The sequence below is a fragment of the Pantherophis guttatus genome, chromosome 8 (genome assembly GCF_059756535.1).
Source record: "Pantherophis guttatus breed Tessera chromosome 8, ASM5975653v1, whole genome shotgun sequence".
Lineage (NCBI taxonomy): Eukaryota > Metazoa > Chordata > Lepidosauria > Squamata > Colubridae > Pantherophis > Pantherophis guttatus.
The window spans coordinates 2,394,270-2,464,172 of NC_142070.1; the positions used below are offsets into that span (position 1 = coordinate 2,394,270).

Here is a 69,903-nt window from a genome sequence, read left to right on the forward strand (position 1 = left end):
GGATGGCTGGACTTCAATTCCCAGAATTCCCCTGACAGGATGGGTGGACTCCAATTCCCAGAATTCCCCTGACAGGATGGCTGGACTTCAATTCCCAGAATTCCCTGCCAGCATGGGTGGACTTCAACTCCCAGAATTCCCCTGACAGGATGGCTGGACTCCAATTCCCAGAATTCCCCTGACAGGATGGGTGGACTTCAACTCCCAGAATTCCCTGCCAGCATGGGTGGACTTCAACTCCCAGAATTCCCCTGACAGGATGGCTGGACTGCAATTCCCAGAATTCCCCTGACAGGATGGGTGGACTCCAATTCCCAGAATTCCCCTGACAGGATGGGTGGACTTCAACTCCCAGAATTCCCCTGACAGGATGGGTGGACTTCAACTCCCAGAATTCCCCTGACAGGATGGCTGGACTGCAATTCCCAGAATTCCCCTGACAGGATGGGTGGACTTCAACTCCCAGAATTCCCCTGACAGGATGGGTGGACTTCAACTCCCAGAATTCCCCTGACAGGATGGCTGGACTGCAATTCACAGAATTCCCCTGACAGGATGGCTGGACTGCAATTCACAGAATTCCCCTGACAGGATGGGTGGACTTCAACTCCCAGAATTCCCTGCCAGCATGGGTGGACTTCAACTCCCAGAATTCCCCTGACAGGATGGCTGGACTGCGATTCCCAGAATTCCCCTGCCGGCCAGATTTAGACGGCAAAGCAAATATTTTTTGATATAATTTTCGTTTTCTTCTGCTTCCCGCCAGGAAAAAATGGCTGAATTCACTTGCGACTACCGGTCCCCTCCCAAGCAGATGGCCTGGTAAGCACCCCCAAAACCCCGGGGTTCTTCTGTCTTTTCCTAAAACCGATTACCAGCAGTCCTCGACTTACAACAGTTTTGGTCACGACAGTACAAAAAAGACGTTGAGACTCTAGAAAGAATGCAGAGAAGAGGATTAGGAAGCTAAAACATACGAAAAACGGTTGCAGGAACTGGGTAGGTCTGGTTTAACGAAAGGAAGGTGATATGATAGCAGCGTTCCAATATTTGAGGGGCTGCCCCAAAGAGGAGAGGGGGGGTCAGGTTTTTCTCAAAAGTACCTGAAGGCAGGAGAAAAAAACAATGGATGGAAACTAATCAAGGAGAGAAGCAACCTAGAACTAAGAAGAAATTTCCTCACAGTTATAATAATTAACCCGTGGAACAACTTGCCACCAGAAGTTGTGGGTGCTCCATCACTGGAATCTTTTAGGAAGAGCCATTTGTCTGAAATGGTAGAGGGTCTCCTGTATGGGCAGGGGGTTGGACTAGAAGACCTCCAAGGCCCCTTCCAACTCACTTATTCTTTCTTTTTAACTTGACAGGTGTACGCGACAACACAGCCGGCAGCGTGCCGTTGTGATGGCCTGGGACCGGTGCCTTATGGTTGCTGGAAGCGACCAGCAAAGCATTCAGTATCCTTACTCAAAACTTACAACAGCCCTGAAATACTTGACTTGCAATAACGGAGAATGCTGAGCCTCCATTGTTTGAACCAGCCTACCTTAGGATGTGGCTGGAGTTCTCCCACTTATGGGGTCTCCTGAGGTGGTGGGTGGGGGAGGCATAGCAATGATCAGCAGAGATCATCTTTCTCTTATCGATTTCCAAAGAACGGCTCCTCAATTCCTTAACGCCAACCCTCAGATATCCTCTGAGTGAGGATTCGCACCTGGTCCCAGAACTGGATGGGGTGCGCATTTTCTCTCGCTCCACTCACGAATTCCTGCACGAGATCCCAGGTGGGTTTTCCTGGCTGAACAAAGAGGACTAGGAACTTTCCCTAGTCTGACCGTGAACAAAGAGGACTAGAAACTTTCCCCGACTTTTAAGTGGCCGATAGTCAAGACTTCCCACCCCTGTTCTCTCTTTCAGAGGCCAGCGAGGAGATCTTCAAAATCGCCTCCATGTCGCCCGGGGCCTTGCTGCTTGAAGCGCAGAAAGAATATGAGGTAAAATAAGACGACCAAGGAGGGGTGGAACGAAAAATGCTAGAAAAAAAATCTCCCTTGTCCTCGACTTGCGACCACAATGGAGGCCAGAATTGATGTTGCTAAGTAAGAAATTTCTTTGTCCATATTTTTCGGACTATAAGACACACCAAGATTTCGTAGAGGCAAGCAAGAGTCCTCGGAGAGTGGGCGGCATAGAAATATAACTAATAATAAATGATTAGTCAAATTAGCCAAATTATTTAATATTTTATATTAAATTATATATTAATATTTTATATTAAATTATTTAATATTAATATTTTTATTCGTCTTTTAACTTCTATATTGTTGTGGGTTTTATCTCTGGCTGTACACCGCCCTGAGTCCTCTGGGAGAAGGACAGTATAAAAATTTAATAAAATAAAATAAATAAAATAAATAAATAAATAATAATAATAATAATAATAATAATAATAATAATAATAATAATAATAATAATAATAATAATAATACATAAAAAAAGTTTTTGCCCTCCCCAGGCCCCAGGAGCACTCTGCAGGCCTCCCAAACCCTCTGCATGTCCAGTTTTTCGCAAAAACGGGATGTGAGGGACGGGGCTTCGGGGCTGTATTCGGTGTATAAAACACGCCGACGTTTCCACCTCTTTTGGGGTGTGTGTGTGGAAAGTGTGTGTGGAAAGGCCGCGCGGGTGGTGATGGGAGCGACGTGGCGCTCCCATGTAACGCCTCTCCTGCGCGAGCTGCACTGGCTCCCGGTGGTCTTCCGAGTGCGCTTCAAGGTTTTGGTCATCACCTTTAGAGCGCTCCATGGCTCAGGACCTGGTTATCTACGGGACCGCCTGCTACCACCAATAGCCTCCCACCGACCAGTACGCTCCCATAGAGAGGGACTCCTCCGGGTGCCGTCGGCCAAACAATGTCGACTGGCGGCCCCCAGGGGGAGAGCCTTCTCTGTGGGGGCACCTACTATCTGGAACGAGCTCCCCCCCGAGATACGGAGGATTCCGGATCTGCGTACCTTCCGTCGCACGCTGAAGACGTTCCTATTCCAGCAAGCCGGCCTGACCTAAACTTCTCCTCTTTTAAATGGGAATTTTAAATTTGGTTTTAAATTATTGGGGTTTTAAATATGGTTCAGCCAAATTTATCTAACTTGTTTTATTTCTATTTTAAATTTTGTATTGATATGTTTTATTTCATGGCTGTTCACCGCCCTGAGTCCTTCGGGAGTAGGGCGGTATACAAATCTAATAAACAAACAAACAAACAAACATAAACAAGTACGTCTTATACTCCGAAAAGTACAGTAAGTGAGTTTTGTCCCATTTTACGATTTTTCTCATCACACTCGTTAAGCAAATCAATGCCGTTGTTAAGTGAATCAGACGTTTGTTAAGTGAATCGGGCTCCCCCCGTTGACTTGGCTTGTCAGAAGGTCGCAAAAAAGTAAAAAAAAAGTAAGAAAGGCTGAAAGATAATGTTTTAGAGTCAAAATCAAAAATCAAAATTCATAAAAAAGTCGATTTAGTAAAAAAGGGAGAAAAAATGGGAGAATTAAACAATAAAAATTTAAAGAAGAAGAATTCTTCTGACTCTTCAAGTCTTAATCCATGGGGGAACAAACTTTAGGAGTCCAATTTAATTTAATTGAGTATATAGTCTCTAATCCAAGGGGAATAAAAAATCAAAATTCAAGCCAAAAATCTTCTCCTTTTAATTTTCAACACAAAAAATTGAATTTTTTTTTGCAGAAATGAATAGATTGACTTTAAGGATTAAATATAGGGAAGAGATAGAGTATTATAGAATATGGAACTGTTTCTATTATTGGTTGGAAAAGAGATATAAAAGATAAAAGCTTTATGATTTAAACGTTTGATAGGCAGAATTTTGTTTTAGTAAGGAGATATTAAAATGGTTTGTATAAAGATCAAGATAGAAGAAAGTTTCTTTTTTGGAAGAAGAAGAAGGACCTAAGATAACACCGAGATGTCACAGGGAAGGGGCGACAGATGTACTAAATGTTTGTTTGTTTTTATAAAAAATAATAAAAAGTTATATACAGAAGGTCGCAAAAAAGGGAATCGCGTGACCCCGGGAACACTGCAACTGTCATAAATGTGAGTCCGTTGCCAAGCGTATTAATGTAAATCACGCGACCACGGGAAGGCTGCAGTGGTCATAAGTGTGAAAAATGCCATAAGTCACTTTTTTTCCAGTCCCATCGTAACTTTGAACAGTCACTAAATGAACTGTTGTAAGTCGAGGACTGCCTGTACACTCCTGGTGTTAATGCCGCAGAGATATTCACAAATGGGATCCATGACTTTGGGGAACAATTGTTTGGAAAGGCCCCAGTTATAATTTTTAAGGAAAAGTTTTATTTATTAAGCATCAATTGTAGATACAAGCAGTATCCTCGACTTACAACAGTTCATTTAGTGACCGAAGTTGCAACAGCAGTAAAAAAGCGACTGATGACCGTTTTTCACACTTTACGTCCGTTGCAGTGTCCCCATGATCATGTGATCAAAATTCAGACATGCTTGGCAGCTGACTCACATTTATGACAGTTGCAGTGTCCCGGGGTCGTGTGATCCCCCTTTTGCGTCCATGGGGAAGCCTGATTCACTTAACGACATTGTTAAATAAGTTAAAAACGGCAAGAATATGATTAACGATCGTGGCAAGAACGGTCGTAAAAGGGGGCAAAACTCACTTAAGGTCTGCCTCGCTTAGCAACAGAAAATTTGGGCTCAATTGTGGTCAATTCTGTCCAGGTAGTCCTTGACTTATGACCTCGGTTGAAGCCCAAATTTAAACCGGTTGCGTTTCTTCTCTCTGATCAGAAAGAAAGCCAGAAGGCGGATGAATACCTGCGTGAAATCAAGGACCAGAAACTGCTTCCCGAGGCCGTCGAGCAATGCATTAAAGCAGCCAGCTACGAACATTCTCCACCCATCCAGAAAGCTCTGCTCCAGGTAAGGGGGACAGGTAAATCCCTGCAGGGGGTCTGGGCCCAGCCTTCAGCTCAGGTGGGGGAACAGAGGCAAGGTTGGCATAGACCAGTGGTTAGGAAACTTCACAGCTTGAAGATGGGTGGACTTCAACTCCCAGAATTCCCCAGCCGGCATGCTTTAAAACGCATGGACTTCAGTTCAGATAATTTTTATTTTTATTTTTATTTTTATTTATATGCTGCCCTTCTCCGGAGACTCAGGGCGGCTTCCAATGCGTTAAGCAATAGCCTTCATACTTTTGTATATTTGTATAAATATGCAAATATTATTTATTTGTATATTTATACAAAATATATATATTTATATATATATTTGTATAAAATAAAATATATTTATTACAAATATATCAGCTTATTGCCCCCACAATCTGGGTCCTCATTTTACCTACCTTAGAAAGGATGGAAGGCTGAGTCAACCTTGAGCCTGGTGAGATCTGAACTTGCAGTAATTGCAGGCAGCAGATGTTAATAACAGTGCTTTAGTCCACTGTGCTACCAAGGCTCAATTCCCTGCCGGCATGATTTAAAATGGATTGACTTCAAATCGCAGAATCCTCCAGCCAGCATGCTTTAATATGGATAGACTTCAACTCCCAGAATTCCCCAGCCAGCATGCTTTAATATGGATAGACTTCAACTCCCAGAATTCCCCAGCCAGCATGATTTAAGATGGGTGGACTTCAACTCCCAGAATTCCTCAGCTGGCATGCTTTAAGAGGGGTGGACTTCAACTCCCAGAATCCCTCAGCCTGCACGCTTTAAAATGCAAGGACTTCAAGTCCCAGAATTCCCTTTGCAAGCTTTCCCACTTCGCTTAACACCATAAGGACTAGAAACTTGCGCTGAACGAGGAAAATCATTCCCTCATTGTTTTTTCTCTACCTGTAGGCTGCCTCTTTTGGAAAATGCTTCATCGACAAATTTGCACCGGAAAACTTTGTCGAAACCTGTCGAGATCTGCGGGTGCTTAACGCTGTCCGAGATTACCAGATTGGGATCCCTCTCAGCTTCGATCAGTATCCTTTCCTGACGGCAGAACCCAAATGGATCACGGGAAACCGGATTTTTTGCCTTTTTTTTTTCCTGCCTCCGGATTCATCCTGGAAAAATTTGCTTTCTCCTCAAATCAATTTTGTTCCCATTTTTAGCAAAAAGTCCATCAGAGGTTTCCGCCGTTTCACAAAAAGACTGGTAGTCCTCGATTTACGACCACATTGGAGCCCAAAATTTCCATCGCTCGACGGGGCCGTTGTTAAGCGAGTTTTGGGCCCTTTTACCACCTTTTATCTCCCGATGGTTAAGCGAATCACTGCACTTCGTTAAGCGAATCTGGCCTCCCCGTTGACTTGGCTCGTCAGAAGGTCGCAAAAAGGGATCAGTGCAGTGCAACCGTCATAAGTATGAGTGAGCTGCCAAATGTCTGAATTTGGGCCACGTGGCAAAGGGGATGCTGCAGTGGTCGTAAGTGTGAAAACAGGCCATAAGTCACTTTTTTTCGATGCCACTGTAACTTCAAACGGTTGCTAAATGAATGGTTGTAAATTGAGGACTGCCTGTAATTTGGGGTGGGGGGGGTTACATACAAGCTTCTGATCTCCGGTCCTTCAACATACGTAAACAAACTAATCCTAGAAAATTCTTAACAGATGATTTACAGATATAAACAGCTGACTAAGGAGGTTTTGCTGGATAGGTAACTTATCTCTCCTCTAAATGTATTGCACATCTGGGTTAAATTTTGTCCTCTTTTCCATCTATAAATGGGCAAATCTTGATCGATCTCAGTTTAGGGGCTACTCTGGCTTATGGGAATCTGGGGCTGAGCATCGGTATTAGCCAAAATGGTTGTTTTTTTTTTTTTTGTTTGTTTTTATTTTTATTTTTTTTTTTTATTATTATTATTATTATTATTATTATTATTATTATTATTATTATTATTTAACTTTAGTGAGATTCACAGCCTTTGAGGCTGGTTAATAGCTCAGCAGCTTGAGTCCTAACCAAGGACCTAGGAACTGTTAAGGTGGTATTATTATTATTATTATTATTATTATTATTATTATTATTATTATTATTATTATTATTATTATTATTATTATTATTATTATTATTATTATTATATACTCAAAAATGACAGTAGCACACAGCAAATGAGATAACCATGCTGGATTATTATTATTATTGTTGTTGTTGTTGTTGTTGTTGTTGTTGTTGTTATTATTATTATTATTATTATTATTATTATTATTATTCCGTTCAATCTGGTTGATTCTTCGAGACGTCCTGGATACGTTTCTTGGCAAGGTTTTTCAGAACTGGTTGGCCATTGCCACCTTCCTAGGGCTGAGAGAGTGTGACTGGCTCAAAGTCACCCAGCTGGCTTTCATGCCTAAGACTGGACTAGAACTCACTGTCTCCTAGTGACTGGTCCAAAGTCACCTGGTCACCTTTCATGCCTCAGGCGGGACTAGAACTCACCGTCTCCTGGTGATTGGCCCAGTCACCCAATTGACTTTGACGCCTAAGGCGGGACTAGAACTCACCATCTCCTGGTGATTGGCCCAAAATCACCCAATTGACTTTGAAGCCTAAGGCAGGACTAGAACTCACCGTCTCCTGGTGATTGGGCCAGTGTCACCCAGCCGACTTTCATGCTTAAGTCATAACTATAATTCATCTTTCATGCCTAACACGGAACTAGAACTCACCATCTCCTGGTGATTGGCCCAGAATCATTCAGCCGGCTTTCATGCCTAAGGTGGGACTAGAACTCACCGTCTCCTGGTGACTGGCCCAAAGTAACACAACTTACTTTCATGTCCAAATGTCTTTCATGTCTCCCTGTTTCTAACCTGGCACATCAACCACTACACTAAAGTGGCTTTTTTGTAACCAAAGATAGCCTGTCCCTAAAGCTGGAGGCTCTCTTTCGGCTCCTGGTTAGAGACGGAGCCCTGTTCCACGGGCCTGTCATAAACCCCACGGCTGGTAGCCTAGCCGTCTGACCTGATCCTTCGGCCGTTGTATCTTAGGGTGGTTTTGAGAAGACTGTATCCAATCGCCATCAAGATTTGCGAGTACCTCCGTCTCTCCGAATTCCAAGGGATAAGCCGGATTTTGGCCCACTGGGCCTGTTACAAGGTACGATCCGGAAATCCGTCATTAAGTGTGAACAGCCTGCCAAGCCCCCAGGTCGCAGTCACACGATCACCGGGCACTGCCAACTTTGGGCACGGGTTGTAAGTCCATTTGTAATTTTGAACGGTCGCTAAGCGAACGGTCGTTAAGCGAGGACGGCCTGAAATTGCATCTTGATGCCACGGCTCTTAACTTTGGGCCCGGGTCGTAAGTCCCTTCATTTGTAATTTTGAACAATCGCTAAGCGGTCGTTAAGCGAGGACAGCCTGAAATTGCATCTTGATGCAAAGACTCCTAACTTTGGGCTCCGGTTGTAAGTCCTTTCATTCGTAATTTCAAACAGTCGCTAAGCGAACGGTCGTTAAGTGAGGACGACCCAAAATCGCATTTTTAACGCCCACCTCTTTGTTCCACGCCGTTTTCAGGTCCAACAGAGAGACAAATCTGATGAAGAATTGGCCCAAGTCATCAACCAGAAACTCGGCGACGCCGTGGGCATTTCGTATTCGGACATCGCGACCCAGGCTTACGAGAGCAACCGGCCAGAGCTGGCTATTAAGGTTCGAGGGAAATGGATTCGGATCCATCCCGAGGAAGGACTGGGAAGGAAGGAGGGTCCAAGAAGCAGGAATCAACAGGCCTCCTCTCAAGAAGGAATAGGAGTAGAATGAATGAGCCGGAAGGGACCTTGGAGGTCTTCTAGTCTAGCCCCCTTCTCAAGCAAGAGACCCAATACCATTCTGGCTATCCAATCTCTTCTTCAAAACCTCCAGTGATGGAGTAACCCCAACTTCTGGTGGCAGGCTGTTCCACTGGCTAATTGTCTTCACTGTTAGGATGTTTCTCCTTAATTCCAGGTTGCTTCTCTCCTCGATGAGTTTCCACCCATTCTTTCTTTCTTTTTTTATTAAAAAAATTATAAATTTTATTAAAACACAACATTGACATTTACACAACATACGACATATTTATTTATCAAATTTATTTATCAAATTTATATAAATATAAATAGCTTATCCTTTTTAAGCATTGTTTCATAGTGGTCTTCCATTTGATATTTTATACTTCTTCCCCTATTTCTTAGTCTAATACTCCTTCTTTTTTCCCTCCTTCCCCTTTTCTTCTCTTCCCCCCTCCTCTTTCTGTAGAGATCTATATATTTTGATTATATCTTTACCGTTTTACATTTTTACATTCATATTATATACATAATTATACCACTCAATATATATATATATATATATATATATATATATATATATATATATATATATATATATATATATATATATATATATATATATATTGTATTTCTGTTCTTTTCTCCTTGTATTTATTGTTCTTTATTGATAGTGTTAAGCCAATTATACCCTTTATTCTATATTCTGTAGTAGTCTTGTCTCTTCTTTTTCTTTAATTTCTTTTGTTAATCTGTCCATCTCAGCGCATTCTAAGATCTTATCTATTCGTTCTTCTTCAGTTGGGATTTTTTCCTGTTTCCAATTTTTTGCATATGTTATTTGTGCTGCTGTTAAGATATGTAGCATCAAATACTTCATTTCTTTGGGATATGGTTTTGTAAAGATTCCTAACAAGAATGTTTCTGGTTCCTTTTCTATTTGCTGTTTTCTTTCTTGTCCTGCCTTCAGGTGATTTGGAAAATAATTTGACCCCCCTCTTCTTTGGGGCAGCCCCTCAAATACTGGAATACTGTCCCACCCCCCCACCCCCACCCCAGTCAAACTCAAATCCTACAGCCATTCTTATGTTTTTATCTCCAGGCCTCTTAATCATCTTAGTTGCTCTTCTCTGCCCTTTTTCAAAGTCTCAATATCTTTTTTGTAATATGGTGAACAAAATTGGTGTGGTCTTACTAAGGCTTTATAAAGCGATACTACTACTACTTCATCTGATCTTGGTTCTATCTTGGCCAACTGTCTGAAATGGTAGAGGGTCTCCTGTTTGGGGCTGGACTAGAAGACCTCCAAGGTCCCTTCCAACTCTATTCTGATTAATTAAAGCTTTTTTGGCTGCTGCCGCCGCACACGGCTGGCTCATATTCAAGTGATCGTCCACTCGGACTCCAAGGTCCCTCTCATTATTTCCAATATTTGATCCAGAGTCACCCCGCAGGGGAAAGATGGCAGGCTTAAAATTTTAATAAATAAATACAATTTAAGAAATAAGAAAGAAAGAAAAAAATTAAATGGGTCTCCGCTTCTAGGGGTTGCCAGCTTGTAAGTTTGCAGAAATGTTTATAGGAAAGGGGCAGTTCAGAGGAGTGGGTTCCATCTTGGCCTTTTCCCTGACCTGCTAGCTTTCTAGATGCAAGGGACTCGTCTTGCCCCTCCTGGAAAAATTTCAGACGGCTTCAGCTTCCATGGGCGTCCGGCAGACGGACTGGCTCAACCAGCGAGAACAGTCATTCGTGGTCATGCAAGATCAGCCTTTTTTTTTTAAACCTCGGCGACTTGAAGAAGTGTGGACTTCAACTCCCAGAATTTCCTGATGGAAACCTTGTGTTTTGTGTTTTATTTATTTATTTATTTATTTTGCAGCTGCTGGAATACGAACCCCGGCCGGGAAAGCAGGTGCCTCTTTTACTGACCATGAAAAGAAGCCAGCTGGCGTTGAGCAGAGCCATCGAGAGCGGGGACAGCGACCTGGGTAAATCGGGGGGGGAGGGGGGGGAGGATGGAGAGAGAGAGAGAGAGAAAGATATTGAGATAGATATGTGGATGGATGGATGAATAGAGAGACAGACAGACAGATAGATAGACAGAGAGACAGACAGATATAGATGGATGGATGGATGATGAGATAATGAGATAGATTACATAGATGATAGGTAGGTAGGTAGATACAGACAGAGATATTGAGATAGATATCAAGGTAGATGGATGGATGGATGGATAGACAGACAGAGATATTGAGATAGATATGAAGAAGGATGGATGGATGGATGAATAGAGAGACAGACAGACAGACAGATAGAGAGACAGATATAGATGGATGGATGGATGAGATAATGAGATAGATTACATAGATTATAGGTAGGTACAGATAGACTGAGATATTGAGATAGATATCAAGGTGGATGGACGGATGGATGGATAGATAGACAGACAGACAGAGATATTGAGATAGATATGAAGAAGGATGGATGGATGGATGGATGAATAGAGAGAGAGAGTCAGACAGACAGACAGACAGACATATATGGATGGATGGATGGATGGATGGATGGATGGATGGATGGATGAATAGACAGACAGACAGATAGAGAGATAGAGAGACAGATATAGATGGATGGATGGATGGATGGATGAGATAATGAGATAGATTACATAGATTATAGGTAGGTACAGATAGACAGAGATATTGAGATAGATATCAAGGTGGATGGACGGACAGACGGATGGATGGATGGACAGACAGACAGATATTGAGATAGATATGAAGAAGGATGGATGGATGGATGGATGGATGGATGAATAGAGAGACAGACAGACAGATGAGACAGATATAGATATAGATATAGACAGAGATATTGAGATAGATATCAAGGTGGATGGACAGATGGATGGATAGATAGACAGACAGACAGAGATATTGAGATAGATATGAAGATGCATACATACATACATACCGTGTTTTCCCGAAATAAGACCTCCCCAGATAATAAGCCCTCTCCCAAAATATTTAAATGCATGCACAGCCGGCCCCCGCCATTTCCTCTGGTTAAGGTTAGGGAGACAGAGCTGGAAATCAGGTAAGATGTCAAGAGGATCCCCGTCTTGCTCCATGCGCCCCAAAATAATAACACCTCCCTGAAAATCAGGCCGAGCGCTTATTTCGGGGTGCAAAAAAATATAAGACAGGGTCTTATTTTGGGGGAAACATGGTAGATGATCGTTATATTTTGAGATGGATATTGAGATAGAGAGATATCAAGGTAGGTAGGTATGTAGAGATAGATAGGTAGGTAGACAGACAGACAGACAGATATGAGAGAGAGATAGAAAGAAAGATAGATAGGCAGATAGAGACAGACAGATAAAGATATTGAGATATATATGAAGATGGGTGGATGGATACATACATACATACTTACATACCCTGTTTCCCCTAAAATAAGACCTCCCCTGATAATAAGCCCAATTGGGCTTTTGAGTGCATGCACTAAAATAACCCCCCCCCCGAAAATAAGCCCTCCCCGGAAATATTTAAACTCATGCGCAGCCGGTACCCACCATTTTCTCTGGTTTCCTGCACGCTCCCCAAAATAATAAGACCTCCCCGAAAATAAGGCCAAGTGCTTATTTCAGGTTTCAAAAAAAAATATAAGACAGGGTCTTATTTTCGGGGAAGCACGGTAGATGATAGTTATACAGTATATTGAGATGGATATTGAGATATCAGAGAGGGAGGGAGGGAGAGAGAGAGAGAGAGAGAGAAAATCACAATAAAAATACAGAATATCCAGCCATTTTAGCAATCTTTCCCTCTCAAGCCCCTGCAGATTATGCTAAATCCAGCCCTGGATGGGAAAAAAAGGGATTTTTTTTTCATAACCTTCTGTAGAATATTTCCTGCCAGGGGGTTAGGGTTAGAGCAAGAGCTCTATTAGGCAGCTATCTCGGGTGAGAATTGCAGGCCCCATCCTCCCCAGCCGAGAGGATGGATGGAACAGGCTGGCAAATGTTCTCCTTTTCTGTTTTTCTTCCTGCTCAGTTTACACCGTCATCTCGCGCCTGAAGGACGAACTCGGCCGGGGCGATTTCTTCATGGCTTTGCAGAACCAGCCCGTGGCATTGAGTCTCTACCGTCAGGTGAGGCTCTGGGCTTCACACGCTCCGTTGCTGACACTGCACGGAAGCCGGCCGAGATACAGAGAAACAGACCGGACCCCCTAATCTGCGCATCTGGGAATATATGAATCTCCAGATTTTGGGGCTGGAGGATTCTGGGTGTCTCTGATCCAACCCAAAATTCAAGTTCTGAGCCTCCTTGCTGTGTGTGAAGGGTTTCTCGTCGTTGTGGAACAGTTTTTTTCAAATTTGGCAAGTTTAAGATGGGTGGACTTCAACTCCCAGAATTCCCCAGCCAGCTATGCTGGCTGGGGAATTCTGGGAGTTGAAGTCCACCCATCTTAAACTTGCCAAATATGAAAAACACTGCTCTCAACTTTCGACTACAATTAAGGCCCAAACTTCCATTGCAAAGCAAGACAATTGTTAACTGAGTTTTGATTTTCACAACAGTTGTTAACTGAATCACCATCGTTGATTAGTACAGGTAGTCCTCGACTTACAACAGTTCGTTTCATGACTGCTCGAAGTTACAATGGCACTGAAAAAAAGCGACTTATGACCGTTGTTCACCCATACGACCGTTGCGGCATCCTCCTGGTCATGTGATCCCCTTTTACGACCTTCTGATGAGCAAAGTCAAGAGGGAAGCGAGATTCCCTTAACGTCCGTGTTACTAAACACAGCAACTGCAGTGATTCACTTAATAACCAGGACAAGGAAAGTGATAAAATGGGGCAAAACTTACTTAACAAATGACTTACTTAGCAACAGGAATGTTGGGTTCAATTGCGGTCATACGTCGAGGATGCCCTGTAACATGGTTGTTAAGTGAATCGGGCTTCCCCGTTGACTCTATGTGTCAAAAGGGGATCATGTGACCCTGAGACATTCCGACCAGCTGTCATAAATATGAATCATAAATATGAAGCGTCTGAATTTTGATCACATGATGGGGGGGGGATGCTGCAACGGTCGTAAGTGTGAAAAACGGTCATAATTCACTTTCTTCAGTGTCGTCGTAACTTCAAATGATCACTAAAGAAATAGTTTGAGGACTAGCTACAACGTTTAGATCAATAGATAATTTTATTTTCCCCTTTGTTTTATTTTATTTCCCCCTGGGGAAATAAAATAAAATGGAAAAAAGAGAAGGGAAAGAAGAGAAAAAATGAAAGAAAAGGCATTGACTTCTGACTCCTTTCGTTGCAGTAGAATAAGGCCTTAACATCAACGCTCTACTTCTTAGTTTTTACATAATACAGCGAGCTCAAAATTTATGTTGCTAAGTGAGACATTTGTTCAGACATTTGCTCCATTTTACGACTTTTCCGGCCACATATGTTAAGCGAATCACTGCATTTGTTAAGTTAGTAACACGGTTGTTAAGCGAATCGGGCTTCCCCATAGATTTCGCTGGTCAGGAGGTTGTGTGACCTTGGGACACTGCGACCGTCATAAATATGACTCAGTTTTCAAGCATCCGAAGGTAAACCTTGATGGTTGACACAGGGATGCTGCAAGGGTCATAAGTGTGAAAAACGGTGTTAATTCACCTTTTTCAGTGCCATTGTGACTCCAAACAGTCACTAAATGAACTGTCGTAAGTCGAGGACCAGCTGTAGCTTAAACCAGCCGTTTCTAGAACAGCACATCTATCTAATCGGTAAAAACCTAAATCAAAGTTTCATATTTTGCCTTTTGTTTTCAATCTTCTAGGCTTTTTGTCAACAAACTACCCATGAATAAGGAAATAAAATAAATAAAATAAAATAAAGCTGAGGTAAAAGTCTCCAAATAACGTGTTTTAAGCCTCCTAGGTTTACTCTTGGGCGCGAGGCGAAGCATGTACATTTGATAAATAAGTACAATTTTAAAAATTAAAATGTTCTTAAATAAAAAAAAAAACAAATAGCCACGAGAATGAGGATGATTAATCGATTTATACCCAACCTTTTCCACGTACCACTCTTGTCCCTCCTCAGTTCTGCAAACATAAGGAGCCCAACACACTCAAAGATCTCTACAATCAAGACGACAATCACCAAGAGCTGGGCAACTTCCACGTCCGTAGCAGCTACGTCAGCGAGAAGGTGGGTACCATTGCAACGTGGCAGTGGGCATCCAAAAACGGCTGGCAGATTCCGATCCGGAGAGGTGCCCCTCTGAGACCAGGAAAAAAATATATTTTCACACCTGCATTGCACATTCTCCCAAGTAGCCTGCAAATCTTTTGCATTGGTGGTTAAAAGGGAAGATAGACAAACCACAATTAATTAATTAAGTTCAGTGATTCCTCTCTGAAAGTTTCTAGTCCTTAAGGTTCTGGTTGAAATCTCTGGAGGTGGGCCTGGAAGCATTTGGAAAGGGAGGCAGACAAAATAGAACAGAACAGAATAACAGAATTGGAAGGGACCTTGGAGGTCTTCTAGTCCAACCCCCTGCTCAGGCAGGAAACCCTACACCATTTCAGACAAGTGGCTGTCCAGTCTCTTCTTAAAAGCCACCAGTGATGGAGCACCCACAACTTCTGGTGGCAAGCTGTTCCACTGGTTCATTGTCCTCACTGTCAGGAAGTTTCTCCTTAATTCCAGGTTGCTTCTCTCCTTGATTAGTTTCCACCTATTTGCTTCTCCTGCCTTCAGGTGCTTTGGAGAATGGGTCGACCCCCTCTTCTTGTTATTGCTCTGATCTTTTATTTAAGTACTTTTGGCTTCAGGCGTTTTTTGCAAAGTAGATTAACCGTGCAGGATCTGTTTTCTTCCTCAGTGGATCGAGGGGCGTGTGGCCAGTCTGCAGAACGCAGTCGACGAGTACTACAAAGCCAAGAATGAGTTTGCAGCCAAGGTGAGGGCTCGAGGCGCCGTGGGCCAAAGAGAGCTTGCTCTGGAGTGCACATCATTCACTCATGACTGCAATTGTGAGCGGAATTTCTGTTGGCCGTAGCATGTTGGCCGTGGCAAGATGGGTGTGGTGAGTTGGCCATGGCATGTTGGCCATAGCAAGTTGGCCATGGCGTGTTGGCCATGGCAAGTTGGCCATAGTGTGTTGGCTGTGGCATGATGACCATGGCGTGTTGGCCATGGCAAGTTGGCCATAGTGTGTTGGCCGTGGCAAGTTGGCCATAGTGTGTTGGCTGTGGCACGATGACCATGGCATGTTGGCCATGGCAAGATGGCCATAGTGTGTTGGCTGTGGCATGATGACCGTGGCATGTTGGCCATGGCAAGATGGCCATGGTGTGTTGGCCGTGGCAAGTTGGCCATAGTGTGTTGGCTGTGGCATGATGACCGTGGCATGTTGGCCATGGCAAGATGGCCATGGTGTGTTGGCTGTAGCAAGTGGGCCATAGTGTGTTGGCCATGGCACAATGACCGTGGCATGTTGGCCATGGCAAGATGGCCATGGTTTGTTGACTGTGGCAAGTTGGCCATAGTGTGTTGGCTGTGGCACGATGACCATGGCATGTTGGCCATAGCAAAATGGCCATGGTGTGTTGGCCATGGCATGTTGGCCATAGCAAGTTGGCCAAGGCAAGATGGTTGTGGTAGGTTGGCCATGGCAATTTGGCCATGGCAAGATGGCCGTGGCAAGATGGCTGTGTTGGGTTGGCCGTAGCGAGTTGTCCTAGACCCGTCTGAAAAGCTATGTGCTTTTTCCTTCTTCTGCTCACCAGGCCACTGAAGACCAGATCAAGCTCTTGCGTCAACAGCGTCGCTTCCAGGACGACTTCGACAAACCCTACGTGGACCTTTCTCTGCACGACACCGTCTACAGCCTCATTCTTGATGGGAAGCACAAGTTAGCCGAGCAACTTTACCGGGATTTCCGGATCCCTGATAAACGGTGAGGACAGTCCTGGGGAGAGGGCTGTGGTCCCCAAAAGCTGTTTCTTCCAACACATCTGGAGAACCTCAAGTTGGGAGACAGATGTTAGTTCTTGGTCTGTTCCCTTGCTGTCTTGACAGGTTCTGGTGGCTGAAGATCAGCGCCTTGGCGGAACAAGGGGCCTGGGAAGATCTAGAGAAGTTCTCCAAGTCCAAAAAGTCACCTATCGGCTACCTGGTGAGAAGAGGATGGGTCAACCATGGTGGGCCTGTTTTCTTAACTCAATACACTTGAATTCTACCAACGTCCAGGAAGACATCCTGGGGAAAAGTAGACAGATCAAAAATAAAAAACCAAAAAAAACCAACAACCAGATCCCAGAAATGTTTCTGGATTTTTGTAGGACGTTGCGTCCCAATCTTGGGCATTTCCAAGTAGGTGGATCTGAAATCCCAGAATTCCCAGAGTCAGCAAAGGCCATTGATGAGAATTCTGGGAGTTGAAGTCCATAGTTAGGAACTGCAGTTTCAAGCTCTCCCTGAATGGATCTTGGGAAACCTTGTCCAAAATCTTCACGCCACTTTTTTGAAGGGCAAAAAAGTCAAGTTTGAGGTTTTTGGGTGTCTGTGTCCTGTTTCTGAAGGACGGAGTCATTGTTTCTCCATTCCCAGCCATTTTTCAAAATCAGAAAAACTGGGAAGGGAGCGAGGGAAAGATTGAGATGGAAAGAGAAGGAAGAAGGAAGAATTGAGATGGAAAGAAAGAGAAGGAAGGAAGGAAGGATTGAGATGGTAGGGAGGGACAGAAGGAAGGAAAGAGAAGGAAGGAAGGATTGAGATGGGAGGGAAGGAAGGAAGGAAGGATTGAGATGGGAGGGAGGGAAGGAAGGAAGGATGGAGATGGATGGCTGGAAGGAAGGATCGAGATGGAAGGAAAGAGAAGGAAGGAAGGATTGAGATGGAAGGAAAGAAGGAAGGATTGAGATGGAGGGAAGGAGGCAAGGAGGAAGGAAGGAAGGAAAAGGTAGGAAGAAAAGTAAAAGGAAGGAAAGAAGAAACAAAAGAGAAAGAAAGAAAGAAAGAAAGAAAGAAAGAAAGAAAGAAAGAAAGAAAGAAAGAGCATCACATGAAATATAATGACTTCTGACCACGTCTTCAAGAGATATTATCAGCCTTAAGAGCTCCCTTCCCTATTAAAATTCCTCGACGTTTTCCTTAATGGAAGCTTCCACCAAGGCGAATCAAGGTCTTGGGTGGGTGGGGAGAAAACAAACCCCAAGAATTGGCCTTGTGGTTGGCCTGGCACTTGGCGCACGATCACTGTGTGGTCCCCTTTCCTTCCTCGCAGCCCTTTGCCGAGATCAGCATGAAGTACGCCAACCCGAGCGAAGCCAAGAAGTACGCTGCCCGAGTCACTCCCGAACAGAAAGTGAAGGCTCTCCTCTTGGTGGGGTAGGTAGCAGGAGCGCCCCTCACCCCCTCCCCAGAATCTCAGCCCACCTCCCCACCCCCATTTCTGGCCCTGCGCCTCTGATTTGAACTGGGGTGCATTTTCAGCCAATTTCACAGTGAAATCCTACCAAGAGGGTACATGAGAGACCCCTACAAACATTTGGGGGTCACCCACTCCCCCCCAAAAAAGAGGGGTCCAGAGCTGTCCTCCCTCAAGGCAAAAGGCAGGAGAATAGATTTAAATCCCCCCCAAAAAAGGAGATTTGGGGAAAAAGGTAAGGCAAAATTTAGGCGGGAGCCATTGGTTACTCAGAGGGCAGGCTGCTGTTCTGCAGGTGAGTTCAGGCAGACAGCCATCTGTCAGGGCTGGTAGAAACTCTGGATTCCTGCCTTCAGCAAGAGTTGGATGAAATCAGCGTTTTTCAACCGTGGCCCCTTTAAGACGTGTGGGACTTCAACTCCCAGAATTCCCCCAGCCGGCATTGCCGGCTGGGGGAATTCTGGGAGTTGAAGTCCCACACGTCTTAAAGGGGCCACAGTTGAGAAACACCAAACTAGATGGTCTCAAAGGACCCACCCCAATTTGTGATTTTAAAACTGAGGAACGGCAGAATTTGAACCCAAAGGCCAAAAAAAGAAAAAAAAAACACCTGCTTTTTATCTAAATATATTTGCCATATTTAACCTTAAAAAAAAAACATGAGATCATATAGAAAGAAAGAAAGACTGGTTATATTTTGGAGATTCTTTTATGATGTTAAAAGGTTTAGCTAAAGTTGGATAACTTTTTGAACTTTATTGTAGTTTTAAAGTACTGAAGTTTAAAGATGGCTAACTTAAAAAATTGATGGATAACTTCTTGAAAGTTTTGAAACTTACATTTTGGAGAATGTTTTCTTAATGTATTGAGAAATTTTAAAATGCTTAAATTAAGATTATAGTTTTTTTTTCCCTTCATAAATGTGAAATGTGATAAGAGAATTTATAAAAGGAAGGTTGAAGTAGACTGTTTAAAGGGGGAGTTAACGAGTGTGAGAGAGTTTTGAATCCTGTAGTAGTTAGTATATTTTAGTTTATGTTTATTAAATGCTATATTCTGTTTTTGCTCTGGGAAGTCGGGGGGGGGAGTTGGGGAGGGGGATTTGGGAGGGGAAAATGATGTATAATAATTCATTTTGTATTGTTTGGTTATTTGAACATAAAAAAAATAAAAACTTTTGTTGAAAAAACAAACAAACATGAGATCGGTGCCATTTTCGGCGAGGCGCAGCTTTTAATTCTCCTCAAGAAATTCTGCAGCGGGGGGTGGGTGGGTGAGGGATTAGCTGGCTAGTTTAGGGAAATGCTCCCTTCATGAGGACTAGTCACTTAGCGTTCTCCAATGGGCAAAAAATTATCTCCGGAAGGGACCGAATGAGCCTCCGAATTCTTTTTTAATGTCGTTTTTCTTCCTTCCGTGGCCGTAGGGACTTCAGCCAGGCTGCCGAAGCCGCCGTGGAGCGCAAGAACGAAGCGGAAATGGTTCTCATCCTCTCCAAATGTACCGACGCCACCGTGGTGGCTAAACTGGAACAGGCGAAAGCTCAACTGGGAAAGAAATGAGCTTTTCCACCGTCACCGGCTACTTCTGACCGGCCCCAGGTGGCAAAAACGGAACCCGTTGGACTCTTCCGCTCTGGCCCGGTTCTGGAAGCAGCTTTGCAGGCTGCCAGGAGTTTTGGACTACAGTCCCCATCTTCCCCAGTCAGCATGGGAGGCCTCTAACCCATGCGCCCAGATGGAGGGCCGCCAAGTTGAGGAAGGAACTGAAATAGGAGATTGGAGTCCTTGCTGGATTTGGGGAAGATTTAATCTGGGATTTGTTAAATAAAATAAAAATAAAATAAATAAAAATTTAAAAATTCTATTCTATTCTATTGGGATGTCCTGAATGTTGGGGTGTTTTTTGGGGGGGGGGTAAATGAGGGGAAAAACCCCCCACACACCTTTCTCTGTCCTTCCTTTTCTCCTTTCTCAACCCTCCCTTTTTGCCCTTTTAACTTTTGTTGGCTGTTCTGCCTTGTGGGCTGCACGCCTACCATCCTTCGATATGATAGGACCCTCTAGCTCCGCCCCCCCTTCCAGAAAATCACCGCTTGGTGCTCCATCCATTTGGGACAGCAAAGCAACCAAGTCTGGGAAACGGGGGTGGCCTCTTTGTTTTTGTTTTTTTTTTTTTTGCCCGGTTGGACGCCCATCTGGCATCTTAAAAAAACAGCCCAGTGATTCAACTGGTTTGCTTTGCTTTGCTTTAAAAAAAAAAAAAAATATATATATATATATATATATCCATTTCTTTCTCTCTCGGTCTCCATCTCTTCTTCCCTCTCTTCTATCCTTTAATCCCTCCCTCCCTTCCTTCTCTCTCTCTCTTTCTCTCTCTCTCTCTCTCTCTCTATATATATATAAAATCCATTTCTCCTTCCCTCTCTCTTCTATCCTTGAATCCATCCCTTCCTCCATCCCTCCCTCCCTTCACATATATATATATAGCCTCTCTTTCTCTTTCTCTCTCTCCATCTACATCTCTCCTTCCCTCTCTCTTCTATCCTTCCATCCCTCCCTCCCTCCCTCCCCATATCTATCTCTCTTTCTCTCCTCCTGTCTGCATCTCTCCTTCCCTCTCTTCTATCCTTCAATCCACCCCTTCCTCCCTCCCTCCCTCCCTTCACATATATATATAGCCTCTCTTTCTCTTTCTCTCCATCTACATCTCTCCTTCCCTCTCTTCTATCCTTCCATCCCCCCTCTCTCCATCTATCTATCTCTCTTTCTCTCCTCCTGTCTGCATCTCTCCTTCCCTCCCTTCTATCCTTCAATCCATCCCTTCCTCCATCCCTCCCTCCCTTGACATATATATATATATATATATAGCCTCTCTTTCTCTTTCTCTCTCCATCTACATCTCTCCTTCCCTCTCTCTTCCATACTTCAATTCATCCCTTCCTCCCTCTATATATATATATATAGCCATCTCCCTTTCTCTTTCTCCATCCACACCTCTCCTTCTCTCTTCTATCCTTCAATCCCTCCCTCCCTCCCTCCATATATCTCTCTTTCTCTCCTGTCTGCATCTCTCCTTCCCTCTCTTCTATCCTTCAATCCATCCCTCCTCTCTCTTTCTCTCTCTCTCTCTATAATCCATTTCTCTCTCCTTCCCTCTCCCTTCTATCCTTCAATCCCTCCCTCCCTCCATATATCTATCTATCTCTCTTTCTCTCCTCCTGTCTGCATCTCCTTCCCTCTCTCTTCTATCCTTCAATCTATCCCTTCCTCCATCCCTATATATATATAGCCATCTCCCTCTTTCTCTCTCTCTGTCCACATCTCTCCTTCCCTCTCTCTTCTATCCTTCAATCCACCCCTTCCTCCATCCATCCCTCCCTTCACATATATATAGCCTCTCTTTCTCTTTCTCCATCTACATCTCTCCTTCCCTCTCTCTTCCATCCTTCCATCCCTCCCTCCCTATATCTATCTATCTCTCTTTCTCTCCTCCTGTCTGCATCTCTCCTTCCCTCTCTCTTCTATCCTTCAATCCATCCCTTCCTCCATCCCTCCCTCCCTCTATATATAGCCTCTCTTTCTTTCTCTCTCTCCATCTCCATCTCTCCTTCCCTCTCTTCTATCCTTCCATCTCTCCCTCCCTCCCTATATCTATCTATCTCTCTTTCTCTCCTCCTGTCTGCATCTCTCCTTCCCTCTCTCTTCTATCCTTCAATCCATCCCTTCCTCCATCCCCCCTCCCTTCACATATATATATAGCCTTTCTTTCTCTTTCTCTCCATCCACATCTCTCCTTCCCTCTATCTATCTATCTCTTTCTCTCCTCCTGTCTGCATCTCTCCTTCCCTCTCTCTTCTATCCTTCCCTCCCTCCCTCCCTCCTCTTTCTCTTTCTCTCTCTCTCTCTCTCTCTCTCTAATCCATTTCTCTCTCCTTCCCTCTCCCCTCTCTCCTTCAATCCCTCCCTCCATACATAGCCCTCCCCTCTCCCTCCCTCCCTTTGTCCATCCAGCGGGCGCCGGCTTGGAGGGCGGCGCGGGGAGGCGAGGCGAGGCGAGGCCGGGGCGGCTCCTCCTCCTCCTCCGAAGGGCCGGCCGAGCGGGGCGAAGATGGCGGCTCCCAGCGGCGACCCCTTCGCCTTCTGCCTGGAGGCGCCCCCCGGCCAAGCCCGCCGCGCCCTCGAGCTGCGCCTGACCGGCAGCGCCAAGGTGAGCCCGCCGCCCCGCCGCCATCTGCAACCGGGCGCCCGCAGCAGCCGCCGCAGCCGGGCTGGGGGCTCCCGGGTGGGGAGGGGAGGGGGCTGCCTGGCTCCTCTTCTTCCTATGGGGAGGGAGGGGGGAGAGACTGGCCGAGTGGGGACCCCCCCTCCCTCTCCCTGCCTGGGTTGCGGCTGGGGGGGGCTCTGGCCACGTGCGCCCGCCCGCCCCGGTTTGTCCGAACCGGCTGGAGGCAGAAGCTCAGCACTAGCATTGGCTAGTTCCGCTGGGGCTGGGAGGGGAGGGGAGGGGAGGGGAGGGGGGAATCTTTTTTTGGGGGATGGGGGGATTTGGGGTGAGAGATCTTAATTGCTACTAGATCCTTGAATGAATGATCTCCATGGGGGGAGGGGGGTTCCGCTCACAAAGGAGTTTCCTGAGATGCACTGTCAAGAGCCAGCTGGCAAACAAGGACAGATCAATCAGAATGGAGCTGGAAGGGACCTGGGAGGTCTTCTAGTTCAACCCCCTGCTCATGCAAGAGACCCTTTCAATCAATCAATCAATCAATTAAATTGAACTGGAAGGGACCTGGGAGGTCTTCTAGGCCAACCCCCTGCTCATGCAAGAGACCCTTTCAATCAATCAATCAATTAATTAAATTGAGCTGGAAGGGACCTTGGAGGTCTTCTGCTCCTGCTCATGCAAGAGACCCTTTTTCTTTTAAATTTGATTTATATGCCACCCTTCTATATTTATACAAAGTCAGCTTATTGCCCCCACAAACTGGGTCCTCAATTTACCTACCTTAGAAAGGATGGAAGGCTGAGTCAACCTTGAGCCTTGGCGAGATTCGAACCTTTCAATTAATCAATCAATCAATCAATTAATCAATCAATCAATCAAATTGAGCTGGAAGGGACCTGAGAGGTCTTCTAGGCCAACTCCCTGCTCCTGCAAGAGACCCTTTTTAAAAAAATTTGATTTATATGCTGCCCTTCTATATTTATACAAAGCCAGCTTATTGCCCCCACAATCTGGGTCCTCAATTTACCTACCTTAGAAAGGATGGAAGGCTGAGTCAACCTTGAGCCTTGGCGAGATTCAAACTTTTCAATCAATCAATTAATCAATCAATCAATTAATCAATCAATCAAATTGAGCTGGAAGGGACCTGAGAGGTCTTCTAGTCCAATCCCCTGTTCATGCAGGACACCCTAGATCAGTGATGGCTAAACTTTTTGCCATCGTGTGCCAGGAAGGAGGTTCGCAAGCGTGCACGTGCCCACACCCATAATTCTATACGCCCCGCCCTGCGCATGCATGCATGACCCCCCTCCCCACACCCCGCTCCTGGCACACAATGGCCCAGTAGGCCCGTTTTTCTTTCTCCAGATCCTCTCTATGCATCTGGGGAGGGCAAAAACAGCCTTCCCCACCCCCTTGGAAGCCCGAAACGGCCCGTTTCCCAACTTCCGGTTGACAGGAAGTGACATGTTTTGTTGTCCCCAGCCTCCAGAGACTCCTAGAGAGTCTGAGCTGGCGTGCCAGATGACATGGCTCCGTGTGCCACCTGTGGCATGCGTGCCATAGGTTCACCATCACGGCCCAAGATCATTTCAATCAATCAATCAATCACTCAATCAATTAAATTGAGCTGGAAGGGACCTTGGAGGTCTTCTAGTCCAACCCCATTCATGCAGGAGACTCCTAGACTATTTCAATCAATCAGAATAGAGTTGGAAGGGACTTTGGAGGTCTTCTAGTCCAGCCTCCTGGTCATGCAGGAGACCCTCTCCCATTGCAGACAAATGGCTGTCCAATCTCTTCTTCAAAACCTCCAACGATGGAGCACCCACAACTTCTAGTGGCTGGCTGTTCCACTGGTTAATTGTTCTCACCATCAGGAAATTTCTCCTTCATTCTAGGTTGCTTCTCTCCTTGATTCATTTCCATCCGTTGCTTCTTCTCCTGCCTTCAGGGGCTTTGGAGTATAAATTGACCCCCTCTTCTTTATGGCAGCCCCTCAAATATTGGAAGGCTGCTATCATGTTCCCCCCTAAATCCTTCTTTTCTCTAGACCGGACTGTGATACACAGGAAATACCTGTCACCCGGAAAATAATTGACAGAGAGTTGAGAGATAAGACAAGAAAAAAGTTTATTTCTTTGCAAAGGTCCCTCTCAAATTGAGAGAGCAAATTACACGTCTTTTATACAATTTCAGGTTACATCGTACAGGATGCAAGCCAGGATACAAGCATGTCCCTTGAGTACAATTTCAGACTTTATATAACAAGTTAAACACGTGTTTTCCTCTTTTGGAAAGCCCCCATAATTCCAGTATATAAAAATACCCCACTTAAAAATATTGCTTATACGTGTAATATGTAATATCGGCATATGCGTACGTCCCCTTTTTAATGAGGGCAAGATGCTTGAGGGCAAGATGACCTGAAAGCATATTTCCTGCCAGATAAACACATTCTCAAGAACACAGGAATTACACAGTTCCTTTCTCATGTTCTTAAATGTCAGGTAATTATATAATTAGATTATACAGAGTAAAATAAAGCCTTGACATGATTTCAAAATGGCGTAACTTAGGCTATACGTTTTTACAGGAATAATCCCAATTCTTTATTTCTCACAGGACAAAACCCCAAATCCTGCAACCGTTCTTTGTATGTTTTTGTCTCCAGGCTTTTAATCATCTTAATTGCTCTTCTCTGAACTTTCTTCTAACCTGAACACTACAGAGAAAATAAAATCCATATGCATTGCTTTCTACGTATGGCTATAGCCCACATTTGATAAATATTCAAGTAAAAGGGCCTAGAAACTCTGCTAATCATCTAAAAATTGAAACTACCGTACAGGTAGTCCTTGACTTACAACCCTTCATTTTGGGAACGTTCAAAGTTACAACGGCACTGAAAAAAAAAAGCGACTTATGACCACTTTTCACATTTACGACCATTGCAGCATCCCGCTAAGCCAGGTGGTCAAAATTCAGATGGTTGCACGACCGACTCGTATTTATGACGGTCGCAGCATCCCTGGGGGTCACGTGATTCCCTTTGGCGACCTCCTGACTAGCAAAGTCCGTGGGGAAGCCGGATTCACTCGCTTAACGACCGTGTCACTCTCTTAACAGCTGCGGTATATAAATTCGAAATAAAATAAATAAAAAAGTGATTCACTTCACTGTGGCAGGAAATGTCATAAAATGGGGTGAAACTCAATTAACAAAAATTTCACTGAGCAACGGAAATTTGGGGCTCCGTTGTGGTCGTAACTTTGAGGATTGCCTGTACAGTAAAATCCTGGTATGGGTTAAAACTTTGTCCCTAATCCTGGTTAAATGGAGGATATCTGCTTCATCTAGGTTTAAATGCTTTTTGTGGCAGAATTTAGAAATTCCCAAGGAAATAAGATCAGAGAAAAGGATTTGAATGGAAAAGAAATGCCCGGAACATTCTGGAATCCAAGTGGAAACTGCAGTATAATTTTTTTAAAAAAGCAGGGCCATAAATTAAGAAACAAACCACAGTTTTCTTATCCATTTTAAGGCAGGTAGACTTCGATTCCCAGAATTTGGAGACCTGAAGGCTACCCATTTGAAAGCATGATGACTAGAGAATTCTGGGAGTTGAAGTCCACACATCTTAAAGCATCCACCTCTGGTAACATGGCACCCAAATAGGTAACATGCTGACTGGGGAATGCTGGGAGTTGGAGTCTCCCCCATCTTAAAGACTCTGGCTGGGGGAATGCTGGGAGTTGATATTCATATATCTTGAAGCACTCTGACTGGGGAATGCTGGGAATTGGAGTCCTCCTATCTTAAAGACTCTGGCTGGGGGATTCTGGGAGTTGATAGTCATATCTTAAAGCAGTCTGGCTGGGGAATGTTGGGAGTGTCAGCACTTCAAGCTGCATTTACTCTAGTGCTGACATAAGAAGGAGAAGCGGAGGCGTCTGGAAGGGGACGTTTAGACTTTTCACCTACTTATTTTCCCTGGAAATAATATCCCCTAGGAGATGGGATGGGAGGGGGGAAATTCCTTTGAGCTGGAGCAATAGATGAGGGGTAGAATGACTTGGAAGATGGCCAGTGAGTGCAGGGGAGTGGGGAACGGAAAGGGAGGGTTTTGGGTCTGGAAGTCAGTGTTGGCTTCGATGGAGTCGGACTTAGAATGTCGTTCTTAATAAATAGGAGTTTTTCTTCAAAGACTTTGTTTGAAATGCAATTTATTTGAGATAGCTTCGAAACCTGACAGGGAGTTGATATTCATATATCTTGAAGCAGTCTGACTGGGGAATGCTGGGAATTGGAAGCCTCCCATCTTACAGACTCTGGCTGGGGAATGCTGGGAATTGGAGTCCTCTCATCTTAAAGATTGCCTGGGGAATGCTGGGAGCTTTATATTTTAAAGCTTGCTGCCAGGGGGATTCTGGGAGTTGAAGCCCACCCATCTTCCAGATTCCTTGGGGGAAGGGTGGTCAGCTGGGGGTCTTCCTTGAGATAACGTCCCCCAGACAACTAGCTAAGAACTGATTTCTCCAGCGCATCCTTCCTGCAAAGGACCGGCGCTGAACATTTCCTGAATTTTTGTTCATTTTCTCCAATTCAAGGGAAAAGGACTTTTTGCCACACGAAACATCAGGAAAGGGGACACGATTTTCGTGGAAAAGCCCGTGGTGTCGGCTCAGTTTCTTTGGAATGCTTTGTACAAATACAGAGGTAAGCTGACGAGGGGCGACCTGTCCTCGCAGGCACGGTGCGTGTAGCGTGTTCCCAGTCATGTGAGCTGTGATTTGGACACGCAGCCACTGGCCCACGTTTGCAACCCTTGCGCTGTTGGCGTTTCTGACCGTGGGGCTCTCTTGAGCTTCGTGGTGTGAAGTTTCCGAAAGATGCCCTAATTAATTCATGAGCCATGAGCCGAACTTCAAAGGAAATATAGTCATTTATTAGGAGCAACATTCCGGCAATACTTGGATGCAGTTAGGACTGATCCTACGTAGATTTACGTTCCCCTATGACCCTGTCTCTCCCCTCCTCCCTGGCCATGTCATAAATCACGTTCTCCAATTAACCACTTTGGCTGGCTGTGAAACCCAACACCCTCCTACTGATTGCGGTAAGAAAGCATCTATGGAATGTAGCTTCAGTTAGGGAAATCAATCAGCTCTATCAGTTCTCCCTCCCTCCTGCTCATGGCAACTTGAAAGCTTTGCAAGTTGACATCCGCGGTTTTCTTGCAGGCGTTTCATGACCCAGCTAGGGAACATCATCAGTGCTAGAAGGGAGTGGGGTTCAGGGAGAGAGGAGGGGAAGGAGTAGAAAGAGGGGGAGGAAGACTGTGGGGTCCTTGGTGCTCTCTAAGCTTGGGTGGTTTTCTTGGAGACATTTCATGACCCAACTAGGTAACATCATCAGTGCTAGAAGGGCGTGGGGTTTGCATGGAGGTGGAGGAGTGTGGGGTCCTTGGTGCTCTCTGAGTGTTAGAAGGGAGTGGGGTTTGTGGAGAGGAGGAGTAGGAGGAGTACTGTGTAGGAGGAGGAGGAGGAAGATGAAAACTGTGGAGGAGGAGGAGAAGGAGGAGGAGAACTTGGTGCGTTTTTCTCCCCTTTGCAGAGCTGGGGTGGGTGTGCGACACATCTGGCCTGCGGGCCACCAGTTTCACACCCCCATTGAAGATGTTTCATGGCCCAACTAGGAAACGTTTTCAGGGCTAGAAGGGAGTAGGGTTTGCGGAGAGGATGCTCTCCGAGCTTCGCTGTTTCCTTAACAGACATTTCGTGACCCGACTAAGTAACATCATCTGTGTTAGAAGGAGTGGTGTTTGTGGAGAGGAGGAGGAGGAGGACTGGGGGGTCCTTGGTGTTCTCTGGACTTGATAGTTTTCCTGCAGACGTTTCATCACCCAATTAGGTAGCTTCATCAGTGCTAGAAGGCAGTGGGTTTTATGGAGTGAAGGAGAAAGGAGGAGGAGGAGGAGGGCTGTGAGTTCTTGTGCTAGCTTGGTGGTTTTCTTGCAGACATCTCGTGACCCGATTAGGTTACACCATCAGTGCTAGAAGGGAGTGGGGTTTGTGGAATGGAGGAGGAGGAGGAAGAGGACTGTGGGGGTCCTTGGTGCTCTCTGAGCTTGATTGTTGGATGTTGGGTGATGAGATGAAGACATCTCATGACCCAACTAGGTAAAATCATCAGTGCTAGAAGGCAGTGGGGTTGGAGGAGGAGGAGGAAGGGAAGGGTGGAAGAGGAGGAGGAGGAAGAGGAGGAGGATGAAAGGGAGGAAGGGAAGAGTGGAAGAGAAGGAGGAGGAGGAGGAGGAGGAAGGGAAGGGTGGAAGAGGAGGAGGAGGAAGAGGAGGAGGATGAAAGGGAGGAAGGGAAGGGTGGAAGAGAAGGAGGAGGAGGAGGAGGAAGGGAAGAGTGGAAGAGAAGGAGGAGGAGGAGGAGGAAGGGAAGGGTGGAAGAGAAGGAGGAGGAGGAGGAAGGGAAGAGTGGAAGAGAAGGAGGAGGAGGAAGGGAAGGGTGGAAGAGAAGGAGGAGGAGGAGGATGAAAGGGAGGAAGGGAAGAGTGGAAGAGAAGGAGGAGGAGGAGGAGGAAGGGAAGGGTGGAAGAGAAGGAGGAGGAGGAGGATGAAAGGGAGGAAGGGAAGAGGAAGAGAAGGAGGAGGAGGAGGAGGAGGAAGGGAAGTGGAAGAGAAGGAGGAGGAGGAGGAGGAGGAAGGGAAGGGTGGAAGAGAAGGAGGAGGAGGAGGATGAAAGGGAGGAAGGGAAGAGTGGAAGAGAAGGAGGAGGAGGAGGAGGAGGAAGGGAAGGGTGGAAGAGAAGGAGGAGGAGGAGGAGGAGGAAGGGAAGAGTGGAAGAGAAGGAGGAGGAGGAGGAGGAAGGGAAGAGTGGAAGAGAAGGAGGAGGAGGAGGAGGAGGAAGGGAAGAGTGGAAGAGAAGGAGGAGGAGGAGGAGGAAGGGAAGGGTGGAAGAGAAGGAGGAGGAGGAGGATGAAAGGGAGGAAGGGAAGAGTGGAAGAGAAGGAGGAGGAGGAGGAGGAGGAAGGGAAGGGTGGAAGAGAAGGAGGAGGAGGATGAAAGGGAGGAAGGGAAGAGTGGAAGAGAAGGAGGAGGAGGAAGGGAAGAGTGGAAGAGAAGGAGGAGGAGGAAGGGAAGAGTGGAAGAGAAGGAGGAGGACTGTGGGGTCCTTGGTGCTCTCTGAGCTTGGTGGTTTTCTTGCAGACGTCTCATGACCCAACGAGGTAACACCATCAGTGCAAGAAGACGGCGGGGTTTATATTTTAGTGGCTTGCCCTGTCAGTGTGGGTGGGGGTGGGGTTTTTTTCTTGTTGGTTCCTTCCTTGATCGGGATATTCGTTTGGTCCACTGACGACAATTCTAACAAATCGGGGGGGGGGTGCAATCTCCCCGCTTCCCTTTCAGCCTGTGACCACTGCTTACGAGCCCTGGAAATGGCCGAGGAAAACGCTCAGAGGCTGCTGGGAAGATTTCAGCTCCTTCCTCACCCGGAGAAGTGCAGCATTCGAAAAGACCTCCACCAGTGCTGCCCCAACTGCCAGGTAAACCAACGTCGGCTGTTCGCGTCTGTAGGTGTCTTTGCGTGTTGTTGATAAAATGAAAACAGCTCGTGGAGGGTCCTTTGCGACACCGAAGTCTTATCACCAAGCTCAGAGAGCACCAAGGACCCCCACAGTCTTCCTCCCTCCTCTTCCTCCTCCTTTTCTTCCTTCTTTTCTTCCTCTTCTTCCTCTTTCTCCTTTTCTTCCTCCTCCTCTTCCTCCTTTTCTTCCTCCTCCCCTTCCTCTTCCTTCTCTTCCTCCTCCCCCTCCTCTTCCTCCTCCTCTTCCTCCTCTTCCTCCTTTTCTTCCTCCTCCCCCTCCACTTCCTCCTCTTCCTCCTCCTCCTCTTCCTCCTTTTCTTCCTCCTCCTCTTCCTCCTTTTCTTCCTCTTCCTCTTCCTCCTCTTCCTCCTCTTCCTCTTCCTCCTCTTCCTCCTTTTGTCCTCTTCTTCTTCCTCCTCCTCCTCTTCCTCCTCTTCCTCCTCTTCCTCTTCCTCCTCTTCCTCCTTTTGTCCTCTTCTTCTTCCTCCTCCTCCTCTTCCTCCTTTTCTTTCTCTTCCTCTTCCTCCTCTTCCTCTTCCTCCTCTTTCTCCTTCTCTTCCTCCTCTTCCTCCTCCTTCTCTTCCTCCTCTTCCTCCTTTTCTTCCTCCTCCCCTTCCTCCTCTTTCTCCTTCTCCTTCTCTTCCTCCTCTTCCTCTTCCTCCTCTTTCTCCTTTTCATCCTCTTCCTCTTCCTCCTTTTCTTCCCCGCAAACCCCACTACCTAATTGGCTCAGGAAATGTCTGCAAGAAAACAACCAAGCTCAGAGAGCTCCAAGGATTCCACATTTTCCTTCTCCTCCTCCTCCTCCTCCTCCTCCTCCTCCTCCTCCTCCTCCTCCTCCTCCTCTTCACAAACCCCCCTCCTTTCTAGCACCGATGAGGTTCCCTAGTTGGCCCATGAAACATCTGCAAGAAAACCACCAAGCCCGGCACCAAGGACCCCACAGTCCTCCTCCTTCTCCTCTCTACCCTGTTTCCCCCCAAAATAAGACATTATCCCCTGATAATAAGCTCAATGGGGCTTTTGAGCGCATGGCAATAAGGCCAAGCGCTTATTTCAGGGTTCAAAAAAAATATAAGACAGGGTCTTATTTTCGGGGAAACACGGTACTTCCTTCTACCACTGATGACGTTACCTAGTTGGGTCATGAAAGGTCTCCAAGAAAACAAGCTCAGAGAGCCCCAAGGACCCCCACAGTTCAACCTAGATCTCCAAATCTTCCGTTTTGCAGGTAGCTCTCCACTTAACAACCGTTCGCTTAGTGACCGTGCTGAAAAAAGTCACGACCCTTTTTTTTAAACTGAAGACCGTTGCAGCCTCCCCTTGGTCGTGCCATCGAAATTCAGACGCTGGGCAACTGGCTCACTTAACTGTCTGGCTGAGCCGCAGAAATTCTGGGCTCCGTTGCGGTCGTAAGTCGAGGACTGCCCGCCTTGGTCGCGTGACTTTTCTTTGCGTGGCTGTCTCTTGCTTCACAGGTGACCTACTGCAGCTCCGAGTGCCGTCAGGCTGCCTGGAATCAATACCATCAGGTTCTCTGCCTGGGACCCTCCAGACAGGACCCCGATCATCCGCTCAACAAACTGCAGGAAGCTTGGAGGCAAGATTTTTTTTTTTTGGTGGGTGGGTGGGTTTTCGTGTTCAAGAGGAGCAGCGGCACAATTCTTTCAAAATGGTTTTCGTGGCAAATAGGATGGGATGGAAGAGGCGAGAATAGAAAAGAGAAGAGAAGAGAAGAGAGTCAGAAACGAATAGAAAATATGGAATGGAATGCAATACAATACAATACAATGGAAAATATGGAGTAGAATAAGAGTAGAATAGAATAGAAAATATGGAATGGAATGGAATACAATTAGAACAGAGCAGAGAATATGGAATGGAATGGGACAGGACTGGAATAGAATAGAATAGAATAGAATAGAATAGAATAGAATAGAATAGAATAGAATAGAATAGAATAGAAAATATGGAATGGAATGCAATACAATACAATGGAAAATATGGAGTAGAAAAGAGTAGAATAGAATAGAAAATATGGAATGGAATAGAATAGAATAGAGTCAGAAACGAATAGAAAATATGGAATGGAATGGAATACAATTTAGAATAGAATGGAATGGAATAGAATAGAATTAGAATGAATAGAGTAGAGTAGAATAGAATAGAATAGAATAGAATAGAATAGAATAGAATAGAATAGAATAGAATAGAATAGAATAGAATAGAATAGAAAGAAAAAAGAAAAGAAAAGAAAAGAAAAGAAAAGAAAATATGGAATAGAATAGAACAGAATAGAAAATATGGAATAGGATAGGATAGGATAGGATAGGATAAAAAATATGGAATGGAATGAATAGAATAGAGTAGAATAGAATAGAATAGAACAGAACAGAATAGAATAGAAAAGAAAATATGGAATGGAATGGAATGGAATACAATTAGAATAGAACAGAGCAGAACAGAAAATATGGAATGGGATAGGATAGGATAGGATAGAAAATATGGAATGGAATTGAATTGAATAGAATAATAAAATATAGAAAAGAGAACAGAGAAGAGAGAAGAGAATATAGAAAATAGTATAAAATACAGTAGAGAATAGAATGGAATAGAACAGAATAGAATAGAAACAGCATGGCATGGCATGGCATAGAAGAGAAGAGAATAAAATACAGAATATTATAGAATAAAGAAGAGAATGGAATGGAATGGAGCAGAACAGAATTCTTTCTTAGCCAAGTGTGATTGGACAGACAAGGAATTGGCCTCCATTGCAGAAGCATACATACATAATCATAAAATACAATATATATATTATCCGGGCGTCTTGCAAGGGGCTGGCTGGTCACCATTCTGCATTGCCTCTTGCAGAGCCAATCTGTGGGGCATCCCTTTCTCTCTCTCTCTCTCTCTCCAAGGGATTGGCTTAAAATGTCCACTTTGTCTGTGGAATTTTCTGGAATTTCCTTTTTCCACCCCACCCCACCCTCTTCTGTCTAGGAACATCCACTATCCCCCGGAGACTTCGAGCATTATGTTGATGGCCAGGATGGTGGCAACCGTCAAGCAGGTACATATGGGCCGTGGCCACCAGCAAGGAGGGTTGGTTCCATATGCTAAGAATCCTGGGCATACAGCTAGTCCTCGGCTTAACGACCGCAATTGAGGCCAAAATTCCTGTCGCTAAGTGAGGTGGTTGTTAAGTCCATTTCACCCCGCTTTACCACCTTTCTGGCCACCGTTGTTAAGTGAATCACTTGCAGTTGTTAAGTTAGTCACGCAGTTGTTAAGCGAATCTGGCCTCCCTGTCGACTTTCGCTGGTCAAACGGTCGCAAAAAAGGGATCGCGTGACCTCAGGACTCTGCGACCGTCATAAATAGGAGTCAGTTGAGCCTGCAGGGGGGAGCCTGCCTGTCACGGTCATAACTTGGGACGGTTCTAAATCGGATCGCCCATTTTATGAGCTTTTTTATTTTTTGCAGCAGTCGTTAAAGCGAACGCCCCGGTTGTAAAATGAATGCTGCGGTCGTTAAGTGAGCTCATTTTCTTGCAGGCGAAAGACAAAGAGCGGTGGATCAAGCTTTTTTCTCAGTTCTGCAATAAAACCGCCAACGAGGAAGAAGAGATCATTCACAAGTTGCTGGGAGACAAATTTAAGGTCGGGACAACGATGGAATCAGAGAGTTTATTCAAAAGATGGAACCTAGATGGCCACGGTGTGCTATCTCGACCTTCCTCTTCCTCCTTCTCCTCCTCCTTCTCCTCCTTCCTTCTCCTCCTCCTCCTCCTCTTTTTCTCCTCCTCCTCTTCTTTTTTCTTCTCCTATCTCCTCCCTTCTCCCTTCTTCTTTTTTCCTTCCTCCTCCTCCTCCTCCTCCTCCTTCCTTCCTTCTGCTCCTCCTCCACTTTCTCTCCTTCTCTTCTTCTTTCTTCTTCTCCTATCTCCCCCCTTCTCCCTTCTTCTTTTTTCCTTCCTCCTCCTCCTCCTTCTTCTTCTCCTTCTCCTCCTTCCTCTTCTTCTTCCTTCTGCTCCTCCTCCTCCTCTTTCTCCCCTCTTTCTCCTCTTTCTTTCTTCTTCTCCTATCCTCCCTTCTCCCTTTTTCTTTTTTCCTTCCTCCTCTTCTTTCTCCTGTTCCTCTTTTTCCTTGACTTTCTCTCCTTCTCCTATTCTTTCTCCTCCCTTCTCCCTTCTGCTTTTCTCCTTCCTTCTCCTCTTCTTCTTTCTCCTGTTCCTCTTTTTCCTCCTCTTCCTCTTCCTCTCACACCCCCACTCCCTTCTCTTTTGCGTGCCCTACATAGGCCATGGGGGTCTCCTACCGCAGCCATTTTGTGAGTGTGCCCACAACAGGCTTTCCAAATTTTGCCGCCGAAGGCATGCTTGGAAATAGATCCGGAGTCTCTGCTGAGTTTGTGCTGACAGTGCTCACTTCATCCCGAAGAAAAGACGCGGCTGCTTTAAAAAGTGTCCGTTAGGGAAAGACGTAGCTGCTTTAAAGAGTTGGGAAAAAATGCTCTCTTCCAATTTCAAAGCATCTTTGTGGTTGCAGGCATGCAGCCGTCCCGGGATACCTCTTGCTCTTTCTTGCTTTCCATCTGAACCAGGGGTGGGTTCTAAATTTTTTTACTACCGGTTCTGTGGGCGTGGCTTATTTTGTGGGCGTGGCTTGGTGGGGGGTAATGTGCAACCTTAAGAGGTTGCAGAAAAAAATGCTTTTAGAAGCCTCTGATGATCCCAGCTGAGCCGTGCGAACATCAGACGCTTTTTTTTTTCTTACTTTTAAAAGCATTTTTTCTTCAACCTTAAGAGGTTGCAGAAAAAAATACTTTTAAAAGCCTCTGACGATCAGGCAACTCAGCTGGGATCGCCAGAGGCTTTTAAAGGCAATTTTTTTCCTACAACCTCTTTGGCTGAAGAGGTTGCAGAAAAAAATGCTTTTAGAAGCCTTTGATGATCCCAGCTGAGCCACGCGATCATCAGAGGCTTTTTTTTTTCTTACTTTTAAAAGCATTTTTTCTACAACCTTAAGAGGTTGCAGAAAAAAATACTTTTAAAAGCCTCTGCCGATCAGGCAACTCAGCTGGGATCGCCAAAGGCTTTTAAAGGCATTTTTTTTTTCCTACAACCTCTTCGGCTGAAGAGGTTGCAGAAAAAAATGCTTTTAGAAGCCTCTGACGATCCCAGCTGAGCCACGTGATCATCAGAGGCTTTTTTTTTTTTACTTTTAAAAGCATTTTTTCTACAACCTTAAGAGGTTGCAGAAAAAAATGCTTTGAAAAGCCTCTGCCGATCAGGCAACTCAGCTGGGATTGTCAGAGGGTTTTCAAAGCATTTTTTTTTAACCACCTCTTTGTCCGAAGAGGTTGTAGAAAAAATGCTTTTAAAAGTTAAAAAAAAAAAGCCTCTGATGAGGTAGGCGGGGTAAGCGAGCGGCGACCGGGCCGGGGACCAGTTCGGGGGCGTGGCCAGCCAATGTTATTACTGGTTCTCCGAACTACTACAAATTTTTATTACCGGTTCTTGCGAACCGGTGCGAACCGGTGCGAACCGGGAGCAATCCACCACTGATCTGAACCCATAATGCCAAAAAAAGCGTATCTGGGTTAGTTTCACCAACCAGGTTTCGTGTGGTGCAGACTCAAGTCGGTAAGACCGCGTTTTCTTCTTCTCCTTCTCCCTGCAGGGCCAGCTCGAAGTCCTGCGGATGCTTTTCACAGAGGCCCTCTACGATGACCATCTCAGCAAGGTAAGCCTCACACCTGTCCGGCTTGGTGGGGAGGGGGGGGTAATGTGACTGGGTGGGCGTGGCCATTTTTTTTTTTTTTTTACTTTTAAAACCATTTTTTCTACAATCTCTTCGACGAAGAGGTTGTTTAAAAAATGCTTTCAAAAGGCTCTGACGATCCCAGCTGAGTTGCCTGATCGACAGAGGCTTTTTTTTTCCTTTTAAATGCCTCTGACGATCAGGCAACGATCAGGCAACTCAGAAAAAAAAGCTTCTGATGATCGCGCGGCTCAGCTGGGCATGGTGGGGGGGGGCAGGGATTTTTGCTACCGGTTCTCCAAACCACCCGCTGATCTGTCCCCGTCCACACACACACACAAACACAGCCAGCCGAGGGTTAAGGAAGCACTTGGCACACACCCAGGTCTTTATCTCCAACTTGGCAGCGATATACACACCGTCTGCCAAGTGCTTTTATTTCCACAAAACAGAAAGATAATATACTCAGCGTACAAGAGTCCAACAGAATTAATATTCCTCTCAGCAGTTTCGGACGAGGCTTTAGTGACTATCCAAGGTTTATTTTTGTTCGTCACAGGGATCACTGGCCACCACCCTCTATTATATAGTCTCTGGGGTGTGGTCCAGTGACTCAGTTCTAATCCCTAGCACGCCTCCTGAGCTGCTGCAATCGTTTATCACGCCTTCGGAGGCGTGCGTCCAGGAATAATGTCTCTCCTTCACTCTCATCCGAGACACCTGTTTCCCGGCTAATCTCCTCTCCCTCGGCCGGCTCCTGAGACAGTGCCAGAGGGGAGGGGCCTGGAGAGGGAGGCCTGGCTGACTCCTCTTCCTCATGCTCGGAGCTTTCTTCCTCCGATGGGACAGGCTCAGAGGGCGGGGCCACAACACCCGCCTCTATTGCTACCGGATCGGGCGATCCGGTCTGAACCGGGAGCATTTCACCCCTGCCCCAATGTGTCCAATTCTCTTTTTATCCCTTACAGTGGTTTTCTCCTGAAGGCTTCCGGTCTTTGTTCGCCCTGGTTGGGACCAACGGACAAGGCATAGGGACGAGGTAAGTCAAGAATATAAATTTAATAGCTACAGGCAGTCCTCGACCTACGACCGTTCATTTAGTGACCGTTCAAAGTTACGACGGCAGTGAAAAAAGTGACTTAATGGCCGTTTTTCACACTTACAACCGTTGCAGCATCCTCAGTGGTCCCATGATCAAAATTTGGACACATGGCAACCGACTCATACTTAACGACGGTCGCAGTGTTCCGGGGTCACGTAATCCCTTCGGCGACCTTCTGACGAGCATGGGGAAGCCTGATTCGCTTAATAACCGTGTCGGTCACTCAACACCTGCAGCGATTCGCTTAACGGCCGTGGCAAGAAAGGTCGTCAAGTCGGGCAACACTCACGTAGCAAATGTCTCGCTTAGCCACATAAATTTGGGGCTCCGTTGTGGTCGTACTTCGAGGACTACCTCTTCTGTATTCTTTATAGTGGTTGTTGCAGTCCTTAATGTCAACTTGCAAAGCTTTCAAGTTGCCATGAGCAGGAGGGAGGGAGCACTGATGGAGCTGATTTATTTCCCTAACTGAAGCTACATTCCATAGATGCTTTCTGACCGCAATCAGTAGGAGGGTGTTAGGTTTCACAGCCAGCCAAAGTGGTTAATTGGAGAATGTGATTTATGACATGGCCAGAGAGGAGGGGAGAGACGGGGTCATAGGGGAACGTAAATCTACGTGGGATCAGTCCTAACTGCATCCAAGTATTGCCGGAAAGTTGCTCCTAATAAATGACTATATTTCCTTTGAAGTTTGGATCATGGCTCATGAATTAATTAGGGCATCTTTTGGAAACTTGACACTTAACATTGTGTGTTGTAGATTGTGTGTGTGTTTTTTTTCTCCTGGGGTTTTCTGGGGCTTTGGGTCTGCTTAGGATGTTTCGAAGAGCTTCAGTTGGTTTGTGTGCTACACCGATGGCCTGTGGCTTGTGGGTGTGATTGTGGTATCCGTTGGCCACATTATTATTAATTCAGAATGTGAGATTTTTTTAAAAAAAACAGCAAACCTCATAAAAAGTGAAAGAGACCATGAACAAGTAAAAAGCAGATTTATTATAAATATATATATATAAAGCAATATATATGTATTAAGCTTTTGCAAAAGGGTTCTCCCATGAAAGAGAGAGAACGTCTGATCACTTCGATTACATGCTTTAAATACAGTTTTAGATACTCAGCAACACAATTCAAACGCCTCCGCCAGATGTTGTTATATATAACATTTTGGCTTTCTCATATGTTCTACCCTGCAGTTTTCCTCCAAAAATACCCTCTAAAAATACCCTCTAAAATGTATTCTTAATTGTTTGTTATTGTTCTTATTAATTGGACACTTTTAATTCTAATTTAATTTAATTTAATTTAATTTAATTTAATTAATTTAATTTAATTTTAATTCTCCTTTTTTCAATGGAGCTTGGGTCAGCCTGACCCAACTTAGAATGGACCAAAACATCCGTTTCCTCAAAACAGGCGTCACAGTTCCCGTATCCTACGCGGAATAATGTGATTCACTCATGTCCTATTCAGATTAATGTCGGAGGACCAAACACAGGTTATATAAAGGTCCTACACCATTCACCTGAGTTGGATGTACATACCCTCAAATGAAAGCTGACAGTCTGCAGTTAAAGCACATTGTGTTTGTTTCATTCCAACTCCATTGTGGTGGTGTATAGAGCCAAAGATGTTAGAATTGCGTCGATGTCCCAATATTTCTGGACCTGACTGTATAAATCAGGTTATATAATATGGAGTTACTTGGGTTATGATTTTTACAGGAATAATTCATTTGTCTCTGAAGGATTAAGAGGATTAAGGATTAATTAGAATTAAGGAATTCTAAGAATTAAGAAGAATTAAGGATTAATTTTTCTTCAGATTGCGGGGCTGGCGGAGAGAATAGTTGTAGCCCCAAAGAAATTGAGGGCAGGTTGAGACTCGTAATCCCACTTGTGGTGGGCTTTGCTTCTCTCCTCCCGCCCCCCCCCGCCCCCCCAGTTCTCTGAGCCAGTGGGTCCGTGCCTGCGACGCTCTCGAGCTCCCCACTCAAGAACGGGAACAGTTGGACGCTTTCATCGATCAGCTGTACAAGGACATCGAGAAAGGTGGGTCAGATGTGGAAGATGTCCAGCCCCTTGAAGATCCTTGCCTTGCCCGGGGGGGGGGGGTTAGGGACAGTGGGAAGGCTTGATGGGTCTTTGGGGGCAGGGGGCTCCCACTATGGGAAATTGGGGAGAAACTGCCAGACGTTGGGGTGGGAAGATGAGGTAGGATACCCAACTCATGACAGTCTGGAAGGGCTAGTGAAGACCATGTGGGTCAGAGGTTGAAGGACTGATTTAGAAGATCTCAAAGAGAGGTCTGAACCTTCCTTCCATCCCTCCCATCTATCTCTCTCTCCTTCCCACCTTCCCTTCCTCCATCCTTCCCATCTATCTCCTTCCTCCCTCCCTCCTTCCCTTCCTTCCTTCCATTTCTCCATCCATCCATTCTTCTCATCTAACCTTAACCCTAACCCTAACCCTCTCTTTTTCTCCTACCCTCCTTCCCTGCATCTCTCCTATCTCCTCGTTCCTCCTTCTCCCTTCCTTCCTTCCTCCCTCCCTCCCTTCCGTTCCTCCATCTCTCCATCCTTCCTATCTATTCCTTCCTTCCTTTCTCCCTTCCTCCCGTTCCTCCATCTCTCCATCCTTCCCATCTATTCCTCCCTCCCGTTCCTCCATTTCTCCATCCTTCCTATCTATTCCTTCCTTCCTCCCTACTTCCTTCCTTCCATTTCTCCATCCATCCATTCTTCTCATCTAACTCCTCCCTTCTTCCTCCCTCCTTCCTTCCTTCCATCCATCCCTCCCTCTCTTTTTCTCCTAACCTCCATCCCTATTATCTATCTTTTGTTCTTCCTTCTTCCTTCCTTCCTTCCTCTCTCCCTCCCTCCTCTTCCTCCATCTCTCCATCTTTCCCATCTGTTCCTTCCTTTCTCCCTGCTTCCTTCCTTCCATTTCTCCATCTATTCTTCTCATCTAACTCCTCCCTTCTTTCTTCCTTCCTTCCTTCCTTCCTTCCTTCCTTCCTTCCTTCCTTCCTTCCTTCCTTCCCTCTCTTTTTCTCCTACTCCATCCCTCCCTCCATCCCTCCCGTCTATCTCCTCTTGTTCTCCTTCCTTCCTTTCTTCTTTCCCTCTCTTTTTGTCCTTCCCTCAATGACTGTGGAGAGACGTGGGGGGCAAGCTGTCCGAACTTTGGAACTGGGCTTTTAAGTTCTCTTGGGGGGAATCTGTCGTGACTTGGAATGGACGCTATGTGACCGGTCATAGATCAAGGACTCTATTAAGTTCTCGATCTCCTCTCCAGGGTCTCTCGGTCCCAGGGTGGGTTTTTTGAGCCTCGCGATTCCCACACACCTTTTGACCCCCATTCAGCCTCACAATTGCGTCCGCCTTCTCTTACCGTCACTCTCTGTCTCTTTGCCTTTAGAGACAGGGGACTTCCTGAACTGCGAAGGCTCCGGCCTCTACGTGCTCCAGAGTTGCTGTGAGTACCGAGAAGCGAATCTCTTGGCCCCGGGGTCTCCGCTTTGCCCCCCCCCTGCCGCCCCCCCACCCGGAACCGGTTCCCTGATCCGGACGACGATGGCTTTCTCTGCTCCTTCTTGCAGGCAACCACAGCTGTCTTCCCAACGCCGAGGCCTCCTTCCCGGATAACAATTTTGTCCTGCATTTGACGGCAGTGGATGATATCCACCAGGGAGAGGTGAGAGATGCCGACAGAGCAGGGGAAGAATTCCCTGTTGGCCGCTCGTTCCCTTCCCTTCCCTTCCCTCCCCATTTTCTCCGGCTGTCTTGCCTGTTGCAAATGAGCATAATTTTCCTGCTTTGGGGACTTTGCCTTCAGTCTGGGCAATTGTGTTTTCGTCCACGCAGGAGATCTGCATCAGCTACCTAGACTGTTGCCAGAGAGAACGGAGCCGACACAGCCGGTGCAAAATCCTACAGTGAGTAGTGAGGGTCTGTCTGTCGGTCGGTCTCTATCTCTATCATTTATCTATCTGCCTATGTCTGTCTGTCTGTCTCTCTCCCCCCCCTCTCTCTGCCTATCTACTGGTATCATGTACCTATCTCCCTCCCTCCCTCCCTATCCATCCATCCATCCATCCATCCATCATCTATCTACCTAACTTCTGTCTATCTATCTACTATCTATATCATCTATCTATCTATCTACCTACCTACCTACCTATCTACCCATCTATATCATCTATCTATCTATCTATCTATCTATCTATCTATCTATCTATCTATCTATCTATCTATCTATCTTCTATCTATCTATCTATCTATCTATCTATCTATCTATCTATCTATCTATCTATCTATCTTCTATCTATATCATCTACCTACCTACCTATCTTCTATCTATCTTCTATCTATCTATATCTTTCTATCTATATCATCTATCTTCTATCTATCTATCTATCTATCTATCTATCTATCTATCTATCTATCTATCTATCTATCTTCTATCTATATCATCTACCTACCTACCTACCTATCTTCTATCTATCTTTTATCTATATCTTTCTATTTATTTATTTATTTATTTTATTTTATTTTTGAATTTGTATACCGCCCTTCTCCCTGAGGACTCAGGGCGGTGAACAGCCAAATAAAAACATCAGATACAAATATTAAAATACAGTTAAAAAATATATATAAATTTGGCCCCATTAATTAAAACAATAAACCAAACAATTAAAAACACTTAAAAAGAATTAGGCCAGCCCGGCTTGTTGGAAAAGGAAGGTTTTAAGGGCACGGCGGAAGGCACTGAGGTCATGGATTCTCCTTATCTCAGGGGGCAACTGATTCCAGAGGGTGGGAGCCCCCACAGAGAAGGCCCTCCCCCTGGGGGTCACCAGCCTGCATTGTTTGGCTGATGGCACGCCGAGGAGGCCCTCTCTGTGGGAGCGCACGGGTCGATGGGAGGTCGTCGGTGGCAGCAGGCGGTCTCGGAGATAGCTAGGCCCTATGCCATGGAGCGCTTTCTATATCATCTATCTATCTTCTGTCTGTCTGTCTATCTATCTATCTATCTATCTATCTATCTATCTATCTATCTATCTATCTATCTTCTATCTATATCATCTACCTACCTACCTACCTATCTTCTATCTATCTTCTATCTATCTATATCTTTCTATCTATATTATCTATCTATCTATCTATCTATCTATCTATCTATCTATCTATCTATCTATCTATCTATCATCTTTCTATCTATATCTTTCTATCTGTATCATCTATCTTCTATCTATCTGCTTGTCCATCCCTCCATCTGTCCCACCTACACACACACACACATCCCTCATAATACTTCCTCCTCTTATTTCTCCCACAACAACAATCCTGTGAGGTGGGTTGGGGTGAAATAGAGTGACTAGCTTTCCGTAGGGGCTTGTCGAGCATGGAAATCAGGAATCCCAGGCAGTTCAAACAGGGATAAAGATTTATTGGAAGCTTTTGCTCCCTACAAGCATCTAAACGACTAGCGGTCCAAAGCCAATTGGCGGCAGTTGAGAGTCAGCAGAATTCAAGGTGGCTTGGACTGAGATCTCTTGTGGGACTCGAGGCTGATGACGCCTTTGACCCCTCCCTCCAGCTCAGCCTGGCCCTCTCTACAGGGTTAGTGTTCTGCAGGCTATCCTCAACATACAACCAGAAGGGGAGCCCGCGCATCACGGGTAGTCCTCGACTTACAACCACAATTCAGCCCGACATTTCTTGTTAAGTGAGACCTTTGTTAAGTGAGTTTTGCTCCATTTTACGCCCTTCCTTGCCACCGTTGTTAAGTGAATCGCTGCAGTCATTAAATTAGTCACACAGTCGTTAAGTTAATCTGGCTTCTCCCTTGACTTCACTTGTCAAACAGTCGCCAAAGGGGATCATGTGACCTCGGGACACCGCTTAATTTTAATTCGAATTTGTTTTTAAAAATAGGGGTGTTTTTAATTAGTATGGGCCAAATTTATTTAATATGTTTTTTAAATTGTTTTTTTTTTTTTTTTATATTGTATCTGTTTTATCTATGGCTGTTCACCGCCCTGAGTCCTTCGGGAGTAGGGTGGTATATAAATCTAAATAAACGAAACTAAACTAAACTAAACTGCAACTGTCATAAATATGAATAGGTTGCCCAGCATCTGAATTTTGATCCGTTGATCCTGGAGATGCTGCAGCGGTCGTAAGAGTGAATAACGGCCCTACGTCACTTTTTTTCAGTGCTGTTGTAACTTCGGTCACTAAATGAACCGCTGTAAATCGAGGACTACCTGTACAGTTCCTGTGTCCCAAATAAGTTGGTATTTTTTTTTTTTTAAATTTGATTTATATTCCACCCTTCTCCGGAGACTCAGGGTGGCTTACAATGCGTTAAGCAATAGCCTTCATCCTTTTGTATATTTATACAAAGTCAGCTTATTGCCCCCACAAACTGGGTCCTCAATTTACCTACCTTAGAAAGGATGGAAGGCTGAGTCAACCTTGATTTTTAATATCTCGGCGGTGGGAACGTTGCCAGCGAAGTGACCAGTCGTAAGTCGAGGCCTACCGTCAGTTCCCAGCAAATCTTCAATCTCGTGAAAGTTCTCCCATCTCTCTCTCTCTCTCTCCTCCCCCCGTTTCCCAAAAATCCCTAGGGAAAACTACTTATTCATCTGCTCCTGCCCCAAGTGCCTGGCTCAAGCCGAAGATCCTGACGTAACCTCGGAGGAGGAAGAGGAGGAAGAAGCCGAAGGGGAGGCAGACGGAGCCGAGCTGGAAGACGAGATGACCGACGTTTGATCTGGGCTCCGGGATGGGGAGGGGTGAAGGGGGGGACACACCTCTAGAGCCCTGGGCTGTGGTGGGAACAGCATCCTGGTCAGATGGTGGCTTAGGAGGACGTGGGTTGGGGGGGAGATATATGGTGGCCAGAGAGGGACCGAAAGCAACCTCTGTATTCATTCTCATGACACGTGCCCAGCAAGGAATGAATGGGCATGGGTGCCCCCTGCCCCCCCCCAACCTGGTGGGCAACAAACCAGTATTCACCTTCTGGCGCCCTAACCAAGTTTGCATCTAGCCGGTGAGACAGTATTTGCCTTAAGGACGTGAGAATCCAATCCCAGCTCTGATCCGCAGCTCTTGGCCCTTCCCAGGGAAGAGAAGCAGGAAGAGAAACCTGGTTTTGTGTCCAGCTGGTCCTCGACTTATGACAACCATTGACCACCATTTTGTGTCCAGCTGGTCTTCGACTTACGACCACCATTGATCCCCCTTAATTTCTGTCGTTCAGCGAGACATTTGCCAAGTAGAGTTCGGGCCCGTTTGGGTGGCCCTTCTTGCCTTGCTCCGTCGTTAAGTGAATCACTGCCCATTGATAAGTCAGTCTCCCAGGGGTTGTTAAGCGAATCCGGCTTCCCCCTTGTCAGAAGGTCACAAAACGGGACCGCAATGGGACGTAGCAATAGGTCATAACTGCAAAACACGGTCTTAAGTCAATTTTCAGGGCCACGGTCACTTCAGTCACTAAACGAAGTGGTCGTAAGTCGAAGATGACCTATATCTCTCCTCTCTCTGCTCCACCGGTGGTCTCCAGCTATGCAAAACCACCTCGGCCTGAAAATATCGGGGGTGCATTTCAAGATGACAGCTGGGCTGGGTGTTTTGGGGGAGACCCACAGGCCTGGCCCCAAAATCCCACAGGGTACACACGCCCCACTCCCCCAAGCAGGTTGAGTTGACTCCAGGCATTGGTTCTAGACCAACAACCTCCAAAATCCAGAATCCGAACCCAGTACCTGAGTTTGCTTAGCCTGCTGTGACGTGTTCGACGTCCCTCCATTTCCCGATAGTCCATTTCAGACGTCTGACCGTCATAAATCCTTGTTTTAGTCTTGTCTGCTGTCCTGACCTGGGATTGAGAGAATGATGGTTTGCTGTTGGAAGGCCCTTTTCGTCCGTTCACGCTCCTTCCAACGAATTTTGTAATTCTATGCAAATCTCTCCGCCTCCTTCAATACACAAAAGATTTGCTTCAGTGTGGCTTGGTTTCCTTTTGCGTCTCCCGACTGGATGTTATGAGTAATGCTTACAGGTATTAATGCTTATTGGAAGTCCTCAACCTCTGACCATAATTGAGCCTAACGTTTCCGCCGCTAAGCGAGACGGTTGTTAAAGTTGAGTTTTTCCCTGTTTTACGAACTTTCATGACACACTTGTTAAGGGGCAGCGGTCGTAAGGTTGAGAACAGGTCACAAGTCCCTTTTTTTTATGCTTTTGCAACTTCGAATGGTCACTAAACAAATGATTATAAGACTTCCTATGCAGGTAGTCCTCGATTTATGACAATTGAGCCCCAAATTTGTTGCTAAGCGAGACAGTTGTTAAGTGAGTTTTTGAGTTTTGCCCCATTTTACGAACTTTCATGACACACTTGTTAAGGGGCAACGGTCATAAGAGTGAGAACTGGTCATTAAGTCCCCTTTTTTTGGTGCCGTTGTAACTTCCAATGGTTACTAAACAAATGCTCGTAAATTGAGGACGTCTGATACAGGTAGTCTTTGATTTACGACAATTGAGCCCAAAATTTCTCCTGCTAAGTGAGACAATTAAGTGAGTTTTGCCTCATTCTACGACTTTTCCTGCCATAGTTGTTAAGTGAATCACGGCAGTTCTTAATTTAAGAACAAGGTTGTTAAGTGAGTTGGGCTTCTACTTTGAAGTGGATCATAGGACCTCTGTTCCTCTTGGTCGTCCGAGGCGCCTCTCTTTCTTCCCCGTCCCTGCAGGACGGTTCCAGTCCAAAGACCCATTGGCAGCGGTTCGGCAGCCGGGGTTTTTGTGGCGCTCCTCAGAGCCCCCTATTTCCCCGACTGTCTCGCCACGACGTCAAGCCTCTGAATTTTGATTGCGTGACCATGGGGATGCTGTAATGGTCGTAAGTGTGAAAAACTGTAACTGAGCAGTCACTAAATGAACAGTTATAAGTCAAGGATTTCCTGTAATAAAGGTGGGATTAAAAAAATCAAAGAAAGAAAAGTACTTAATAAATAACACATTTAGCAAGCAGAGACCCAAAGAGATGGAGAATGGGGGCTTTTGATTTTAATCGGGGAGGGTCGCATGCTGTAATTGACAAAAGGGCAAAACACACCGATTCCTCGGCCAGTTTCCTGGCGCTCGCACGGAAAAGCTCAGTTTCTTCTCCAAATGAGAATTCTGTTGTTTTTCTGTTTTCTGTTCTTTTTTTTCTCCTTCCATCCTTCCTTCCCCTCTCCCTCCCTACATTTTTCTTTCTCTCTTTCCTTCCGCCCTACTACTTTCTCTTCCTTTTCCCATCTATCTCTCCCTTTCTTCTCCCTTTTTCTTTTTTCTTTTCCTTCCTTCCTCCTCTCCCTTCCTACATTTTTCTCTTTCTCTTTCCTTCTGCCCTACTTCTTTTTCTTACTTTTCCCATCTATCGCTCTCCCTTTCTTTCTCCCTCTGCTCCTTTTTTCTTTTCCTTCCTTCCTCTTCTCCCTTCCTACATTTTTCTTTTTCTTTCCTTCCACCCCACTTCCTTCTCTTCCTTTTCCCATCTATCGCTCTCCCTTTCTTTCTCCCTCTGCTCCTTTTTTCCTTTTCCTTCCTTCCTCCTCTCCCTTCCTACATTTTTCTCTTTTTCTTTCCTTCTTTCCTACTTCTTTCTCTTCCTTTTCCCATCTATCACTCTCCCTTTCTTTCTCCCTCTGCTCCTTTTTTTCTTTTCCTTCCTTCCTCTTTTCCCTTCCTACATTTTTTTTCTCTTTCCTTCCACCCTACTTCCTTCTCTTCCTTTTCCCATCTATCGCTCTCCCTTTTTCTCCCTCTGCTCCCTCTTTCTTTCTTTTCCTTCCTTCCTCCTCTCCCTCCCTACACTTTTCTCTCTTTCTTTCCTTCCCTCTTCCTTCCTTCTCTTTCTTTTCCCATCTCTCTCCTTCCCTCCTTTCCTCCCTCTTCCCCACTCCCTCCCTTCCTTAGCAATCTGCCTGCAACCGTCATGCTTATTGAATTGGGGGGGGGGTGTTTGACCCCTTAAATCTGGTTGGAGTAAAGTACCAACTAGGAAAGGCAGCTGAAGCTATACAACACTGCCCCCCCCCCCGGCCCCATCCTCCCAAACCGGGCTTAGTCGTTGCCATCCAATCTCTGTCCTTAATGCACCCAGCATTAAACCACTGTTTGCTCGATCTTGGGTGAATTCAGACGCCGTCACCCACAAAATCACCCCGGTATGAATTGCGTAGCCTCTTTAATTCCCCCCCCCCAAAATGTCTGTCTGGTTAATAATGGGCCAGGTTGGCATCTGAATTTAAAACAAGGGGCTCCTTAAATGCCCCTTGCTGTTGAGACCCCAGACTCGGGAGGCGAGGACAGGCAAAGGGTCAGACCTAACATTTCTCGATTCTCCTGGATTTGAGAAAAGCTGGTAACCACCATCATCGGGAAACCACTTCGAACAGCTGTCCAGGTTGCCTATTTGTCCCTCAAGACTTGCTAGTTGAGCCAAACCGGTCCCAATATGTGCTGGAGCGGCCAGACAAAATAAAGAAAAAAAGAAGGCATCCAGAGGACACGGTCCGGTCAGTTTCCCTTCATCAACACACGAGGTTCTCCCAAAACCGATCCTGTGGTCCCATCAGCTGCCGGACTGAGTGAAATGGAGACCTTTGGAGGTCATCTTCATCCTTTCGGTCCAGTTCTGGCACTCCGCAACTCCCTCCTTCCCCTTTCTGCTACCAAAAAACTCCCCGAGGCTGGAGGAATTCGGAAGTCGGAACGCTGCTGGCGTTGACAGGGATGGAAATCACGGCCCAAGGGAGCCCGTGCTGCTCCAGAGAGCGACGGATCATGTACCTGGGTGAAAATAAGGTAAGGGGGGGAGGAGAGGAATTTTATTTATTTATTCTTTATTTAATTTGATTTAGAGTATTTATATAGCTGCCTACTCACTCACGGCGACTCTGTGCAGTTCACACACAATTAAAAAACACACTGTAGAAAAAATAAAAATGAACAAGAATAAACTAAAATAATAATAAAAGACTTTTTCTTACAAATATAGCAGCAGTGCCAACTTTAAACAGGAATAGAAGCCTGCAATTTTCTCCCTGCTGGAAGCCATCACAAAATCATCTAATCCTGAAAGGGGATACAGGTACTCCTCGATTTACGACCACAAAATATCTGCTGCTAAGCGAGGCGTTTGTTAAGCGAGTTTTGCCCCCTTTTACGACTTAGCAGTTGCTAAGTGAATCACTGCTATTAAATTAGTAACGCCATCATTAAATGATTCACTGCAGAACAATTAACACCATCATTAATAATTGTTAGTAATATGGTTAAGTGAATCAGGTGTCTCCCATGGATTTTGCTTCTCAGAAGGTCGCAAAAGGGCACCCCGGGACCCTGCGAACATCTTAAATATGAATCGGTTGCAAAGCATCTGAATTTTGATTACACCACAACGGTCATGAATGTGACAAGTCACTTTGTTCAGTCCCGTTGTGACTTCGAACGGTCGCTAAAAGAACGGTGGTAAGTCGAGGACTACCCGTACAAATAGGGTTTTGTCAACTCGCAAAACATCCTTGGCCTGCTCTCGAGTTGCCATAGGCAAGGGGGATGGGAAACCGACAAAGCAACAGCCAAAGACATGAGCACATTCCAGACATTTCTCTCTCAAGGTTGTCTCCCAGGGTTAGCCACAGCGGCTGGAGGGGAGTGATCTCCACAACCAGCGAAATTGCTACAGCGAACGTGATTGATGACACATCCTGGGGGGAGGTCATGATTAGGGCCGTAAATTATGTGGGGTCAGAGTTGGCTCCATTTGGGTACATGGCGATATGGAGCTCCTAATAAATAACTGGATTTCTTTTGAGCCTCATGATTTAATTAGGGCATCCAACAGAACCCTGACAGGTTTATGGTCGAGACCCAGAGAGAGGGAAAGGCTCAGCTGCAGTGCTCACCCATCTCTCCCCAGAAGGAAAAGAGCAGGGATGTCGGCCTTCCGATGGGTGCTCTCCTGGACCATCTCCGCATAGGTTGTGTCCTTGTCGTAACTATTGTCTGCAATGATCACCACCCGGCCTCCATGTTCCTGAATCGTGCGAGTCTTGGACAGAAAGGAGCAGCCCCTGTGAAAAAGCCCCCAAAAGTCCACATTTACCTTCTTGGAACGGTTGAAAGGACCGTGTTGTAGACACAGGAGATGGGTGGTGTCGTATCCAGTGGCGGGTTTCCAATATTCTTACCACCGGTTGGCCGTGCGTGCGCCCGATCTTCTACACATGCACTTTGCTCGCGTGCCTTTCGTGCATGCGCCTGATCTCGAAAACATGCCTAAATAGGACGGCATAGAGCTGGGGCAGTGGGGCAGGCCCACCCGCAATCTCCGCTACCGGTTCCCCTGAACCAGTACGAACCGGCTGAATACCACCTCTGATCATATCCCTTCACCTCTGTAGAGAGAGGACTGTTCAATTTTAACGTAGAAGGTCTCTTTGACCACTCTTTTTTTTTTACTCTTTCTTGCCTGGCTGTCTTTGTCCTCTCTTTCAAACATCCTTCCATAAATTGCAGGAATATCAGAGAAGCTCAGGAGGCTCTTCAGCCAACACATCATACAGGGCCATTTCAAACCCAAAAATGCACTAAGGCAGAAGCTTGTACACGCCCAGGATAAAACACCCAGAGACAAACTGAGCAACGTGGTATATGCAGTACAACGCAGTGAGCCATCTGCAGATCTGTACCCTGGGGAAACAAAACAGCCACTTCACAAACGCGTGGCGCAACACAGAACAAACCCATCGGGACAATAGCCAGCAGTCCATGTGCATTTAAAAGACAAAGGGTGCTCTTTTGAAGACGGCAAAGTCCACATTCTGGACAGAGAGGACCTCTGATTCGAAAGAGGGGTCAAAAAGGCCATCTAGGTCAAAATTGAACAGCGTTCTCTTAACAGAAGGGGAGGGATACACATCATCTATTTCCAGTCTACAATCCAGTCCTTTCAACAGTCCCAAGAAAGCTCCACACCCATTTGTGCTGCTCAGGACACTGAGGACACAAATAAATCCTCCAAGTGGCCTCAATGACTCTCTAAAAGGATGCAAATGACCAGCTGTCTGCAAGGAATATCAATCCTTCCGTTCCCCACCATCCAGTCAGAGCTGAAGAAGCTTCTTGGGTGAGAAGCGAAACATCTTCAAAGAAAAAACATGAAAGTCCAGTTGCCTCTTGAAAAATCACCTTTGGGACAACCACGACCTGGATGTGTTGTGACTCCGACTCCCGAGCACGTCTTATCGGAGGGAGAAGATTCCGAAAGTGAAGGAGAGGAGTTGGCAAGGCCTCCCTCTCCAGGACCCTCCTCTCTGGCAATGCCTCCGGTGTCTTCCGAAGGAGAAGAGATAGGCCAGGAGCCAGGCATTTCTGAGCAGCCGCAGTTAGACAGTGAAGGAGATAAGTCTTGGCTGGATCCCCGACAGCGTCAGAAAGACAAGCGCACGCAGCAGAGAAGGAGGCGTGCCAGAGATTAAGTTGAGTCACTGGACCACACTCCACAGGGGATAAAAGGGGGTGTGGTGGCCATTCAGGCTTTGTGACGGACAAAACTGAAAGCTAGCAAGTCATTCTGCATTTCTGGAACTTTGTTATATGCTCTGCTTGGACTGATTTTTTGGACTGGACTTCACTATTCTTTGGCTTTTGTGGACTTTGATGTTTTCGGTCGGAGGAGATAAACCTCCCTTTGTAAGTAAAGACTCGTTGGCAAGCAGCCACTGGGTTGTTGCCAATTCTGTTATCAAAGGAAATTCTTGTCTGTTGGTTTATTTTAACTCTTGGTCGACTGCTGGTGTGCGTGTGTGAGACGGGGACAGAACAGGATGGCTGAGAACCTCACGAGATATTTCTTGACCACGTGTTGTGGACACCCTTAAATCCAGTACAGTTTCTTCCGGACCTGCTCGTTTGTTAAGAGGGTCCCTGAAAGATCGGGGGGGGGGAGAGGGAGGAGACTTCCTCCTGAAATAAACCGCATCCTGGATCCTCCAGCCAGGTTGGCGGCAGAGCCGAAGATTTGAACGCAGAGCCTGAAAACCAGCCCACCGATGTGCAAAAGATGAGTGTGGGGAAAACTCACCCGTGTTCCACCAGCGCGATCTGGCCTTCAATGAATACCCCATTGTTCAAGGTACTGCAGGCATCTGGAGGGTCGGACGGAACCAGATAAATCTGCTCGAATCTCATGTTCTGGGCAAGCGGGAAATATAGAAAAGAGGGAAGGTTAAAAACCACGATGGGACCCATCATCCTGTGCCCAGGAGGGACAAGATTTGCCCTGATGGCTTCTCCCCAATCCATGCACAGCAACTTCTGGATTTTGTTGATGGGACCCAGGGCATCTAAACAGCTCCATGTGGGGTCAGATGTATTGGTTAAATCAGTGCTTTTCAACTTGCAAGTTTAAGATGGGTGGACTTCAACTCCCAGAATTCCCCAGCCAGCCATGCACTGATGCTTAGCACTGATGGTATTACATACCTGGGTAATGAAACGTCCTCAAAAAACCAAACCAAGTTCAGAGAGTACCAAGGACCCTACAGTCTCTTCCTCCTCCTCCTCTCACCCCACTGCCTTCAAGCACTGATGACATTATTTATTTATTCATTTAATTTATTTATTTAATTAATTTATTTAATTTATTATTTTATTTATTATTTTATTTATTATTGATTGATTGGTTGGTTGATTGATTGATTGATTGGTTCGATTTATATGCCGCCCTTCTCCGGAGACTCAGGGCGGCTTACAATGCGTTAAGCAATAGCCTTCATACTTTTGTATATACCTGCTTAGTAGAGCTTTCGCCCCCCCCCCCAGCGGTGTTCTTTTTTATACAAAGTCAGCTTATTGCCCCCACAAACCGGGTCCTCATTTTACCTACCTCGGAAGGATGGAAGGCTGAGTCAACCTTGAGCCTGGTGAGATTTGAACTTGCAGTAATTGCAGGCAGCTGGTGCTATTTAACAGCACTTTAGTCTGCTGCGCCACCAAGGCTCTCTAACCTAGTTAAGTAATGAAAAATGAGCTCCGAGAGCACCAAGGATGACTAATCCTCCTCCTCCTTCCTTAGCCCTCTCTTCTAGCACTGATAATGATACCTAGACAGGTAATAAAATATCTGCAAGAAAATCATAAAGTGCAGAGAGCACAAAAGACTCCCCCCCCAGTCATTGTCGTCGTCATCCTCCTCCTCCTCCTCCTCCTCCTCCTCCTCCTCCTCCTCCTCCTCCATGTTGTGGTCCACCAGTGGCCTGTGGAGGAGCTGGCAGCAGAATCGGAGAGAAGGCTGGGGAGGAACATGGGCCAATCCTGGAGTCTGGGGAAGACTCGGACGAGGGCTCTGCGTCGGAGGCAGAGATGGGGCCAGGGCCATCTGGGAGTTATGTGCGGACTCCAGAGCCTGAGTCGGACCTCCGCGAGGCAAGAGGAACAGGGGGAGCCTGTTCCCAGTGCGTGCATGCGCAGAGCTGCCAGAAGGTAAGAACAGCTAAAACAAAAGGGACGACTTGGGAGTAAGGCTTGGAGATGATTGTCCCCTCCCATAAGACATAAAGGAGAAGCAAAGGCACATGGGCCCTTTGCAGGAAGCAGCGTTGTTAATTCTGTGCAGTTTAATGTCTGAAGCTCTGTTTGATTCTGAACTCTTGTGTGGCTTTGCCAAGTAGGTCTTGGCAGTGTGTCAAGGGAGATGAAGGTGGGTGTTTATCAGCCTTATCAGAAGAACTGTGGCAGACTTCTGTCGGACTGTTTACAATTATTTGGGACTCATCTGTGAATGAACAGATTGAGACTGAATGAGCAGAATTCACAGCCGTTGAAATAAAAAGAGGATTTTTGGGGACTCATTGTGTGCTTTTACTGTTATCAGGAAGCCTAGGTCAGAACACTCAACCCACCCTTCCTTCTAGCACTGATGATGTTACCTAGATGGGTCACGAAACATCTGCAAGAAAATCACCAAGCTCAGAGAGCACCAAGGACCATGCCATTCAACCCTAAATACAAATATTCTCATCTATTAATACCTTTCTCTGATTTTTTCTACCAAGCAATAACCTTGATTAAGAAGACTGAGGCACGAGTACATGACAGGAACCAAATCAGATGTGCCGTATTCCTTCCCTTCCCAAAATCTTCTCCCGACAGATGTGCAGGAGGAGATGGAGTCAGGAAAGGTTGGTCTACCACTGAAAGTCCTCCAGATGTTGCTCAACTACACTCTGTTCCTCCCAGAACCAGACCAACGTTGAGAGCTCTTGGGACTTCTAGCTGAAGAACATCTCAAGATCTTCCTCCAACACTAGGTTGCAACCCCAGGGTCTCAAGAGGGTTGAAATTATCTTCTTTTAACCCTTCCTTCCTTCTCTTCTGGAGACTGCCTTGAGAAGGAAGGGAGAGCTTGACCACCGTGGGCAGGGAAAGACCCGTTTGAAGAAGACTTTGAGAAGAGAAGCTGACTTACGAAGACTCCGCCAAAACCCTTGGCCGGGGTAGCCGTGAAGATGTAACGGATATCTCCAGGACTGAGGACATGGAAGTAAAGATACTCCTGGATGCGTAAACCTAGCAGTCAGCAGAGAGAGAGAGAGAGAGAGAGAGAGAGAAGAGAGAGAGAGAGAGAGAGAGAGAGAGAGAGCGGTTTCTTGATAAGCCAGGAAAACAAAACATTCACCAAAATTGTGCAGTTGTCTTGACATTTGAAGAAACTGGGTTTCAAGCAGAGAAGCTGTGCAGAGTGGTCTCCCTCTCCCTCTCTCCCTCTTTCTCTCTCTCCCTCTTTTCCTCTTCCTCTCCTCCTTTCTCCCTTTCTCTCTCCCCCTCTCCCTCTCCCTTTCTCTCTCCCTCCCTTTTTCCCTCTCCCTCCCTTTCCCTCTCTCTCCTTTTCTCTCCCCCTCTCCCTCTCTCCCTTTTTCTCCCCTTTTCCCTCTCTCCCTCCCTTTTTCCCTCTCTCTCCCTACTACCCTTTCCCCCTCTCTCCCTTTCCTTCTCTCTTCCTCTTTGTCCCTCCCCTTTTCCCTCTCTCCGTCCCTTTTTCCCTCTCTCTTTCCCCCTCTCCCTACCACCCTTTCCCCCTCTCCATTTCCTTCTCTCTTTCTCCCCCTCCCTTTTCCCCCTTTTCTCCCTTTCCCTCTCACTCTTCCTTTCTTTCCCTCTCTCTTTCTCTCTCTCTCCGTCTCCCTCTTTCTCTCTTCCTCCTTTTTTCCGTCTCCCTCCCTTTCCCTCTGTCTCCCCTTTTTCTCTCCCTTTTCCTCTCCCTCCCTTTTTCCCTTTCCCCCTCTCTCCCTACCACCCTTTTCCCCTCTCTCCCTTCCCTTCTCTCTTCCTCTCCCTCCCTTTTCCCCCTTTTCTCCCTTTCCCTCTCACTCTTCCTCTTTCTCTCTCTTTCCCTCTCTCTTCCTCACTTTTTCTCCCTCCCCTCTCTCTTTCTCTCTCTCCTTCTCCATTTCTCTCTCCCTCCCCCCCCCCAACCTGTGTAACACAAGTAGTAAAACAAGGAAATGTAGTTACAGGTACAGATAGTCCTTGACTTACGACCACAATTGAGCCCCAAATTGATGTTGCTAAGTGAGACATTTATTAAGTGAGCTTTGCCCCAGTTGTTAAGCGAATCCAGCTCCACCCTTGACTTGGCTTGTCAGAAGGTCACAAAAGGGGATCACGTGACCCCAGGACTCCGCGACCATCATAAATAGGAGACAGTCGCCAAGCATTCTGGGGATGCTGCAACGGCCATTAAGTGCGAAAAACCGCGATACGTTTTTTTTCCAGGGCCGTTGTAACTTTGAACGGTCACTAAAGGAACGGTCATAAGTCGAGGACTGCCTGTTGTTCTATATTCTGCGGCTGGATTGTGCCTTGAGACGTGACCAGGGAGGGGAGAAAACGGCGGCTGCTTTCCAAGGCAACCGGCTGTTGGCACATGGCAGATCGCAGGTGCCGAGAGCGAAGAGTTAAGAATAGACGCCGAGGCGAGAAGCCGCCTACGCCACGGAAGCCCAGGGAGCCTGGCAGGAGGGAGTTAGGGGTGCGAATCAGAGGCATGCCAGGCGGACGGCACACCCTGCCCTTCAGGGAGAGTGCGTGCAAGCACACGTGTATGTGTTTGTATGTGTATACCTATGTATGTATGTATGTATGTATGTGTGTGTGTGTGTTTGGTGTGTGCATGTGTGCGTGCACACACATATAAACATATATAACAACAGTTTGTCTGAAATGATAGATGATAAATGATAAATGCATTCTATTCTATTCTATTCTATTCTATTCTATTCTATTCTATTCTAATTCCATTCTATATTTTCTATTCTATTCTATTCTATATTTTCTATTCTATTCTATTATTCTATTCTATTCTATTCTATTCTATTCTATTCTATTCTATTCTAATTCCATTCTATATTTTCTATTCTATTCTATTCTATTCTATTCTATTCTATTCTATTCTAATTCTATTCTATTCTATTCTATTCTATTCTATTCCATTCCATATTTTCTTTTCTATTCTATTCTATTCTATATTTTCTATTCTATTCTATTATTCTATTCTATTCTATTCTATTCTATTCTATTCTATTCTATATTTTCTATTCTATTCTATTCTATTCTATTCTATTCTATTCTATTCTATATTTTCTATTCTATTCTATTCTATTATTCTATTCTATTCCATTCTTATTCCATTCTATTCCATTCCATTCCATTCCATCCCATCCCATCCCATCTCATCCTATTCCATTCCATTCCATTCCATTCCATTCCATTCCATTCCATTCTATTCTTATTCCATTCTATATTTTCTATTCTATTCTATTCTAATTCTATTCTATTCTATTCTATTCTATATTTTCTATTCTATTCTATTCTATTATTCTATTCTATTCCATTCTTATTCCATTCTATTCCATTCCATTCCATTCCATCCCATCCCATCCCATCCCATCCCATCCTATTCCATTCCATTCCATTCCATTCCATTCCATTCCATTCCATTCCATTCTATTCTTATTCCATTCTATATTTTCTATTCTATTCTATTCTATTATTCTATTCTATTCCATTCTTATTCCATTCTATTCCATCCCATCCCATCCCATCCCATCCCATCCCATCCTATTCCATTCCATTCCATTCCATTCCATTCTATTCTTATTCCATTCTATATTTTCTATTCTATTCTATTCTAATTCTATTCTATTCTATTCTATTCTATATTTTCTATTCTATTCTATTCTATTATTCTATTCTATTCCATTCCATCCCATCCCATCCCATCCCATCCTATTCCATTCCATTCCATTCCATTCTATTCTTATTCCATTCTATATTTTCTATTCTATTCTATTCTAATTCTATACAGATTGATAGATATGTAGAGATATATGTACACAGATATAACACAAATGAACATGATATATATATATATATATACACAAAGGGTATACGTCCATATGCATAAATGTGCATCCATGTATGATTACGCACACATGGAACAGCTAGTCCTTGATTTACGATCACAGTTGAGCCCAAAATTTAGGTGGAACCCCCCCCTTCTTCTTTGTGGCAGCCCCTCAAATACTGAAATACGGCCATCATCCTGCCGCTCCTAGTCCTTCAGATAGCACAGAGTTTAGGGGCTAATAGCGACAAGGCTTTGACTCATGACGTTGGATTCTTAAAACGTAGAACGTACATAGGATAATAGGGTTGGAGGGGACCTGGGAGGCCTTCTAGTCCAGCCCCCTGCTCAAGCGGGCGGCCCTCTTTCACTCTGCACAAATGGTTGTCCAGTCTCTTCTTGGAAAATCCTCCAGCGATGGAGCACCCATATTTGGACCGTGATGCCCTATGCACAGTCACTCATGCGTTAGTCACCTCCCGGATTGACTACTGCAATGCTCTCTACCTGGGGCTGCCCTTGAATACCCCTCGGAGGCTTCAGCTGGTGCAGAATGCGGCCGCGCGGGTTGTGATGGGAGGATCCCAATACTCCCATGTTACACCTCTCCTGCGCGACTTGCATTGGTTGCCGGTTGCCCTCTGGGTGAGATTCAAGGTGCTGGTGTTAAACTATAAAGCCGTGATGGCGAACCTATGGCACGCATGCCACAGGTGGCACACTGAGCCCTGTCACCTGGCACGCCAGCTCAGCTCCCAGCCTCTCTCGGAGTCTCTGGAGGCTGGGGACAGCAAAAAAATGTCACTTCCTGTCCAACTGAAAGTTGGAAAACAAGCTGTTTCGGGCCTCCGGAGAGGCTCCGAGGGGGATGCGGAAGGCTGTTTTCGCCCTCCCCAGATGCAGAGAGAGGATCTGGAGCCAGGTGAGAAAGAAAAACGGACCTACTGGGCCATCGCGTGCCAGGAGCAGGGGGGAGGGGGGGTCGCATGCGCATGTGCGGAGTGGGGCGCATAGAATTATGGGTGTGGGCACGCATGTACGCGAACCACCCCCACCCACCCCTTCCTGGCACGCGATGGCAAAAAGGTTAGCCATCGCTGCTATAAAGCCTTTCATGGCTTAGGCCCAGGATATCTGTCGGACCATCTGCAACCAGCATCGACTTCCCATCGCCCGGTGCGTTCCCACAGAGAGGGCCTACTCAGGGTGCCGTCGGCTAGACAATGTCGGCCGGCGACCCCCAAGGGTAGAGCCGTCTCTGTGGCCGCGCCCACCCTTTGGAATCAACTTCCTGTGGGTCTTCGGCTGGCCCCCGACCTTCGTACCTTCCGCCGTGAGCTTAAGACCTGGCTGTTTAAACGCCCTAGCCGGGACTGATGGGGTTTACGGTTTTAAATTGGTTTTCAGTCTGTTTTAGAATATTTTAATTTGTATTTATTATTTTTTTAAATTTTTTTAAAAATTTGATTTATATGCCGCCCTTCTCCGGAGACTCAGGGCGGCTTACAATGCGTTAAGCAATAGCCGTCATCCTTTTGTATATTTATACAAAGTCAGCTTATTGCCCCCACAAACTGGGTCCTCATTTCACCTACCTTAGAAAGGATGGAAGGCTGAGTCAACCTTGAGCCTGGCGAGATTCGAACCTGCAGTAATTGCAGGCAGCTGGTGTTAAATTACAGTGCTTAGTCTGCAGAGCTATCCAGGCTCAACAGTTATTCATCCAGGCCCAATATTTATTGGGATTGTTTCGTTTGATGTGAGCCGCCCTGAGTCCTTTGGAGAGAGGGCGGTATATAAATCCAATAAATAATAACAATAACAATAATAATAATAATAATAACTTCTGGTGGCAGGCTGTTCCTCTGGTTAATGGTCTTCACTGTTAGGAAGTTTGTTTATCCTTCATTCCAGGTTGCTTCTCTCCTTGATCACTTTCCATCTCTCGTCCTGCCTTCAGGTGCTTTGGAGAACAGGTGGACCCCCCCTCCCTTTCTCTGTGGCAGCCCCCCCCCAAATACTGGAATGCCCCCCCCTCCCTTCATCCTTTTCTCTAGACAGGCCCTACCCAATTCCTGCATCGTGCTTCCTGCAGATGCACGCATTCCCCCACCCGCTAGGCTTATGGAACAGACCCGCATGCACCCCCAAAGCCACCAGCCCACGCGGGACACCCCGATCGCGGCCACCCACCCGCGTGGCACGCCGCCCCCACCCCCCCGCCAGCTGAGCCTACCCCCCACCCCCCACGCTTGCAGGGGTTGGCATGCATGCATGCATGCATGCAAGGCAGGCAGGTGCGGATTGCACCGCGATCGGCCTCACCGTGACCAGCCGGGCAGAAGCAGAGAAGCAGCGCGAGCCAAGCGGGCCGGGCGGGGAACATCGCTGGGGACGCTGCCTGCCTCGCACCGCGGAGCTCCCCCCCCCATCCCCAGCTCAGCTGGCAGCGGCTGCAGCCGGGGCCACGCCCACCCCCTCCTCGGATTGGAGGAGCCGCAGCTCTGGGCGGAGCCGAGGAGGGCCTGTCAATGAATGAATGAATGAATCATCCGCTCCCTTTGTCATACTGATCGCCTCCGAATAGACCCGAAGGCCGATTTTGTTTTGCGGGTGGGGAGGGCAGGAGGGGGGGGGGTTTCTTTCCTGACTTGCTTAAAGCCTCGAAATCGAAATTTATTTATTTGTTTGTTTGTTTCCATTTCTATACCGCCCTTCTCCAAATAGGACTCAGGGCGGTGAACGGCCAAAGTAAAAAAAAAAACAGAACATACAAAATTTAAAAGCAGTTTAAAATAATTAAATATTTTGGCCCTAAATTAAAACAACCCAATTTAAAATCAATTTAAAATTTAAAAATGATTGGAGGATCTATGCCAACATATAAAGGCTATTCGGATAGGACAGGACGGTAGGTAGATGAGACAGAGAGAGAGAGAGAGATGGAAATAAATAGAGAGAGAGAGAAGGAGGAATAGATGATAGAGATAGATAGAGATGGATAGAGGTAGATATAGATAGATGGAGATAGAGAGAGAGAGAGAGATGGAGATCGATCGATGATAGATGATAGAGATAGATAAGAGATGGATAGATATAGATAGATAGATAGATAGATGATGAGAGGGAGAGAGAGATGGATATAGATAGATGTAGATAGATGATAGATAGATAGATAGATAGATAGATGATAGAGAGATAGATAGATAGAGAGATAGAGAGATGGATAGATATATAGATGGAAATAGAGAAAGAAGGAGGAATAGATGATAGAGATAGATAGATAGATAGAGATAGATTTATTTATTTATTTATTACATGTATTTATATGCCACCATTCTCCCGAAGGACTCAGGGTGGCGAACACAAGTTAAGAAACAAGTACAATAAAATCATAATTAAATCCAAATAATTAATTAGTAGTAAATAATAAAGTCTCAGCCTATTTGTTTGAAAAGCCAAGTCTTCAACTTGGAGATAGATAGATAGATGATGAGAGAGAGAGATGGATAGATATATAGACGGAAATAGAGAAAGGAAGAGGAATAGATGATAGAGATAGATAGATAGAGATGGAGATAGAGATGGATAGATGGAGATAGATGGAGAGATGATAGAGATGGATATAGATGGAGATTGATCGATAGATGATAGATAGGTAAGAGATGGATAGATATAGATAGATATAGATGGAGATAGATAGGTAGATGAGAGAGAGAGAGAGATGGATATAGATGTAGATAGATGATTGACAGAATAGATAGTAGATAGACGAGAGATAGATGAGAGAAGGAGGAATAGATGAGCCTGTAGTACAGTGGACTAAAGCACTGTTATTAACATCAGCTGCCTGCAATTACTGCGAGTTCAATTCTCCCCAGGCTCAAGGTTGACTCAGCCTTCCATCCTTTCTAAGGTAGGTAAATTGAGGACCCAGATTGTGGGGGCAATAAGCTGACTTTGTATAAATATACAAAAGTATGAAGGCTATTGCTTAACGCATTGTAAGCCGCCCTGAGTCTCCGGAGAAGGGCGGCATATAAATCAAATTAAAAAAAAAAAAAGATGATAGATAGGTGATAGAGAGATGAGAGAGATAGAGAGAGATGGGTATAGATAGATGGAGATAGATGATAGAGAGAGAGATAAGAGTATGGCTGATTGATAGATACGTAAGAGGAGGAAGGAGGGTTAGATATGTTTACCACCTGTTTCTTAAAAATATTGAAGGGGGGGGAAGAGGGAGAGAGAGGGATGGATGGATGATACCGAGGTAAACAGACAGCAGAAAGAAGAATGAAAGAGAACAAAGAAGAATGAAAGAAGAATGAAAAAGAACAAAGAAGAAGAATGAAAGAGAACAAAGAAGAATGAAAGAAGAATGAAAAAGAACAAAGAAGAAGAATGAAAGAGAACAAAGAAGAATGAAAGAGAACAAAGAGTTTTAAGAAAAGCTGCTCTAAACCATGTCAGCTGGGAAATTCTGGAAGTTGCAGTCCACCCATTTCAAAGATGTTGAAATTGAGAAACAATGCCTTAGCCTAGTGAATCATGGATTAATGAAAGTTTTTGCTGACCCCCGAGGAAACGCAGCCACCGAGGCGGCCCAAACTCCCCATTATTTCCAAGAACAATTAAATGTCTTCTTATCTATTCTCCCACTGTAAAAAAATAAAATAAAATAGCATGGATTAGGTGGTTAAAAAAAAAAAAGTTTTAATATGAACCCCCAAGCGCCCGTGCGAGGAGGGCTCTTCTTTTTTTCTCTCTCTCTCTCTCTCTACGAGACTGACGCCGAAACGTCCCTTGGAAAGCCCCGCCCTTCCGCTCGGCCCCGCCCACGCGAAGTTTCTAGGCGAGCGCGGTGCATTCTGGAGAGGAGACGGTTTGAGCAGGGCCGCCGCCAAGATGATGGTGAGTGACGGGAGGGGAGAAGCGGCGGGAGAGCCGCGTTTATCCGCCGCCATCCTCCGCGGGGCGGGCGTCGTTCCCCTCGCGGGTGGCCTTTTCCTCCTTGGGAGAAGCTTCTCTGCGAGAAGGAGCCGGTATTGATGGGAAGCCCGGGGCGGGTCGCCGGTGGGCGGGCGGCCAACGGGGGAGCCTCGCCGGTTGCTTCCTCCCCATGCAACGTATATATATAGAGGCCTCCCTAAGCGGAGCGCAAAGCCAAAGGGCTCCACGCGGCCAGGGCCGGCATCCCGGGGACTATAACTCCCGGCAGCCTCTAGGGCGGCCGGCGCCTTTAAACGGAGTGGCTGCTTTGCCGCGAGGCATTGTGGGAGATGTAGTCCCTAGAGCAGTGAGTCTCAACCTTAGCCATTCTATGACATGTGGACTTCAACTCCCAGAGTTCCCCAGCCAGCAAGTCTGGCTAGGGAATTCTGGGAGTTGCAGTCTGCACGTCTTAAGACTTGGCAAGGTTGAGGAACGCTGCCTTAGAGGAATTCAAGGCAGGGCAAGCTTCCCCATGGGAACTACAGGTATTGCGGATGGGGTGCATGTGTGAAGACTACGAGGCGTGTTATCGCGTGATGCACAAGCTGGGTTTGCAAAACAGGCAGGGCCTTCCCCCTGCAAGAGGGGGGGCTGTATTTACAATATATATATATATATGTATTTATTTCTTTTGATTCATAGGTATAAATGTGCGATATTTTTGCAATCAGGGTTTTTTTTCCTATGTTGAAAGATGTTAAAATGGCCATGGTGGGATGAAATCTCTATTCATCACTTTCAGACCTGTCAGAAATTTTATGTTGTTTCTTCTGTGACTTATGGGAGACTGGGATAGCACTATTTCGGCCTTTTTAGGCCTCTTCAGCCAGACACACCCATATTTTGTGACTCCTCCCTGTAGAGGTCAAATATTTCTTTCTTTTGATTCATAGGTATAAATGTATAAATATATATATATATCTATATGTATATACAGATATATACATATACATATATGTATGTATGTATGTATGTACAGTTAATATCTCTGGTTTCTTCCTGTGTAATTGTAAACATATCCTTAAAAGGGTAGTAGCAAAGTTTCGACAAAATCACACTCGTCATCTTATATATATATATATAATTTTTTTAAAAAAAATAATTTTTATTAAACAGTTTTAGCTTTAAAAACAACACAAAAAACAATCACACACATATTAAAAACAAAACATGTCAAGACATAACATATTGAACATTACATAACATTAATGGTAATAGATTTACATACTTTGCTTTTGTAGTTCTCTATTCTATTATTTCTATTTACTACTCCCAATAGTACAACATTAAATAAAGAGAGGTAACTATAAACGAATATAAATGTTTAGATAAGAACAATGAATATTATAATATATAATATATATCAGAACATACCTCCACCCAATCAGAACACAGCCAAGCTCCCACCCAATCAGTTCACATCCCCACTGGCAGTTAAAAGGAAGAAACAGCTGCGATCACACATTGCTCCTAGAAGCATGAAGCCAAAAACACCAGCCTGGAGATGATGAATGAGACTTCGTCAAAATGTCACCAAGACACTTCCAATTTTACGCGGGAGAAAACCCGAATAACCAAAGACCTACATATACATACATACATACATACATACATACATACATACATACATACATATATATATATATATATATATATATATATATATATATATATATATAACATATATGTTGGAGTAATGCGATTATTCTCTTTTATTTATTTTTAATTTATTATACACCCATCTCACTGTCAAGCAATTCTGGGCAGCTTTCAACAATAGAAAAGCATATTACAAAATGAGTAAACGTTAAACACTTTCAGCATTAAGAATTAAAACATTAAAAATCAGCTGAGACCAGAAAGAAAGAAAGGGGGACCACTAGGAAGATGGAATGGAGGTGGGATTTTCTCATTGGTGGTGTGTTTTTGGGACGCGCAATGAAATTCCTTACGAATTATATTGATATTGTTTCCTGATTGCTTATTTTGTACCCTATGACTATCATTAAGTGTTGTACTTTATGGTTCTTGATGAACGTATCTTTTATGTATACTGAGAGCGGATGCACCAAGACAAATTCCTCGTGTGTCCAATCACACTTGGCCAATAAAATTCTATGGTTATGGTTCAAATGTGTTTTGCTGGGTTGCCACTTTTGGCCTGTTGACACCCGACCTTTGACCCACCCTCGTTTTTTTCCCCTGCAGCCCACCCCTGTCATCCTGCTGAAGGAAGGCACCGATACTTCTCAAGGGATCCCGCAGCTGGTTAATAACATCAGCGCTTGCCAGGTGATCGCGGAAGCCGTCCGGACTACGCTGGGCCCTCGGGGCATGGACAAACTCATTGTGGACGACAGAGGTGAGGCTGGTGCTGAACAGAGACCCCCCCCACACACACACAATTGCCAAGAAATCAGGGGGGGGTGTCTCCAACTTCGACAACTTTTAAGACGGGTGGACTTCAACTCCCAGAATTCCTCAGCCAGCCATGATTGAAATCCCGCCATCTTAAAAGTTTCCAAAGTTGAAAACTTTAGAACACCATTGTAGAGAGCCTTTAATATCCCTGCCTTAAGGCAGGTAGTCCTCGACTTCCAACGGTGCATTTAGTGACCGTTCAAAGTCACAGCGGCACTGAAAAAAGTGACACATGGGTCTTTTTTCACGCCCCATGGTCAGGTGATCAAAATTCAATAAGCAGGGGTCTGCAACCTCAAACACTCAAAGAGCCATTTGGACCCGTTTCCCACAGAAAAGAAAACACCGGGAGCCACAAAACCCTTCCCGTGCCTGACTATTTCTTGAGCGGCCACAAAACTAACATATGTAGTTGAATGAAACCTTCTTTTTTTCTTCTGAAACTTTACTTTTCTTGGATTTATCCATGGTTGGCCTACCGGGGGTTAAAAAGCTCAATAAATCGCGCGTCAGTGGGTGTCACACTTTGGCGGTTGTGATGCATATTTAAGAGTGCCAGGGAGCCACAGCAGAGGGGTGAAAGAGCCACATGCGGCTCCAGAGCCGCAGGTTGCTGACCCCTGCCCATAAGAGAGCTCTGTGGGGCTGTGAGTGCCGAACCAGGAGTCCAGTTATGGTCTCCCAACAAGCCAACATTTGTGGATTGGTGACTAGAGAGCGGGCTGTGAAGGAGGATCCCGGATCTGCGCACCTTCCACTGCGCTCTTAAGACCTTTTTATTCCACCAGGCAGGCCTGGCCTAATCTTTTCCCTCTTTTTAATTATTCAAATTTTAATTGGTTTTTTAAATGATTGGGGTTTTAATATGTTTGGGCCAAATTTGTTTAATTCGATTTTACTTTGTTTTTAAATTTTGTATCTATGTATTTTTACTGTTTGGCTGTTCACTGCCCTGAGTCCTTCGGGAGTAGGGCGGTATATAAAATAAATAAGTAAATAAATAAGTAAATAAATAAGTAAATAAATAAGTAAATAAGTAAATAAATAATAAGTAAATAAATAAAGGTTGGTAAGGATATTTGTTATTGTTGGACTACATGGGCCTCCTCTGCCGGTCCCCTCTTTTCGCTGTTCGGACTCTGCTCAAATGTCCAAATACATCAAAATGCCATTCTGTGTGCGGATCTGACAGCTGTCAATCTTTGCAGGCAAAGCCACGATCTCCAACGACGGTGCCACCATCCTGAAGCTTCTGGACGTGGTCCACCCTGCGGCCAAGACGCTGGTAGACATCGCCAAGTCCCAGGATGCGGAGGTGGGCTCGGGAAACGAGGAAACAGAATTGGGGGTTTGGGGGGGGGTTGTCTCAGGGGCTTCTCCGTCATCCAGGTTCTGGTTGTCCCAAAGATGCTGTTTCGAAGGGCAACTGGACTTCCTTGTTTCGTTGTGTTTTGTTTTTTGTTGTGTTTTGTTTTTAATTTGATTTATATGCTGCCCTTCTCCGGAGACTCAGGGCGGCTTACAGTGCGTTTTGTTTTGTGTTGTGTTGTGTTGTGTTGTGTTGTGTTTTGCCTTTGAAAACGTTCCGAAGAAGATTCTGGGATGAGAAGCGAAACGTTTTCAAGGAAATAAAAAAACCCCCAGAAACTCCAGTTGTTCTTTTCAAAAGCACCTTGGAGGGGGGGAAGGACAGTAACAGTAACAGAATTGGAAGGGACCTTGGAGGTCATCTAGTCCAAACCCCCCCCCCCCCCCCCGCTCACGCAGGGAGACCTATACGAGGGATTCCTGAAGGCCCCTGCAAAGTGAAGGTAGTGCCCCATGGAGAGAGAGCGGAGACTCCCCAATTCATTGTCCCTCCGGATGTCAGAGAAAGTGGGGTACAGGCAGTCCTCAACTGTACAACAGTTTCATTTAGTGACCGTTCAGAATTGCAATGGCATGGGAAAAAAAGTGGCTTACGGCCGTTACGTCGTAATAACGTTATGCCGTTATTACAACTTACGTCGTAGCATCCCTGTGGTCACATCATCAAAATCCAGAAGCTCGGCAACCAACTCATATTTATGACGGTTGCAGCATCCCGGGAGTCACGCGATCCCCTCTTGCGGCCTCCTGACCAGCAAAATCAACAGGAAAGCCAGATTCACTTAACGATGTGTTTCTAATTTAACAACCACAGGGATTCACTTAACAACTGCGGCAAGAAAAGTGGTAAAATGGGACCCATGGCAAATGTTTCACTTAACCAGCAGACATTTTGGGCTCCGTTGTGGCCGTACATCGAGGGATACCTGGACGTATCCTAAGGGGGGGGGGGATCCTGAGGAGGTGCTTCTGGCGAAGCGCTGGATCTAGAGATCTGCTCCTGAAAGGGAAGATCTGGGAATCTTGTGAGGGGGTTTGGAGTGGTCTTGGTTAGAGTGCCTCCCAAGTGGGGAAGGGACGGAGCGGAGCACCTGAGCTTCCTCAGGAGGAAAACACTCTTATTCCGAGATCTTCCCTTCCCAGGTTGGGGACGGCACCACGTCGGTGACACTCCTGGCTGCCGAATTCCTGAAGCAAATCAAGCCCTACGTGGAAGAAGGCCTCCACCCCCAGATCATCATCCGTGCCTTCCGCGTGGCAACCCAGCTGGTAAGCTGAAGCCGCGGCCGTCCGGTTGGCCTCCTTCCCTTCCAGAAAACCGTTTTCACCTTGAAATCCGACAGGCTAATTGATCTGCGGAGTTCTTAGTGGCTCCTGGGTGTTTGGCACCAAGAGTGTCCACCGAGGCCTTGGAGAAGAAGAGAAAATCAAAATAAACAAGCTGGCTGGAAGACTCACTACTGGCCGACTCGTTGTGGGATAACTGAAGGGAGCGACAACCGAATTGCAAGCATGGTTGTCCAATCTCTTCTTAAAAACCTCCAGTGTTGGAGCATTCACAACTTCTGGTGGCAGGCTGTTCCACTGGTTAATTGTTCTCACTGTCAGGAAATTCCTCCTTAGTTCCAGGTTGCTTCTCTCCTTGATGAGTTTCCATCCGTTGCTTCTTGTCCTGCCCTCAGGGGCTTTGGGGAACAGGTTGATCCCTTCTTGTTTTCCTTTGACAGGCAGTGGAGAAGATCCGGAAGATTGCGGTCACCATCAAGAAGACAGATCCAGCGTAAGTGGCTCTCGGTCTCCTTTGCGATTCCGTTTGTGACAAAAATCATTTCTGGAATGATGGGATAGATGAAATGCAGAGAGGGAGATAAGGCCATAGTCTGTTCTCTTACTAGAACAATCCTTTATTTTGGCAGAATGGAATGGAATAGAAAATATGGAATAGAATAGAAAATATGGAATACAATAGAATGGAATAGAAAATATGGAATAGAATAGAAGAGTAGAATAGAAAATATGGAATAAAATTGAAGAATAGAATAGAATAGAAAATATGGAATGGAATAGAAAATTAATAGAATAGAAAATATGGAATAGAGTAGAGTAGAATAGAATGGAATAGAAAATATGGAATAGAAGAGTAGAATAGAAAATATGGAATAAAATTGAAGAATAGAATAGAATAGAAAATATGGAATAGAGTAGAGTAGAATAGAATGGAATAGAAAATATGGAATAGAATAGAAGAGTAGAATAGAAAATATGGAATAAAATTGAAGAATAGAATAGAATAGAAAATATGGAATGGAATAGAAAATTAATAGAATAGAAAATATGGAATAGAGTAGAATAGAATAGAAAATATGGAATAGAAGAACAGAATGGAATAGAATAAATTAGAATAGAATAGAAAATATGGAATAGAATAGAAGAATAGAATGGAATGGAATGGAATAAAATAGAATAGAATAGAATAGAAAATATGGAATAGAATAGAAGAGTAGAATAGAAAATATGGAATAAAATTGAAGAATAGAATAGAATAGAAAATATGGAATGGAATAGAAAATTAATAGAATAGAAAATATGGAATAGAGTAGAGTAGAATAGAATAGAAAATATGGAATAGAAGAACAGAATGGAATAGAATAAATTAGAATAGAATAGAAAATATGGAATAGAATAGAAGAATGGAATGGAATGGAATAAAATAGAATAGAATAGAATAGAAAATATGGAATAGAATAGAAGAATGGAATGGAATGGAATAAAATAGAATAGAAAATGAACAGAAGAGAACAGAACAGAAGAGAACAGAATAGAATAGAATAGAATAGAATAGAATAGAATAGAATAGAATAGAATAGAATAGAATAGAATAGAATAGAATAGGAATTCTTTATTGGCCAAGTGTGATTGGACACACAAGCAATTTGTCTTTGGTGCATACGCTCTCAATGTACATAAAAGATACCTTCGTCAAGAATCATAAGGTACAACACTTAATGATAGTCATAGGGAACAAATAAGCAATCAAATCATACTAGGAAACAATATCAATATAAATGGCAAGGATCCAAGCAACAAGATTACAGGTGTGTTTAGGGGCGGCTCTCCCAAAGTAATCCTCCCTCTTGATTGAGGGGAGAGATTTCTCTCCCTGCTTATTGCCGTACTGCTTATTCCTCCTTTTATGGCGTCTAAAGGGAAACGGGCACCGGAAGTCACCCAAGCTCCGTTACCTAAAGTAGCCTGAGCTCCTTTGCCCCTCAATACGGGTAGTCCCCGAGTTACGACTGCAGTAGCGCCCGAAGTTTCTGTTCCTAAGTGAAACATTTGTTAAGTGAGTTTGTCCTGTTTTTATGACTTTTCTTGCCACTGTTGTTAAGTGAATCACTGTTAGCAACATGGTTGTAAAGTGAACCTGGCTTTCCCCTTGACTTTGCTTGTCAGAAGGTCGCAAAACGGGATCATGTGTCCCCAGGGCACTGCGACCGTCATAAATACGAGTCAGTTTGCAAGCATTTGAATTTTGACCACCCGGCTATGGGAATGCTGCAACAGTCGTAAGTGTGAAAGACGGTCATAAGTCCCTTTTTTCAGTGCCATTGTAACTTTGAACAGTCACTAAACGAACTGTTGTAAGTGGAGGACTACCTGTATGTATGCTTTGCATCATCTGCCTTTCTGAGGCACATAAATATGAGTACTGATAGAATATTTGTAGCTCGGGGTTAATTTTTATTTTTTTATTTACTTTATTATATTTTATTTTGATTGATTTCTGTTGGATAATAGTTGTGTTTATCCCAAGTATGTTTATTTATTTTATTTTATTCAATTTGTATACCGCCCTTCTCCTAGTGGACTCAGGGCGGTGCACAGCCAGAAACTAAAACACATACCAATACTGAGTTTAAACTCAGTTACTGACAATTGACCCTCCACTTCTGCTGGAAGTTGGTTCCAAGCTTCCACTAGTCTTTCTGTGAAGTATAAGCAGTCCTCGTCTTACAACAGTTCATTTACTGACCATTCAGAGTTAACAACATCACTGAAAAACGATACGACCGATTTCCTTGATGAGGGTGTGACATTGTCCAGATGAGGGTTATATCAGTCGGATCTGATGCTGGCTGAGTCATAACTTTTGACCACTCCCCTTGCTCCGCCCCTTTCATGCCCAGTTTAGACTCAGTCGGCCTGAGAGAAACATCTCCTACAGATCTGGCTATACAGCCCAGGTCTGTTCAATATCACAGAATTGTAAGTCCTTTTGACCACCTTTTTATTTCTATAGCTTAAAATTGTTACTTCCCCTTTAAATTTTTCCCCCCCTTCTATTGTAGCCTGCCGGTTTTGCTTTGCTAGAGCCTCCTAAGCTGCAGGCTTTGCTTCGCTCCTGGCGGCGGCCATTTTGAAAGCCCCATTTTAAAAGGGAACTTTTTTCCTTTTTCTTTTTCCTGTCTTTTTTGGGGGGGATTTTTTTGATCTATCCCACCAACGATTGTTTAAGGGGCCCTAGACCACAATACCACCAACAATAATAGCAATTACCTAATTTTAAGGGAAATTGCCAAATCGGGCCGCCGCCCACCCTACAGCGATCCCAAAACCGCTGATCAGCTGTAGAGCGGTTAATTGAAGCCCCGCGGCAATTTTAAAA

The 69,903-nt window shown here is 45.3% G+C and overlaps 4 protein-coding genes across 4 annotated transcripts in view; 3 read left to right on the forward strand and 1 right to left on the reverse strand.

Annotated features, from left to right (window-relative positions):
* The window catches only part of VPS16 (VPS16 core subunit of CORVET and HOPS complexes), a 33,201-nt gene extending 13,057 nt beyond the window's left edge, over positions 1–20,144 (forward strand). Inside the window, exons 8-24 of the mRNA XM_060692274.2 lie at positions 767–822; positions 1,368–1,457; positions 1,690–1,784; positions 1,918–1,994; positions 4,846–4,977; positions 5,904–6,031; positions 6,673–6,708; positions 8,048–8,156; positions 8,579–8,713; positions 10,712–10,820; positions 12,888–12,985; positions 14,950–15,057; positions 15,734–15,811; positions 16,641–16,810; positions 16,933–17,029; positions 18,140–18,243; positions 19,710–20,144. Coding sequence (XP_060548257.1) covers positions 767–822; positions 1,368–1,457; positions 1,690–1,784; positions 1,918–1,994; positions 4,846–4,977; positions 5,904–6,031; positions 6,673–6,708; positions 8,048–8,156; positions 8,579–8,713; positions 10,712–10,820; positions 12,888–12,985; positions 14,950–15,057; positions 15,734–15,811; positions 16,641–16,810; positions 16,933–17,029; positions 18,140–18,243; positions 19,710–19,845 — 1,758 coding nt within the window. The 3' untranslated portion in view covers positions 19,846–20,144. The remainder of the gene's footprint in view (positions 1–766; positions 823–1,367; positions 1,458–1,689; positions 1,785–1,917; positions 1,995–4,845; positions 4,978–5,903; positions 6,032–6,672; positions 6,709–8,047; positions 8,157–8,578; positions 8,714–10,711; positions 10,821–12,887; positions 12,986–14,949; positions 15,058–15,733; positions 15,812–16,640; positions 16,811–16,932; positions 17,030–18,139; positions 18,244–19,709) is intronic.
* Positions 20,145–22,094: 1,950 nt separating this feature from the next.
* On the forward strand, positions 22,095–44,996 carry SMYD5 (SMYD family member 5). The gene is made up of 13 exons (XM_087874804.1): positions 22,095–22,495; positions 27,121–27,229; positions 29,934–30,070; positions 31,590–31,711; positions 33,115–33,184; positions 33,669–33,773; positions 35,796–35,858; positions 36,845–36,915; positions 38,923–39,029; positions 40,398–40,454; positions 40,579–40,673; positions 40,844–40,914; positions 43,615–44,996. The coding sequence occupies exons 1-13, from the start codon at positions 22,397–22,399 to the stop codon at positions 43,757–43,759; spliced, it is 1,251 nt and encodes a 416-aa protein (XP_087730930.1). The 5' UTR covers positions 22,095–22,396; the 3' UTR covers positions 43,760–44,996.
* Positions 44,997–46,039: 1,043 nt separating this feature from the next.
* PRADC1 (protease associated domain containing 1) lies at positions 46,040–58,911 on the reverse strand. Its single transcript, XM_034407082.3, has 5 exons — positions 58,779–58,911; positions 53,517–53,617; positions 51,132–51,241; positions 48,952–49,119; positions 46,040–47,833 (listed from the first exon to the last, which is right to left on the reverse strand). The coding sequence occupies exons 1-5, from the start codon at positions 58,837–58,839 to the stop codon at positions 47,713–47,715; spliced, it is 561 nt and encodes a 186-aa protein (XP_034262973.3). The 5' UTR covers positions 58,840–58,911; the 3' UTR covers positions 46,040–47,712.
* A 2,408-nt stretch (positions 58,912–61,319) lies between these two features.
* CCT7 (chaperonin containing TCP1 subunit 7) overlaps positions 61,320–69,903 on the forward strand; it is a 22,282-nt gene continuing 13,698 nt past the window's right edge. Inside the window, exons 1-5 of the mRNA XM_034407084.3 lie at positions 61,320–61,367; positions 63,657–63,810; positions 65,078–65,184; positions 66,381–66,506; positions 66,965–67,017. Coding sequence (XP_034262975.1) covers positions 61,362–61,367; positions 63,657–63,810; positions 65,078–65,184; positions 66,381–66,506; positions 66,965–67,017 — 446 coding nt within the window. The 5' untranslated portion in view covers positions 61,320–61,361. The remainder of the gene's footprint in view (positions 61,368–63,656; positions 63,811–65,077; positions 65,185–66,380; positions 66,507–66,964; positions 67,018–69,903) is intronic.

Bases quoted from the DNA above. Each gene is read 5' to 3' on its own strand.
- SMYD5 (XM_087874804.1), top strand. From the start codon at position 22,397: ATGGCGGCTCCCAGCGGCGACCCCTTCGCCTTCTGCCTGGAGGCGCCC. The intron at 33,185-33,668 runs GTACATATGGGC...ATTTTCTTGCAG, and splicing joins TGGTGGCAACCGTCAAGCAG to GCGAAAGACAAAGAGCGGTG. The intron at 40,674-40,843 runs GTGAGAGATGCC...TCGTCCACGCAG, and splicing joins ATGATATCCACCAGGGAGAG to GAGATCTGCATCAGCTACCT.
- PRADC1 (XM_034407082.3), bottom strand. From the start codon at position 58,839: ATGTTCCCCGCCCGGCCCGCTTGGCTCGCGCTGCTTCTCTGCTTCTGC. The intron at 51,242-53,516 runs GTAAGTCAGCTT...CCGCTTGCCCAG, and splicing joins AGGGTTTTGGCGGAGTCTTC to AACATGAGATTCGAGCAGAT. The intron at 47,834-48,951 runs GTGAGCACTGCA...ATTTTCACCCAG, and splicing joins TTCCTTCTGGGGAGAGATGG to GTACATGATCCGTCGCTCTC.